Source organism: Phoenix dactylifera, chromosome 4 (assembly GCF_009389715.1).
Source record: "Phoenix dactylifera cultivar Barhee BC4 chromosome 4, palm_55x_up_171113_PBpolish2nd_filt_p, whole genome shotgun sequence".
NCBI lineage: Eukaryota > Viridiplantae > Streptophyta > Magnoliopsida > Arecales > Arecaceae > Phoenix > Phoenix dactylifera.
In genome coordinates this window covers 29,254,062-29,326,150 of record NC_052395.1, presented here as the reverse complement: position 1 = coordinate 29,326,150, position 72,089 = coordinate 29,254,062, and the positions used below count along the sequence as shown (strand labels likewise).

Below are 72,089 nucleotides of genomic sequence, written 5' to 3'. Positions count from 1 at the left end.
CAACATCAGTCCAAGGCCTGCAACGTGTGGAGGCCTCTCCTATGCCGCCTCCACAGGTTTAGATCCAATCGGTGCTCCCTCCAGACGAACCGGTGCCCCAAGGCCAAAATCCCCATGACTCCTCGAGGGTCAACAATGGAGAATGGCGCTGCTACTAGGGTTCAACCCGAGCGTCTCCTCGAAGAGAGTCGCTAGAGAAAAACCAAGACAAAAGACCACAGCTTTCGGAGGCCGAGTCGGCTCCGAGTCAATTAGTACCGGAGCAGACCACCGTGGCAGTCCCCCAAGATGGGGAGCTCGACAAGAAGGTCGAGAAACTCGAGCGGCAGATCGAGGCACTCCACAGCTTGAAGGCAAGGTGAAAGGGTGACTTTGAGTTCACCACCAAGTTACCTTTCTTCCGCCAAATCGAGGATGAACCAGTCCCACTAAAATTCAAAATGCCTCAGGTACAGCCTTACAATGGGACTACCGACCCCCTTGACCACTTGGAGAGCTACCGAGCCCTCATGGCACTACAAGGATCCTCGGAGGCCGTGCTCGATAAGGCCTTCCCTGCAACTCTCCGAGGAACAGCTCGGATTGGTTCTCCGGTCTGAAATTGAGAACTGTATCTCCTTTGAGCAGCTCGGCAGGCAGTTCGCCGTCAACTTTGCTGCCAGCCGACGCCAGCGGCAAACGTCGGACTCTCTCCTCAACATCAAGCAAAAGGAAGGAGAGTCCCTTAAGAACTACATCGACCATTTCACCGCTGCCACCTGGGAGGTCTACGAGCTCGACCAGTCGATCGCCATGTCCACGCTGAAGACAGGAGCTCGGGCCTACAGGTTGCTCTTCTCCATTGAGAAGAATTTTTCTGCCGACTTCACCGAGATGCTGGCCTGAGCTCAGAAATACGCAAAGGCTGAGGAGGCCATCGCCTCCAGGCGGGGCGCGGCCGAGCAGGCCCTAAAAGGATAGAAAAGGCACCGCGAGGAGCGCGGCCGTTCGAGAAGTCGGTCCCCCTGCCAAGAGAAAAATCTACCTTATTTGAGGAGTCCACCTCGACAGTGGGCGCATCCCTGACCGAGATCCCCGCCTCAGCCATGAATGCCCTCGGGAAGGATGCCCGGCCAAGTTCGGATGCCCCAACCAAGTTCGGGATGCTCCATCGAAACAACTCCAAGTTCAGTCTCCATCTCTGATAAGAACTCGACCAAGCTCGGGATGCTCGGGATGCTCCGCAGCGCCAACCTCCAGCTTGATCTCCATCAACCTCAAGTCTTTCCAAACGAAGGCCCGACCAAGTTCGGATGCCTCAACCTAGTTCGAGATGGCTTGCTGCGACGATCTCAAGCTCTGCCTAATGATGTCCTGGCCAAGTCCAGGGGCACCCTGCTGCACTGGCTGCGAACCCAGAGTCCCTCGACCTCGGGCCCCGCCTAACAATGCCTCGACCAAGTTCGAGATCAAGAGGCATGCAAGCTTCAATGGCAGCTCGGCCTTGGTCTACACTGCCATTAAGCTCGAGCACAAAGATTTGGCAAAATTTCTCCGGAAGCTGTCCAAAGACTGGCAGGATTCTTTTGAAGTCTAAGCCCAAAGCCTTAGCAAGATCTTTCCGGAAGTTGAGCCCAAAAACTTAGTAAAATTCGCCAAATAAGAGTTCAACTCAAGTGGTCGAGATAAAAGTTCGTTGATTGCGCAAATGAAAGCAGATACGAACATGCAATGGAATTTGAGAAAGAAGGTATTTCATTGACTGAAAGCCCAAAGGCTAAGTACAAAGTTTGATTTCGAGGCCGACCCATCTGGCCGTATAGTGGTTGCAGTGGCCGACCTCATTTACAAAAAGAAGAAAAGGAAAAAGCTAAGTTCTAAGGCATCTCTGGAGCAGCAGTAGCCTCGGCGTGGGCCTTGAGGTTGTCCACAACGATCACGTCGGGATTCTCAACGGGAGCTGCCCTAAGGTCCTCCGCTGGTCCGTCTCCACGAGCACCCGCAACGGCCTCGGACGGAGCTTCGCCAGTGGCCTCAGGAGCAGCTTCAGATGCTCCTTCAGGAGCACCTTCGGTGACTTCTTCAGATGGAGCTTCCCGAGCAGTCTGCTCGTCCGCCTCGATCTCGGCCTCGATGGTCTCCCGTTTGGCCTCAGGGCTTGCGGGCGTGCTGCCGACCGCACCGTCAGAACTCCCGGGCTCGCTTTCATTCTCGGCGATCCCCATACTGGGCCGAAAACCGCTGAGGTCGAACTGGGGGCAAATCCACTGCATTTGCCTCTGAAAGTCCTCGAAGCTGCAGATGAGCCTGTCCACCGCTTCTTCCTCTATCTGGTCGCAGAACTCATCCGACCCGCGGAAGATCTGCACCGCGTTCTGGGCTTGCTCCAATGCCCTCCTTTCTTAAGCTTCGAGTTGCTCAATTTTCAGCCGAAGGACCCCCTCCTCATACTTGAGGCCGGCGATCTCGGAGCGGGCGTCGACCAGACGTGCCTCAGAGGCACGAAGCTCCAACCTGGCCAGAGCATGTGAGGCCATCTCCTCGTCAAGACGCTCGACTGCGGATCGCAACCCGGCCTCGGCGGCCTCCATCCTTGCAGTGGCCTCCCTCCACACGGCCTCGGCTTCGTTGAGTTTTCTCTCGGCCTCCTCCTGCTCCCTTTGGCTCCTCCGAGCCATGTCCTAAAACTCGGACGTCACGGCGACGAATATGTCAACTTCGTGAAGATGCTGTAAAGAAGGAAAAATGGGGGTAAGCAGAGATCAAGAGTTCAAAGGAATATGAAAGTTAAAGCGAGAAGCTAACTTACTCGGATGGCGGAGCAGTAGGTTTGATCGACAAGGCTGCCAATATCGGCAGCCTCGAACTCGGTTCAGTCGACCGGGAGCAGCGCGCAACGAAACACCTGGCGTGCAATGTTGCTGTCGTGGAGGGCCGAGTCGTCCTTGTAGACCGACCACTCCGGGCAGAAGGGCCTCCTCTAAGAGTGGCTCCCGGCCCCTGAAGAGCTCGGGAGGTTGGGCCTTGCTGAGCTCGGCAGAGAAGAGCTCGGGACCCCAAGACCGCTGCCCGGCTTGGGACCCGAGCGCTCCAAATGAATGACCTGGCGACTTGGCCGCTGAGAAATGGGCCCTAGAAGAGCTAGAGCTCGCGCGCTCGGTGGGGGGAGCTTCCTTCCGAATGAACTCGGAAGTTCCAACCTCAGGATCCCTCACCTCGGCGGGAGCAGGAGTCGAGGCCGGCCTAGCCTTCTTCCTGGGCACGAGTTGAGCCCCCCGCCGGCCTCGCTACCCTCTTCTTGTACCTGGTGAGGAGGGTCGTATTGCTGGTCACCATATGTGCAATGTCTGAAAAGAAGAAAAAGCTCAAGTGTCATATCGACATCAAAAAATGATGATGATAACAAAGAAAGAGAGAAGAAAGAAAAGAAGAAGCAAATAAGACAAATGACAACAAAATAGAGGAGGAGCAGTGCAACCGCCCTTACCCTGGGGATGCACCGAGCTCAGGCTAACGTTCACCAAAGCCTCCTCACTTAGGAGGTCATTCAGAAGAATATCTCCCTCGAGGATACGGAGAGCATCAAGAATCTTCTGCTCGCTCACCGAAAGCTTGGGAGGCTTGTTGATGGCCTTGAGCCGGGGCTGCCCCCACCTCGGGTCAAATTCCCACGTGCGCTCGGAGGAGAGGAAGAAAAATTTCTCCTTCCACCCACGAATGGAGGAAGGAGCACCTCGGAAGAACGGCTTGCTGCCCCGAAGGGCGAGGTAGAGCCATTTCCCGTCCACCGGGTTGCACTTCAACATGAAGCACTGATGAAAGACGTTCACTGAGGCCTGTATCTCGTGCGCGAGGCAAAGGGATAGGAAACCAATGATGGTCCTCCATGAGTTCGGAGCGAGCTGCGCTGGGACGAGCTGATACGCCGCTAGGAGCTCGTTCATGAACCCGCGCAGGGGGAATCGCAGGCCGGCCTAGAGTGTCTCTATGTACACCCCTATCCGACCTGGAGGAGGTCTCGTCACCCGGTCTTCCAGCCTCGCGGGCTCAAGGTGAAACCCGCGCTGAGGGAAAAACCGGACGCGGATCAACTGTGAAAACCCACATTTGAGTTGGGCCGGCCTTTGAACAAGGGCAGCCCAACACGTGCAAGGGGGAGGGAGTCTCCCGATTGAAATGCCTCCCTCCCTTGTTTCGGAAGTATTTCCCCTCCTCCTGAATCCACCGGAAGAGAGGTAATAGGGTGATAAACCCTACCAAATCAGGAAGATCTCGCCTCTCTCTTTCCCTAGGGCATCAACCGAGGGCTTCCACACACACACACACACAAAAAAAAGAGAGAAGGGAGATTGGGTTTTACCTTGCCGCAGGAGGAATTGGAGTGGTTGCCGTCGATCCGGCCGGGAGGATCTCGCCGGAGGCAAGGTGAGTCGTCCCTCCTCCTTTCTCAATCTCTGGATCTTTGCTACTCTTGATGGCGAGCCGATGGATGTGGAGACAAGAAGCCCCGGTTACCTTGTTTCTCCTCCCATTCGACCGCCGCCGTCGTCGGGGGTGGAGCGTGGCCGGGCGTGGCACCGCCACAGGCTGACGACCAGGGGGCGTCGCCGGTCGTGGGCCACCGACGGCCGAAACCCCCTTCTCCCCTTTCCGTCGGAAAGAAGGAAGAAGAGAGAAAGAGAGAGGGTCTTTCCCCTCCCTTTCTCTTATTATATATTTTCTCTTATTATATTATTTGTTGTTGGGTTCCCTTCTTACACTTGGATCCAGGGAGATCAGGGCTTTGAGGACTCTAGATAGTCTTGGGATGCTAGATTTTAGAGGACCCTTTAGAGGATTAAACTGGGATCCTAGAACATCATATATCTTTGATAAATTTTAATGATGATTTGGTTCTGTAGGGAAACAATCTATTGGACGAGAGGACGCTGAGCAGAGTCCTGCGCATTCCGGTTCATAGATCGCCGTGAGGGCGGGTGATTAGTTGTCTGAGTTTTCAATAAAGAGTAAGATTTCTTGTACGCCAATCCTACATGATATAAATATTTTGCACTATATATATGTTTGATATGCTATGATCCAGACAAAGCAAAAATAGTTTATATTAAATTATATTTTGGTCGTGTTGGCTTGTGATTGGAATTATGATGGATGCATGTATGTGTATAACCTCTATCTGCATAATTGGATTTATGGATGTGGTGGCATGGACTAACCATGTTATATTGATTGCCCTGTCACGGGCTGGAAACGTGACCATGGTTAGTCTAGGTCGGATAAAGTGGAAAAGGGAATGGATGTGTGTTTGTGAATGGATTAAATAAACAGGGACTTTGGGCTTATCTCGTTATTATTGATTGCCCCATCACAGGCTGGAAATGTGATATTATCGATTGCCCCGTCACAGGCTGGAAATGTGATACTATCGATTGCCCCGTCGCAGGCTAGAAATGTGACACTATCGATTGCCCCATCACAGGCCGGAAATGTGATACTATCGATTGCTCCATCACGGGCCGGAAACGTGACCGGGATGTAGCCCAAAGTCGGAAAGATAATTAATCCGGATCAAGTTAACATGGAATGGGAAGAAAAAGCATTGAAAATAGTCATAGTGATTTATAAGCTATATATATACTATATCATTCTTATGTGGCCAAACTTTCATTGATGTTTGATGTATAATTATGGACTTTTATTGATGCTTGATGTTCATAATTATATTGATTATTTGAGTCTTATGGAAACTGTTTATGATTTCATGAAATGTGCATCGATTTGTCGTGGTTTTCGAATTCATATTATTATTGTGTTGGTATGGATGTGTAGGGATTCTTACTGGGCTGTAAAGCTCACCCCCCCTCTTCTTCTTTTTCTTTACCAGAGTTGCAGGATGCATAGATTTGGATGGGATGGGCGCAGAGTGCGAGTACCAGAGTTATTAGTTAGTTTGTTTGTTTATCCTTCTTTGATGTCGATGAACATTTGAAGGCTTTGTAATTAAACCAATTTGTTTATTTGGACACGTCGGATTTGTCTATTTGAATTATTAAATTAGTTATAGATTTATTGAAATTTTTGTTAATCATAGGCCTTGCATGATCTTTAGGGCACTGCTCTAGGGCTCATGCGGCCGGTCGCGTACCGGACCCGGGTGCTGGGTTCGGGGCGTGACAGAGTGGTATCAGAGTTTAAGGTTAAGGTATCCTAGGGTTTAGGTTGAGGTGAGTGTGAGTGGAGAATTATGATAGAAAAACTATCAGAGCCTTAGTTTATAATCATCTGAGATTGTAACAGGAATGATATTGTAATCTAAAGTTTAAGACCACTAGGGACTGTGGCCTTAGTGGCTAAAGAGTTTGAGATTTAAGATCATTGGGGATAGTCACAAAATTGGAATCTGAGCATTTGTTTAAAATCACTAGGGACTGTAACTGAAATATATTATAGCTTAAGGTTATAATCACTTGGGACATGACAATAAAATTCAGTGCTTAAGGTGTAAGATCACTGGGCATTATGATAAAATGTATGTATCGAGTTTGGTTTTCGATGAGTGTGGAAGGAAAGTATAAATTGTCTTTGATCATGATAAAAAAGAGGTTTGACCTAAGATAACTGTACGAAGGTCAACAATGGCATATCGGTTATACCATATTCAGATATTATTTAAATAACCTGGAAGTTCAAACTTGATATGGGTTATGATGTGATCGTACTTTTGGTTTTGCTGCTAATTATTAGAGTGGAATTTGTACGTAGATCTTCCATAGTATTGGAGTGAGCTAAGAAGATTTCGTAATATTGAAAGGAATGTTCTTCGAAGTTGAATATGTATGTGGATTATATCTGGTATTGGCATATTGAATATTACAAATAGGTCTATTTCCTATTAATATATTTGATTATTTTGAGGCCATAGAATATGCATATTGATGGGGGAATTCTAATTATTTGAATTCTCACATTTGGATTGGGCTACTGGATTTTACTTGTAATTGTAGAAGACTATTTGATGTGTTAATGTAAAACTCAAGCCTAGGTTTAAGATTTGAGCAGGAATCTTTTGTCATTGTTGATGAAGCCACTAATAAATGTCATATTGAGTAAAGACTTCGATCATGAGATGCTTACATGAATTATCATATATAGCATTGCTGATGAATGTAAAGAATTTTGGTGGAGAAAGATCTAGAAATCGATAGAGTTAATTTCTAATCATAATATATTGGCTCAATGGCTTTTAACCCATTGAATTTGAAGTAAATCTTTTTGGGAAGAAGATCAACGTAGATTGTCTAATCGAATTGCGGAGGAAATCCAAGGTTAATTTATTTTAAATTAAACCTAGATATTTTGGATTCTAAAATGGTTGTGAAGATCATGTACTGACCTTAAACTTGATTAATGGCTTGAGTGTTAGTTATAGTTAGTATACTCTACATAATTGAGGATGGAGAGATCTAGAGGTTCCGCTCAATTAAAATTCTAAAATTTGGATTTTCTTACTTCTAATGCAAACTGATATTTCGATCATAAATTATTTAGAGGCTTTAGAGTATTTAATGAATTAAATCAGAGTGCGCAACGGAAGTGTGGTGGTTTGAGTTATTTTGAAACTGGTTAAGGACATTAATATCTGATCTAAAAGGTATTATGATGGAACACTTGAGTTAGTTTCTAGCAGAGGAGAATGTTATTGATTCTATGGATGATCTAGAGGTAGCTATGTAATTTTCACCAGTGGGTTCTTCTATTGTTGACAATTTTTGGGAGAACCTTGGGCATCTTAAATTTAGCGTTAACGGTTGGTGATTCCTTGATTGGTCTTAGATTTGGAATATTTTAACATGGATCTCCTATTTTGTTGGGATGATGTGGGCGAGAGAAATTATTAGGCCCAGAGATAGTGCAATAGACCATAGATAAGTTGCAAGTGATCAGAAAACGACTTCGTACAGCTTAGAGTCGTCAAAAGAGTTATGCTGATAATAGGAGGAGAAAACTGAAATTTTAAATTGGGGATCATGTTTTCTTGAGAGCGTCATCCACTAGAGGAGTGATGAGATTTGGGGTTCATGGTAAATTGAGCTCTAAGTATGTTGGTCCATTTGAGATTTCGAACAAGGTTGGAGAGGTGGCATTGGCTCCACCACCGACTTTATCCAGTGTGCACAATGTTTTTCATGTGTCCATGTTGAAGAAATATTGTCCCAGATCTGAGTCATGTGGTAGCATATGAGCCATTACATCTTCAGGAGGATTTGACCTATGAGGAGTTTCCGGTACGAATTATGGACAGAAAAGATCAGGTACTACGACATCGAACCATTCCTTTTGTGAAGGCACAATGGAATAACCATATGGAAAGAGAGGCTACTTGGGAGCTCGAAGAAGAGATGAAAATCAAGTATCCGCAACTTTTTGAAACCTCAGGTATGTCAATTTCGAGGACGAAATTTTTTTTTAGGAGGGGAGAATGTGAAAACCCACATTTGAGTTGGGCCGGCCTTTGAACAAGGGCGGCCCGACACGTGCATGGGGAGGGAGTCTCCCGATTGAAATGCCTCCCTCCCTTGTTTCGGAAGTATTTCCCCTCCTCCTGAATCCACCGGAAGAGAGGTAATAGGGTGATAAACCCTACCAAATCAGGAAGATGTCGCCTCTCTCTTCCCCTAGGGCATCAACCGAGGGCTTCCACACACACACACACACACAAAAAAAAGAGAGAAGGGAGATTGGGTTTTACCTTGCCGCAAGAGGAATTGGAGTGGTTGCCGTCGATCCGGCCGGGAGGATCTCGCCGGAGGCAAGGTGAGTCGTCCCTCCTCCTTTCTCAATCTCTGGATCTTTGTTCCTCTTGAATCCGGCTGGCGAGCCGATGGATGTGGAGACAAGAAGCCCCGGTTACCTTGTTTCTCCTCCCATTCGACCGCCGCCGTCGTCGGGGGTGGAGCGTGGCCGGCCGTCGCCGGGCGTGGCACCGCCGGCACCGCCACAGGCTGACGACCAGGGGGCGTCGCCGGTCGTGGGCCACCAGCGGCCGAAACCCCCTTCTCCCCTTTCCGTCGGGAAGAAGGAAGAAGAGAGAAAGAGAGAGGGTCTTTCCCCTCCCTTTCTCTTATTATATATTTTCTCTTATTATATTATTTGTTGTTGGGTTCCCTTCTTACACTTGGATCCAGGGAGATCAGGGCTTTGAGGACTCTAGATAGTCTTGGGATGCTAGATTTTAGAGGACCCTTTAGAGGATTAAACTGGGATCCTAGAACATCATATATCTTTGATAAATTTTAATGATGATTTGGTTCTGTAGGAAAACAATCTATTGGACGAGAGGACGCTGAGCAGAGTCATGCGCATTCCGGTTCATAGATCGCCGTGAGGGCGGGTGATTAGTTGTCTGAGTTTTCAATAAAGAGTAAGATTCCTTGTGCACCAATCCTACATGATATAAATATTTTGCACTATATATATGTTTGATATGCTATGATCCAAACAAAGCAAAAATAGTTTATATTAAATTATATTTTGGTCGTGTTGGCTTGTGATTGGAATTATGATGGATGCATGTATGTGTATAACCTATATCTGCATAATTGGATTTATGGATGTGGTGGCATGGACTAACCATGTTATATTGATTGCCCTGTCACGGGCTGGAAACGTGACCATGGTTAGTCTAGGTCGGATAAAGTGGAAAAGGGAATGGATGTGTGTTTGTGAATTGATTAAATAAACAGGGACTTTGGGCTTATCTCGTTATTATTGATTGCCCCATCACAGGCTGGAAATGTGATATTATCGATTGCTCCGTCACAGGCTGGAAATGTGATACTATCGATTGCCCCGTCACAGGCTGAAAATGTGACACTATCGATTGCCCCATCACAGGCCGAAAATGTGATACTATCGATTGCCCCGTCACGGGCCGGAAACGTGACCGGGATGTAGCCCAAAGTCGGAAAGATAATTGATCCGGATCAAGTTAACATGGAATGGGAAGAAAAAGCATTGAAAATAGTCATAGTGATTTATAAGCTATATATATACTATATCATTCTTATGTGGCCAGACTTTCATTGATGTTTGATGTATAATTATGGACTTTTATTAATGCTTGATGTTCATAATTATATTGATTATTTGAGTCTTATGGAAACTGTTTATGATTTCATGAAATGTGCATCGATTTGTCGTGGTTTTCGAATTCATATTATTATTGTGTTGGTTTGGATGTGTAGGGATTCTTACTGGGCTGTAAAGCTCACCCCCCTCTTCTTCTTTTTCTTTACCAGAGTTGCAGGATGTATAGATTTGGATGAGATGGGCACAGAGTGCGAGTACCAGAGTTATTAGTTAGTTAGTTTGTTTATCCTTCTTTGATGTCGATGAACATTTAAAGACTTTGTAATTGAACCAATTTGTTTATTTGGACATGTCGGATTTGTCTATTTGAATTATTAAATTAGTTGTGGATTTATTGGAATTTTTGTTAATCATAGGCCTTGCATGATCTTTAGGGCACTGCTCTAGGGCTCATGCGGCCGGTCGCGTACCGGACCCGGGTGCTGGGTTCGGGCCAGATCCCGACTTTTGTCTAGATCGTGCCACATGTCAGCCTCGGAAACCTAAGCGGCATATCAACCTGGATCGACGCTTTAAAAGCAGAATCGAAGCAGCGTCTTGTCGGATCCCGGAGCCTCATCATGAGCCCGCGGCTTGAAACTGCCTCGAAAAGCAAAAAGGCGTCACCTCTCATTAAAAATGCCCTGAAGCGCGCGGAACGGTCCCACCAGCGTGATAAAGATAATTACTTCTTTTGCCCGAGCTCGTAAACGGCTCGAACTCGGAAGTCAGGGGGTAGTGTTGGGAGAAAAATGGATTGCCCAAAACACGTGGATACATTGCCTACACGTGACGACGAGCGCAACGACAGCAACCCTCAAGGCGCCCGACCTCAGGAGGCCCGACCTGAAGGCGCCCAACCTCAGGGGGCCCGACTTGAAGGCGCACGACCTCAGCATGCCCGACCTCAGAGCTTGCGGCCTTGCGGCCTTGATCTCGGCCAAGCCGAACCCGATCGACCTCAAATCCGAAGAAGATCCGGTCAAAGGACAAAGCAGACTTCTCCACTCCACCAGAAATCAAGCCCCTCTCTTCCTCATCCGGGATCCAATCCCGCGATCTCCGCCTGAGCGACTGTCAACAATTAAATACGCACGATCTCCACGGACCTCCAACCAGCCCGAAATCTCAAGCCATCCACGGCAACTCATTGACTCACTCAGTCACGTCCAGTCATCCACGGCAACTCATTAATTCACACGATCACGCCCAATCATGACGGTAACTCATTAATTCGCACAGTCACATCACAGGTAACCCTGGCACCCCTCCTATAAAAGGGAGACTCCCTCTTCTCAGAAGAGAGGACTTCTAACTTTTGACTTCTACATACAATCTCTCTCTTTCTCCACAAGAGCCCCCTCTGACTTAAGCATTGGAGGGTCGGCGCCGGAAACCCCAGCCACCGGCTTCTTGCAGGTCCCCCGGAGGATCCAGCCCGCCGACGCACCACCTGCCGGAGCTCCTCCTCCTCAGCTAGTGGTCGCCCCCGGGTCTAGTTTCCAGCAACAAGTTGTATTAGCTTTCTTGAGTCGACCCTATGTTAAAAAAAAAAGAAAATGGTTTCATTCTAGAACAACTATAACTAAACCTTGATTGACTTGCTCATTTTATTGCAAGATATCTCAGTACAAAAGAAATAACATTTTTTGGTGCGTTTTAGAGTCTTTACCGACGCTTATAAGCATTGGTAATTTTCATACTGACGCTTCTAAAAGCGTTGCGAAAGCGTCGGGCAGGTGAGGGTCTGATTTTTTCTTTCCAACGTTTTTTAAAAGCATCGGCATAAACGGACTCTATGCCGACGCTTTTAAGCGTCGCCTGTTTTGAAGTCCGTACACGCTTATAAGCGTTGGCCAAAATCGAAGGTAGGCCGACGCTTCTTAGCATTGGCTCGCTTTGAACTCTGCCGACGCTAATTAGCCTCGACCCATTTTGGTCTCTACCGATGCTTATTAGCGTTGGTGGAGTCCAAAGCGTGGTAGAGTCCAAAACCCAAGCTGTGGCCTTTGCCGACGCTTGCCCTTATTGCCGGCGCTTAAAAGCATCGGCAATAGTGATTTTTTTATTTTTTTTATAAAAGCAATTTTTAAACCTGTATACATTACTTTCCAACACAATAAATACACAATCTAAATCACATAGATAACAAAAGTCACTTCATAAACAAGAACTTTTCATTCGAAATATTCATATTATCATATTTGATTACATTGTATTTCAAAAATATTAAAAACATACATATCAAATTCCTAAATAAACAGTCTACGATGTAGGGTCGATGGCATCATCATCTTTACGAGTTGATAAAGTATCAGCAACCTACAAAAAAAAGATACTTTAGAAAGTAAAATATGAAAGCCATTATGCTCGTATAAAAATACATTATAATTACGTAAAATATTCAAATAGATTTAGTTATTTTTCGGTGAGGCAAATCTCTGCAATAAAGATGAAATCTGATTAAGCTGATCCTGCAAAGATTATATCTTTAACTCATGGCTCTGCTTCAACTCTGCAATATCGGTCCTATGATCTGCCTTATCTTCTTTATTTCTGTCTTATAGCTCTACTTTACTGCAGTAAGCAAAATCAGACTGGTGTGACATTACTACAGTGATAACTAAGTTTGACGGGGTCAAATCAACAAATGCTTTTAACATCTACAATCTAGAACAGGAAGCTAGTTCCCAATATTGTACAATCTGACTGGGTTTCAGTCAGAAGGGTCATAAGGACTCATCCTAGAAGCCGTCAAGATGACTAAAGGTCAGATATCAAGTTTTGTAAGGGAAGGACGTCTAAACTTACAAGTTATTTATGATTTTGCAGTAACTGAATGTGGTCCTATAACCTTCCAATTAAGTTCTGAAAACAAAGTATAAAAACGTAAAACCACTTTGTAGCTTTTTGAAAGGTTTTGACAACAAAATTGTCAACAGTTAAGCAGCAGTTAGGACCATAACTTGTATTGGCAGTAAAATGACATACAACAGATCATTATCTCGCTAAAATGTCCAAAAGTTTCTTCCTCGTTTGTTGCTTCACTATGATAGTAACTATGCTGTTATGGCAAGAAAAACTGTTACACCAAGAAATAATGAATAACAGCAGTAAGATAAATACTAGATAGTAACTATTGTGGAAAAATATCACCATAAAAAAATATAACAATTACATAACAAAGGATTGGCATAGGCTTGCATGATGCCACCAGCTTCAAAAGAATTCAATAGCCATGTATCAACGTAAGGCCATACTATCAAAAACCATATCTGTGGGTTCAAAAAGTACAAGAACAACTCTATCAAGTCACAAGCACAAAAAAATATAGTTGCAACATGTGAAAGACAGAAATTTCAGAACTGTTTAGATTTCAAATGGTGGCATTTGAAGTACCATACAGATATCATAGTGGAGGCATTTGCTTCCAAAATCATTTTGCATTCGCATTGTAGCTGTCCGAAGCTTGGATATCTAGAGATAAGCCTCAGAAGAAAAATTCAATAGCCATGTTGCAATCAATGGACAAGCTCCATTGGTTCCCAATGTTTCAGCCTAAAGTTTCAATTATATTGCAGAACTCGAAGCTTTGGGACACCTTTTATAGAAACAAACTTGAGGTTCCTCTGTTTCTTGATGTAGAGGACTACCAATTTACAGCTAGACTTATAACATCATCAGTATTCCTAAGAACATTTACAGTATCGATCAAGAAAGTTTTAACACCCATATGTCCAACAATACCTAGTAGAAAGTATTTGTGGTATGAGTCAAGAGCTAAAATGGTGGCACAAATTATAAGATGATGCCTAGTGCAATACCTCGGGCGGAGGCGAACCTTGATCGATCGGAGCTTGGGGCCGGTTGGTCGACACCGGAGAGGAGGGAGGAGGAGAAGATTCTCAGGCGGAGGCGAAGCTCAATCAAGGTTTGAGGCTCGATCAGTCAGAGCCGGAGAGGAGGGAGGAGGAGAAGTTTCTCAGGCGGAGGCGAAGCTCAATCAAGGCAAAGCTCGATCGAGGCTTGAGGGAAGCTCAATCAAGGCGGAGGCTTGAGGTAGAGGCAAAGCTCGATCGAGGCTTGAAGGCCGGTCGGTCAATGCCGAAGAGGAGAGAGGAGGAGAAAACACCTCAAGCAGAGGCAGAGCTCGCGCCAGAGAGGTGGAAGGAGGAGATTGATTGGGGCTTCGGGTTGGTAGGTAGGCGCTGAAGAGGAGAAAAAGGAAGGCTAGGGCTTGGAAATGAAGTAAGTCTTCAGGTCGATCGGGATGGGAGAGGAGGAAATGGAAAGCTAGGGCAAGTCTTTAGGTCGATCGGGCTGGGTATTTGGGGGAGGTGGCCTCCAACGATACTTATAAGCGTCATCATTGGTCTAGGCCTTCGATGACGCTTATAAGCGTCGTCTTAGGCTAGGCCGCCATGTATGCGACGCTCATACCTCGGACGACGCTTATAAACGTTGTTGGAGGCCAGGATGACTACAACGACGCACCTTAGAGTCGTCTACTCTCCGTACCTGCCGACCCTTCTTTGAAGCGTCGGCAAAATTTGGCGCCTGTGCCAAAATTGCCGACGCTTCTACTTAGCATCGGCAGAAAAAAGTCGGGAAAACCCCCTTTTTCTGTAGTATCTTAAATGATCATTCTTGACACAAACTTGATCGAGCAATGCAACATGTGTGACAAAATTAAGATACTCCTGGTCAATTCAAAAATGTTCTAATATAATTTCTTCAATAATTTAGGCATGATTGTTAGCAACCATGATTATTAAAAAGTAGTATCATGATGTGTTGGTCAACAAATTCTATTCCACAGTAACTGAAGTAAAAAATGTGTATGTCAAGATTTCTCTGCATCTTTACAAGTTCATATAAATAGGCAAGGCATTAGTTATCCAAGATGTTAATTTAGATTAAAATATAATAGATAAATTGAAAAATTTTATGAGACAATCTAGCCCAATTATTACTATGATTAATAATTGGACAATATTGCTCTGTTTCTTCCAACATGTTAAAACATATGGAAATATGCCGATAGGGGCGGCCCAATGCATTTGGAGACCTAAGACGAATCAAGTAAATGAGGCCTTTTCTTTTTTTAATAATATTTTTTTAATAAATATAAAATACTTAAAAAATGATATGAAAATATGTAGCTGTCAAGTACGATGCATGAATCTAATAAAGATAGGCAAGAAGTCTCTCTAATTTAATATAATTTTTGAATGAAAGCATGGAAATGGAAATGTAATTACTCTAAAGGCCATGAAACTGATTAAATAACTGAGATAATGCTTGGCAGTGCTGTTTACCATGTCAAGGAAGAGCAGAATAGGAAAAGGTTATCCTACGGCACTTCATGGTCAAGGTAAAGGAAAGAATTTGTCCACATAGGGACCTCTCTATAAGAGAAAGTAGGGGCATTACGGAAAATTCACTCCATCTAATTAATAAAAGTCCCATCCCACCATCTCCCCTTCAAGGGAGTACCCAAGCAGCAACTGCAACATCACGGCATAGCGGCCATTCAATCTCCAACCTCCCTCCTTTTCTCTCTCTACCAACCAAGAGGGGGAGAAGAAACCGAGAGGAAAAAATTAAAAGAATCTCCACCCTCCAAGAAGTCCATCTCCAATCCCCCTATCTTTCTTGCTGATGGCCCAGCTGGATCAGGAGTAATGTGAGGGAAGGAAAACCAAGACCAAAACCAAAAAAGCGAAGGGATGAAAGATAAGAGTGGCTTCAGACATGTGTATCAAGCCAACCAAATCCCTCTCTCTCTCTCTCTCTCTCTCTCTTTCTTTTTTTTTTTGTTTTAACGGGTTCTTCAAACAACGCATGTCCGAATACACCCAAGAAAATCAAAATACACAATCTCACGTAGTGCCAATGGCAGCTCCCTCTCTCCTGCCCACAGGGCGTATCCTGAGTGGTGGGCCGCGTATGCAGCCACCCAGTCAGCCGCTCCGTTGGCCTCTCTGAATACATGCTTGGCCTCAAAGGCCATGCCATCTCTCACCATCATCCTAATGTCCCGGATCAGAGGGTGGTCAGTGCTCTCACCACTCGGTCCCCGCCGGATCCACCCAATAACTGTAGCCGAGTCGCCCTCTAAGATGATCGAGCTGGCCCGCAGAACCTGCCGTGCATGGCGAAGACCTGCCCAGGCAGCTCGCAACTCTGCCCCTGGAACTGATATGTCGAACAACCGGCAACCGCCCGTTGCCACTACCCTGGAGTGAGGGTCCCGTATGACGAAACCTGCCCCGCCTCGCGTACCTCCATCCAATACCGACCCGTCAAAATTTATCCTGAGAAAACTCGGGGGTGGGGGCTCCCAGGTGAAGAACACCATCCGAGGAGCTGCCTGAGCAGAGAAGGAACCCCAGGTGTTTCGAGCTATCAAGGGTGTGTCTGAAGGGGTGGTGAGTCTGGACTCCAGCACCAGTGCTCGAACAGACCCTGCAACAAACCTCGGCGACATCCTGCGCTCGCCGAAGGTGCGAGCGTTCCTTGCCAGCCAGATTTGATGGGCTGTGCAAGTCGCTCGGATGGCCTCCTGACATGTCCCGGGACTGGCCAACCACTGTCGTATCATCTGTAGGAAAAGCTTCCTCTCCCGCCACACCTCCTCCGGGATACCTGTACACTGCCATGTCGACCTCGCCCAAGTACACCAAAATAGTACATGATCCACAGACTCGTCTGCACCGCAAGCTCCGCACTCCGCAGGGATCCCCAAACCACGCCGACTCAGCACTGCTCTCGTCGGAAGGCGGTCCCACATCACCTTCCATAAGAAGAGTGCTGCCCTCGGGTGGAGCCCGGACCTCCAAATCCAGGCGCAGTTCGGTCCTCGCTCATGCTCCCGCTGGATAACCCGGGACAGATCACCCAGCCGGATATTGGCCCTGCATGAGGTGCCCCAAACCCTAACGTCTGGTCCCTCGCATCCTGGTACTGGAAGGGATCGGATCCTCTCAGCAAGATGTGCCCCGAACAACTGATGTAGTCTGGCCTCGTCCCACTCTATCCTCCCTGGTGCTAGGAGGTCGCACACTCGGAGCCCCTCTGCTGCCTCAGTATCCACCATCGTTGGCCAACATCTCAAAGGAAAAGTATCCGCCCACGGATCACCAGTCACATCGATGCTCCGTCCATCGCCTATCAGCCACCTGGTATTAGCCGACACAGTCGGCAGGTACCTTCCAATCTCGCGCCACATAAAGAAGATTCGGCGGCCTCTCTGTGCCACCTTAGAGCCCCCTCGGCCATATCTGGCTGCTATCACCCGGCTCCAAAGCCCCTGTGGCTCCAACAAGAAACGGGCTGCGTGCCGAGCAATAAGGGCCTCACACCACTCCAGGAGGGACTGCACTCCCAGACCGCCCTCGCTGATGGGAAGGCAGACCTGCTCCCAGGCCACCAGATGTACCCCATGGCCCCCACTGTGAGACCCCCACAAGAAGCTCCGGAGAAGATGTTCAATCGTCAACAGAGTCGTCTTTGGGACCACAGTGTTGGCCATGAGATATACCAGCATCCTAACACCGATCTGACTAGTGTCAGTCTCCCCATCATGGATAGAGATGATGCCCTCCATCCCTCCAGCCTGCTCTCGACCCGCTGTACCAACTCCGAGCACTCTGTCACCTGGAGTCTCCGACCTATGATAGGGACTCCTAGGTAGACCAATGTCCCCTCCTGCTCTGGTATCTGCAAAATCCTCCTGATCTCCTCTCTCTTTCTCTCCACCCAAAACAAAACTATTGTCCCCAACTTCCCAAATTGCCCCTCTGTAGGCTTGAAAACTCTCCACCTCCCTTCCATCAAGGGGAAGATTCGTAGCCAGCTCCTGTTCCCTTTTTATATGGGGCCTTTGTTTCCTTTTGATCACGGTCAGACACAGAAAATAGGGCAAGAAATCTCTTTCTCTCCTCTCCTCTCTTTATTTCATCGCAAGTCAGAGCCTTTTTGTCTTCTCCCTTCCTTCTATAGTTATCTTCTCTTTGCCTTCCAGAGGCCTTCCTTTAGGCCGAGGCCTTAGGCAACCGCCTCGGTCGCCTAGGGCGCGGGCTGGCCCTGTATACCAATTCATATATGCTATAAAAAACTATAAACTATTACTATGTGATTTCAATAAAAATAAATCAAGTACACAAACGACATATTTACAAGAAAGTTGGTTTAATTAAACAATCCAAAGTAACTAATAATCAAAATTATCTTTATGAGCATGTATGTTGCATGAGTTCCTTAAAAAAATAAAATTGGTTACTAGATTATGTAGAAGATGCTTACCAAACAAACCCACTCATTGATGGATCAAATACAAGTCAAGTATATACTGCTTTTAAAACTGAAGCCGCTTTTATAGCCAAAATCTAAAACAATTCACCCAACGTAATCCAACCTGAACAAATTATTTTGGATTTAAAATTTTAGACCGTGGTTCCAATTTAGTTACCTAAAGCTCAAGTTAATTTTCATTTGGACCAGCACGATTCAACTAACCTAATTGATATGATCAAATTTGTATTTATATTTGAAATTTTGGACTAGGCCTAGGTTCCAAACTTCTATGTTGGCTAATTAGTTTAATTAACATATCAAATCAAGTGAAGGTTAGGTATTTTATTGGTTGGGATGGCTTGGTTCTCCTAACCTAAATCGATCCAAGTTCAATCGATGTAGAAAGAGGTACACCTTTGAGCTAGAGGACCAAGAGATCATACGAGTAGAAAAAAAATATGAACTATTCTGCAGTTGAAATAAATTTTGAAAAATATATGAAGGCTTTGAATAAATAAGATGATATCATATTTAAACAAAAGTTAAGAGTATAATTGAGACTGAGATATGGTAAAAATAAAAATAGTTAGTGAGTATTATGCAATGATTATACAAGTTTCAAAACACTAATTTAAAAGGGAATTTAAGTCAACACATGCTCAATACATGAAATAAATCAAACTTAAAAAGATGAAACGAATAAATTTTATTCTGACTCCTCTGTGATTTGACTTGAGTGGAGTTCTAGGGTAAAACATAAGGGCATTAAACATGGATCTACCTTAAAATCTAATATTGAATTGGATCAATGGTTGGCATTGTGAAGAAAGGCGAATCACTCTTTTTCTTTTCTTTTTTTTTTTGCTAAAGCAGGTATTTCATACATTATGTGTACGAATACGCCCAATAAAGTCAGAAAACAAAACATCGCGGAGTGCCTGAGGCAGTTCCCCCTCTTCTCCAGGATGACTGAGCTGGTATGTAGCACTTGCCATGCATATCGAAGGCCTGCCCATGCAGCCCTCAACTCTACACCAGAGACTAAAATGTCGAATAACTGACAGCTGCCCGCTGCCACTGTCATGCCCCAAATTTGGATCATAACATGTGTTAGATATATGCCCTAGAAGCCAATCTAGCTGACACATTGTTAATTCTAAGACATAATTTTATACTTGACTATTTATTATTGAATAAATAAAAGGCAACTTTTTAATTCATATTATTTATGTGTCTATGAATCGTCCAAGAATTAATAAGATGATGATGCATATTCTTAAGAGTTAAGAATTTGAGCCATGCATCATTGGTGATTAATTTCTAAATACTCCTGATCAATGGATCATCACGAGGACGGTGATCGATCCGATGAGATCAGTGCACATATTGCTTTCCTTATGGATGGACGAGACTCGAGTCCACGGTGCAGCGACACTAAAGTAATAGTGCAGGTGCTTGTTAAAGAACAAGGGTACTGAGCGTGACCAAGATAAGAAGTCACTTGGATGTCTATCCACTCGTCAATGACTTGCTTGATGTTGCAGTAGTGTGACTAGTCCTTTGACCTGAGGTGCTTCGGCTACTCACGGTGAGGTTATTATAGTTTGACTTCACATATACATGGTCTCTAGACATATGGGTCCGTGCAGTGCAGATTGGCTGCAATAGGTTCACTGTAGGAGTAGGGTATGCACCTATATGAAATCTATCGATCTTAGTAGATAAGGAGAGATCCTATGTGATTTATAAGACTGAGTTCGTAGGACCTCGGCCGGGGGCAGTATGTCAGTGGAGAAAGAGTTTTCCACTCTCGAACTTAAGTCGAATAAATCTTAACATATGACAGACGATGGGGTTTGACGAGTTGTCCATGACCTCCGTCCTGTAGGGATCCACGATAGTAGGACTGTATCATACGATAACTGCACCTAGAGGTTCATCATTCCATTCTGCTGGGTAGCCACTACATGCTGCTAGGTATCACTGGTGGATGGTGAGACTCACAGGGAATATCTTGATGATCGATAAACCCTAATGAGTTGAGTTGGAACTGTTCCAACCCATTGAAAGGAGTTTTTAATGATATTGTGATAGAGATCATAATATGTCTCACTACCAGACAGAATAGAACCTATGGGGTCACACACGCTAGAGGTATTAACTGATCCGATGGTTGAAAAGTGATTATGAATCACGAGTAATCAATTTGATTGATAATTAGTAGAAGAAGGAACAATGGAAATTAATTAATTGGACTTAAATACAAATCATACTTGGAGTAGGATTTCTGGAGTCCTAATTGGATTAGGACTGGGAGTTCTACTTGGAGTAGGACTGGGAGTCCTGCTTGGAGTAGGATTCCTACAATCCTAATTGAATTAGGATTTTGAATTCAATTTGGATTCCTACTTAGAATAGGATTCCTAGAAGTCCTAATTGGATTAGGACTTCGGATTCAAATTAGAGTCCTAATTGGATTAGGACTAAAATTGAATAAATTCTAATTGTATTAGGATTTCTTATGTCCTAATTAATTATTATTCTAATGAATTAACAAGACTCCTAATTGGATTAGGATTGAAGAGTTCATTTGAGTTATAATTGATTTGAGTTCTAATTGGATTAGGACTTACCTAGATTAAACCCAAATGGTTCATGATTTGGTTAAAGCCTAATGAGATTATGACTAAACTAAATAGGGGCCTCCTAATCCTCCTTAGAGGAGGACTAGGGCAAGACAAGAGGGAGGGGCTCACGCCCCTCCTTCTTTTGCTTCTTGGTGCGGCAACACAAGAGGGGCCGGCGCCCCTCTTAAGGAATCTAATATGGAGCTCCTAAATGTTAGGAGCTCCACATCCTTTTTAAGGAGAAGAAGGGGGCAGCAGCTAGGGCATTGAAGCCCTCCTCCTTGTGGCCATACGCCCCCTCTCTTCCTCCTCTTGTTTCAGCCGCAAGCAAAGAAGGGAGAAAAAGCTCTTGGCGGCCCCTCCTTCCTCTCCCGTTTGGGTTCCAACGCAGGGGAAAGAAAAGGGCTGCAGTCAGGCTTTGATTCTTCTTCAAGATTCATCCTTCTTCTTCCTCCTCCCAAGCACATTCAAGAGTTGAGAAAGGGAGGAGATCAGCCATCAAAACATATCTCTGCAAGGGAGCTAGCACCCCAGGGAGATTGGAGCATTTGGATTGGTCCTCTGCTTCATGTGGATACCCGTAGAGGCCGGACACGTGTGCGGCTTCAAGCGAGCCTTCTTCCTAAACCACGAACTTCAGTTTGCGATGATCATCTACCCATACAAGGTGAAGATCTGATCTTCCTAATTGTTTTAAAAGTTTTTAATCCTAATCTATCTACGAAGGGTTTATGAATAACGTTCATGAGATGAACGTCGATCCCGCGCATGCCACTTCCGCTGCATCTGAAAATTTTTTTTAATTTTCTATGGCATGGGCGGGTTCCCAACAACATGGTCGTGCTATTGCAAACACATACATACAATAACATGAAGCCATTTAAAATTTTATAACGAAAATGAACAATTTTATTTACAAATGTCATAACAAGTTTCATCAGAATGGAACGGTACAAGGCTTCTAAAGTTTTAACATTTGATATTCAATTTTTCCAAACCCTAAAGTATGTCAAGCTCCATGATCTTAGCAATCTTAATAATCTGGAAAAAAATGAATAAAGTAGTGCGAGCTATATGGCTCAGTAAGTAATCATGTACAATCTTACCAAATCAAGCATAATGTATTTCATGCTCGTGTATCAATATAAGAAATTAACAATTGTAACAAAGTAAGCCTTTTATATAGCATATATTCAAATCAGACACAAAATAGAGGATGCCCAATCATGCAAGTTCATAAATATGAATATGCATTATATAAAATTCTTGACATTATTCATGCTTTGAAATCCGTACTCTTGGATGAGGAGTGCAGCTATGGTCACTATTATACCCGTGATAGGGCCGTAATCTTTATCAACTATTATTTTCCATTGGCAGGGCCTACACCAAGCTATTATACCGGCTGACGAGGGCCGTAATCTTTGCCAACTATTATTTTCCGTCGGTCGCGTCTACACCAAGCTATTATACCCATTGTCGAGGGCCGTATGCCGAGCTATTATAACCGCTCACGAGGGTCGTACATAGCAATCTAAGAGTTCATAAATCATATCATGCTTTTCATAAATCTTACTTCATAAGTACATTGAAAATTGAATAATGACATCATAATATGCAAAAATCCATGATCATGTTGCAACTTCATTTTTCCATGTATCTTTCTACATTATCATAAATCATGTGTATACAATATAATAATTACGATGAATGTCATTAATCTAAAATCATGCAACACTAGCTCCACATGCTTGATTCTAATTTTCAGAAACATAATAGTAATATACAATTTTATATTCAATTAATTTCATATATTTAAAAATAATAAGATTATGTTAGGGTCACTTACCTCAATTTGCTCACAAAGTCTTAGGTTTAGATGACAATTCTCCAATACCTAGCAATATCATCAAATTATTTGTTACTTGCACATTCACTTTCTATTTATTTAAACTCTTTTCTTAATTAAAATCATTTACAGCCTATATATAGGACTCAATTTCTGGTTCAGGCCCATAGTCCAATTCAGTTTCTTGTTCAGGTCTAATCCAATTTTTGGTTCAAGTTTGATTCAATTTATGATTCAGGTCTGATTCAATTTTTTGATTCAGACATGATTCAACCCCTGGTTCAAATCTATTCCAACTTCTGATTCAGACCTAATTCAACCTCTGGTTCAGGTCTGATTCAATTTTCTGATTCAGACCAGATTCAACTTGTGATTCAAGTCTAATCTAATTTTTGGTCCAGATCTGACCCAATTTTGGATTCAGCCGTGACCCAATTTCTCTAATCTAATTTCTGGTCCAAATATGACCTAATTTTAGGTTCAGGTCTGACCTAATTTTAATTTCTGGTTTAGGCCTAATTTAACTTCTAGTTTAGGCCTAATTATAGGATTCTTCTATTTAGGCCCAGTGACATAAATAGTAGGTTTACAATCAGGCTCGCAGCCCAAATACTCTTTTTTTTGGTTCGAACCAAGCCCAGTTACAAGGCTAATATTATTATTTTATTTTATTTATATTTATTTATTATCTTAATTCTCTATTTATTTATTTACTATTTATTTATGTTTTTTTTCCTTTCTTTTTCTTTTTTTTTCTTTTCCTCCTTTTTTTTCCTTTTCTTTTATTTTCCTTCCTTTCTTTTTCTTTTTCTTTTCTTCCTTTTCTTTTCTTTTCCTTCCTTTTCTTTTTCTTTTCTTTCCTTCCCTGTTTCTTCCTGAAACTTCCCCGCTCTCCTTCCTTTTCTTCTTCCAACTTCTTCACAAACCTCTCCTCCCTTAGGGTGCAGATGGCTTGGATATCCCACGTCCGGACTCTGTGGTGGGCTTGTCGGCGAACGCAGCTCTAGGTGAGGGAGGCGGAGATTAGGGGGGTCGTCTGGGCTTTGGGTGAGGATAGAGCTCTGGGGCCCGATGGTTTTTCCTCAGTCTTTTTTCGGAGATATTGGGGCATCATTGGAAGGGCAATAGTGGAGGCAATTCAGCTATTCTTTGAGTCAGCAGTGATGGCAGATGATTGGAAGGCGACCTTTGCTACCCTGATCCCGAAGCGGCGTGACGCGGTGGAGCCCGGCCACTTCCGACCCATTTGTCTTTGCACCACCCTTTACAAGGTGGTAGCGAAGATATTGGTTGGTAGGATGCAGCCTCTCCTCCCCCGTCTCATCTCTTTGGAGCAGAGGGCTTTCGTCGGTGGTCATAGTATCACTGAAAATGTCATGATTGCTCAGGAGATGATGTGGGACTTGCAGCGTGCTTCACGGCGGCAGTCTTTCATGGCAGTAAAGCTTGATATGGAGAGAGTTTATGATCGAGTCCGATGGTATTTCTTGCAGAAGGTGTTGGTGAGCCTCGACTTCCACGAGACTTGGATTGCCTGGATTATGGGATGTGTGCGAGGGCCATCCTTCTCCATCTTGGTCAATGGCGCACTATCGCCTTTCTTCCGATCGATAGTTGGCCTACGCCAAGGTTGTCCCCTTTTTCCATACTTATTTGTCGTCTGTGCTGATGTTTTGTCTCGCGCTTTGCGACATGCTTGTGGGGTGCGGGCGCTAGAGGCCTATACTCTGGCCCTCGGCGCCTAGCCGATCTCTCATCTTCTTTTTGCAGACGACTGCCTCTTACCGGCTAAAGCTCGACCAGGAGATGCCGCGATTCTTTGGAGTATTCTGGACGCCTACTGTTCTGCATCGGGTCAGAAGGTGAATCTCCAGAAATCAACTATCATTTTCAGCCTGAAGACTGACATACGGGTTCGACAGGAGATCAGGGGGCTACTAGGTATGCGGGAGCAGGATAGACCGTGGAGTTACCTGGGAGTTTCTATCACTGGGAGGAGGCTGCGGGTCACCGATTGTTTGGATGTGTTGCTTCGGGTGCAGCAGCGGTTGGAGGGTTGGAGGGCGGCGTCACTTTTCATGATACATAGGGTGACCTTGGTTAGGTCAGTACTATGCTCCATGCCAGTTTACCTGATAACCAATATCGTGGTCCCAAAGACGGTGTTGAGGAGGATTGAGAGGTTGGCTCGGAGCTTCATTTGGGGGACCTAGGGTGGTGGCCGCGGGGTGCACCTGGTGGATTGGGAGTCAGTGTATCGACCGACTAGGGCAGGGGGTCTGGGCATCCAGTCTTTGCTGACTAGAAAGGAAGCGTTGATTGCTCGGCATGCAGCCTGGGTTGTTTTGGAGCCACAAAGTTTTTGGAGTCTGGTGATGTTTGTCTGGTATAGTCCTGTTGGCAGTAGAGTGGATCCTGTGGGGGATCGGAGGGCATCTCCGATTTGGCATGAGATGCGTAGATATATGCTTATGGTCACGACGAGATGTAGGTGGTTGATAGGTGATGGCTGGAGTGTGGACGTGGTGGAGGATGCCTGGGTGGATGAGCTCCCCATGGGGCGGTGGCAAACCTTTGTCAGTGTTGAGGTCGTGGAGGGCCTTCGGGTGTGTGACTTTGCTTCTTCCTGGTGGAGGGACGTGGGATACCCAGTTGATCGGTCAGTTGTTCGGCGAGCCGCTTGCTGAGCGGATTCAGTCGGTCCCAATTCTGGAGCATCCCTGCACAGATGACAGGGTTTAGAGCTCTTTTTACAGTTTTACCATCAGGGCCGGCCCGAGTTTTAGGCAGTTGCCTAAGGCCTTGGCCCAAAGGAAAGCCTCTGGAAGGCAAAGAGAAGATAACCATAGAAGGAAGGGAGAAGGCAAAAAGAGAGGAGAGGAGAGGAAGAGATTGAGAGAGAGAGACAGGGGGGGGGCCAAGAGTCCCTAGCCCTGAGGGTGCGGCGAAGGGTCGCTCCTGGGCGGAGGTGGCGAAGGGAGTGCCGAGGCAGTGGACGTGTCATCGGATGTCTCCCCGTGAGCTGGAAATGTTGTAGAGGCGATTCTCTGAGGTGGTGGATGTCCCAGAGGAAGAACTAGAAGGGATCCGATCGGAATGGCGGAGTACCACGGTTATCGTGAGGAGCCTAAGGAGGAATATTCCGATGGATTGGGCGGCCAAGGAATTCAAATGGGTGGGGCATTTGGGATACGATGCGGAATGCTTCCTGCTGATGGACGAATTCATTGCTGTTCGGTTTGCCAACGAGGAAGATCGTGAGGCTGCTATGTTGAACGGCCCGTGGATGCTTGCAGGTCAGCTTCTTGCTATGGACCGATGGCGCCCTATCTTCGTCCCTAGTGTTGGAGGTGTCGGCAGGGTCATTGTGTGGCTTCGCTTGCCGTGGTTGCCATTGGATTATTGGAAGAAGACCATGATTCTTCGAATAGCTGCAAGCGCTGGTAATCCTCTGGCGTTGGACAAATTTACAGGGCAGGAGAGGCGGTTCGGCTTTTCCAGGGTGAAGATTGAGCTGGATTGCTCAGCCCCACTCAAGCCGGATACCCTTGTGAGGGGAAGATCGGGGGGGGGGGGGTCGAGGAGATTTTCTGATAGGGTTTCATCTATGAAACATGCCGGCTCCTTGCACCAAGTGTGGCAGGATAAGGCATTCGGTGGTGGACCGCATTTGTTCTTCATCGTCGCATGGGGCGGCGGAGGCGGGGGAGCCTTGAGGGAAAGGTAAGGAAGTAGTAGAATCGGACCCCCTAGAGGACGGAGTGCAGATAAATGGGGATGGTGGTCCACCGGAGGAGCTGCCGACATTCGGACCACGGATGGTCATGAGCCAAGTTCGAAATCCACGGTCGGCCAAGGTGGCAAATTAGAGGAAGGAGATGGCCAAGTCTGGGGCAAGGCCAAACTCAGTGCCTACATCTCCTCGATCCGGCAAGATCTTAGCCGAGAATCGGCCGGAAGCTGGTGCCTCTCTGATTGACCTTGATGGGTGGCAGAAGCCTTCTAAGGTTGCTCGGAGGAGGACACTAGAGAAGGATGTCTCGGAAACTGGCGCGGGCACGAACAAGGCCAGACCGAGTCAACCCGTCCAGGGAGTCGGAGCGGGGGCCGAGTCAAGCAATAGGCCGGGTTTGAGCGAAATCACTCCTGCTCTGAACTGAGTTGCGGGCCAGGGCGAGGGCGGTCCGGGAATTGGAACTAGTCGGATTGGTGACAAGGCTGATCCCACCGAGTGCCTGAGTGGCTTGGGTCCAAGCCCGATGAAATGGAGTAGGAGTCCGCGTAGACCCACGTTCCAGACTAAGCAGGGCCTATCTTCTTCGGCTGGGGGGTTAGCACCTCGACCAACGGTGAAGGGACGGCTGGGCGGAAGTTTCCGCCGGAGGAGTAGAAGTTCCCCTCTACCTCTCTCGGCTGTGAGCAATCGGCCTCCCAGGGGGGAACGAGACGACGCTGCAAGGGCCCCAGGGAGGAAGGTGGCCAAGGCTCTCTTGGTGGCGAACCTTTTAGTCTTGGGGGAGGTGGCGCCGGCGAGGACGACTTGCAAGGAGGGGTGTAGCGAGCGACCCGTAGGGTCGGGGGTGCCCGGTTATCCCGATTCCAGCAGAGACAAGGCGATGCTATCCGACAGCTCCGTGGAATCCAAAGTAAAGCAACCATGCCATTTGGCACGGGTGAACAGTGCTCCATCCCCTGTGTCTCAGTTGTGCATGGGGAAGTTCTTGGATGGGTTAATTGGCAATGGTGGGAGAGCTTGTGGCACCGGCTTGAGGCCTAATGGGGAGCAGATGGGTGATACAATGGGAGAAGACAATGCTCCAAAGATCTCTGCGTGCCATATGGCACAGGCCGATGGTGGAGGGGTTCATCACCGAATATTGGTTTAGATGATGGAAGCAGCTAAGGGATCGAGCCCTGTAGACGCGGCTAGTGGAGGGGCTTTGGAAGAGGTGGTGTTTCATGATTGCAACCCTGGGGGAGTGAGTTGTGATGCATCCTTGGGTGATCAATGAAGGTTCTCTTATGGAATTGTCGTGGCATGAGGAAGCCCTCCTTTGCCTCGGCTTTTCACAGGATTGTGCAAATGCACAATCCGGATATTTGTGTGTTATTTGAGACCCGGCTATCGGAGGGTCTTCAGAAGGCTAGGAGAGTGGTCCCTAGGTCGCGGGGATTCTGTGCAGTTGAGTCTCAAGGGCTGTCGGGTGGCATTATTATTACTTGGATGCAGGGATCATGTAGATTGGACATCTTTCATGTTTGTAACCAAGAGGTGATTATGGTGATCTCGGAGGGCAGTAGAGATCCTTGGGTCCTTGTTGTGGTGTATACTAGTACTGATTTCAGGGAGAGACAGAGGTTGTGGGAGGAGGCATCACAGCTGATTAGTCAGGGCCATCCTATGATGGTGGCGGGTGACTTCAATTGTATTGTTGATCCTCAAGAGAAGATGGGGGGGAAGCTCTTTTCTTATGAGAGGAAAATTAAGGAGTTTCAAGATTTTTTGCTAACAAATGGACTGATAGACTTAGATTTCTCGAGCCCTAGGTTTGCATGGTGCAACAATCAGTAGGGCCGGGCTAGAATTTGGGAGAGACTTGACAGAGCTTTTGCGACAGCTGGATAAGTCTAGAGTTTCTTGGATCATCATGTGAGACACTTGCCCAGGATTGCGTCCAATCACAACCCTTTATTGGTGAGCACAGATGCATATTTTTCCGTCCACCCGCCTTTTAGATTTGAGAAGCTATGGCTTACCCCCGATCATGGGAGATGGTGAGGGAGGCATGGAGTGTTTCAATTAGGGGTGATGCTATGTATCGGGTGTCTCGTAGATTGGAGTTGACGAGGAGACGACTGAGGTGGTGGAAGCGAGAGGAGGTGGGAGACATTTTCAGGAGGATTGAGGAGTCGGAGGAGGCCGTTGCCAGGTTACAGGCTCAGGAGGCTCAGTGCGGGGGTCTTTCGGATGAGGAGATGGGGGAGCTTAGATCATTATTGGCCTTGCATGACGCTTTTCTTAGACAGCAGGAGATATTCTGGCGACAGAAATCGAGGGTACAGTGGATAGTGGAGGAGGATAGAAATACTAGATTTTTCCATCAGGCAATAGTGATCAGGAGACATCAGAATAGGATCAGAGTTATCAGGCGCGAGGATGGGCGGCCATCTGAGGATCCGGATATGATTCAAAGGACTCTGGTGAGTTTTTTCAGGGCCAGATGGATAGAGCAGACTACGGGCATGAGCCCAGCGAATACACGGTCGCCATTGGCCAGGGCGTCAGAGGAGGAGACTACAACATTGATCAAGCCGGTGTCGAAGAGAGAGATTAGAGAGGCAGTGTGGTCCCTCGGGTGAGGGGGGACAAGGCTCCAGGACCGGATGGTTTTCCACCAGTACTCTTTCAGAGACATTGGATGATTGTTGGACGAGATATGACGACGACCATACAATAGTTTTTTATCACGGCAGTGATAGCAGCTGACTGGTATAAGACTTTCATTACCTTGATACCGAAGCGGCAGGACGCTACGGAGCCGAGTCACTTTCGTCCGATTAGCCTATGTCCGACTCTGTACAAAGTTATGGCAAAGATTCTTGCCGTCAGGTTGGGAGATGTTCTTCCTAGGCTTATTAGTCCGGAGCTGGAGGCTTTTTGGAGGGGTGGAGTATATCTGACAATGTGCTTATTGCCCAGGAGTTTATGTTTGATCTCGGTAGGGCCCCGATGAGGAGAAGCTTGATGGGGATCAAGCTTGACATGAAGAGGGCCTACGACCGGATGAGAAGGGACTTTGTGCAGCAGTCTTTGCAGGAGTTTGATTTTCATGAGACATGGATTAGGTGGGCCATGGGCTACATTCGTGCTCCTTCTTTTGCTATTTTGGTGAATGGCTCGCCATCCCAATTTTTCGTATCATAAGGGAGGTTGCGCCAGGGATGCCCCCTCTCTCCGCTATTGTTTATTCTCTGTGCGGATGCATTGTCCAGATACCTTCGGCGGGCAGTGGCCAGTCAAGAGTTGGAGGCCTACAGACCGGTGCTGGGGGCCCCTTCGATTTTCCACTTGCTCTTCGTTAATGATTGTTTTCTGTTAGCCAGATTGTCTCGATAGGCGGCCTGGGTTATTGGTCAGATTCTTCAGAACTATTGCGCATTATCGGAACAACGGGTCAATCTGACCAAGTCTGCTCTTAGGTTCAGCCCGAAAACTAGAGTGGCGGGGAAGCACTCTATACTGGAGATTCTGGGGGTGGAAAAGCAGGAGGGCACGGTGACATACTTGGGGATTCCTCTCTCCGGCCAGCGACTGCGGAGTAGGGACTGCATTCCCCTTGAGCTCAGCATCAGGCGCCAATTAAAGGGCTGGCAATTGCATTCACTTTCTATGATGGGTAGGATTACTCTGGTCCGTTCAGTTCTCACTTCGGTCCCTATCTATCTACTTGCTAACGCCATTATCCTGGTGGCGGTCTTGAGATCCCTTGAGCAGCTTTTCAGGAACTCTATCTGAGGGAGGAGCAGTAGTAGAGGTGGCTTGCACTTGGTGGCTTGGGAGGTTTTGTGTATGCCGATCAGGTCTGGTGGTCTGGGGGTACAGTCCTTGGTGGCGAGGTGGGAGGCTCTAGCAGCAAGACATGCAGTTAGATTTGTGCTTGAGCCCGAGAGTATGTGATGCTCACTATTGAGGTCCAAGTATGGTGCTTTAGTTCCTAGGGTGTGTGCTGGATGTCATCACTCTCCGGTCTGGAGGGAGATGTGTGCCAGATCTATGGTGGTGCTGCCGGAGATCAGATGGGCCATTGGTGATAGTCAATCTATTGATGTGCTGGAGGACAGCTGGATGACCGAGTGGCCGATTTGTCGTATGCCGACCATGATGGACTCGGCGAGACTGGCAGGTTGCAGGGTTAGCTTTTTGGGGAGCAGTTGGCGGAGATGGTTTTGGCTATGCCAGTCCCTACCGGGGGGTGTTTGACAGTCTAGTTTGGATGCCGACAGGACAGTCGCGGGTGTGAGCTAGAGATCTTCACGCACTGATCAGCAGGGAGCCGGCGCGTCAGATTGCTGGTGGTTGGATATGGAGACTGCGAATTCACCCTCGTGTAACACTCTTCATCTGAAAGGTGGTCTGGGGCTACCTTCCAACCAGGAGCTTGCTAGTTCGACGCGGCATGCGAGTCTCTCAGTGTTGTGAGGTGTGTGCAGATATCGAGGAGACTACCGAGCATGTTCTTCTACAGTGCCCTAGGGCCCGAGAGATATGGCGATGGTCACCGGTCCCACTACCTAACTTGGTGGGCTCGGCACAGGACCTGATTTATGTGATGAGAGATTCCATGCGGAGCTCCAGATCTGCGGAGTCGGGGATTCTTATGGCGTACTTGTCCTACCACATTTGGCTGGACAAGAACGCTAGTCTGTTTGAGGGGAGGTAGTCGCCTTCGAGGTTGATGATGGATAGAGCATCACTGCAGGGAGCTTATAGAGGCTGCCTCTATGTTTTCTTCTAGGATAGCTAGGGATATCTGGGGTACTCTCTATGCTGGTTCAGCGCTATGATTTGCCTTTGTTTCTTGGGTACCCCCGTCCCTTGGCAATCTCAAAGTAAACTTTGACGGCAACAGGTCTGTGGATGGTGTGACTGGCGGGGTTGGATTTGTGATCAGGGATCACCATGGTAGGATACTTGCTGCAAGAGGACGACGCATGCCAAGGCTTATAGTAGTCGGGGCAAAGCTGCGGGTGGCTTGGGAGGATATATCCTATGCCAAACAGGTACTTGATACCGAGCGGGTGTACCTCGAGGGGGACTCTGTTATAGTGATCGACTGGATTCGGAGGACGGACAGATATGGTGATGGTCATCCTCTTATCCGGATGATGCGCAGAATGGCTCAGATGATGGGCGAGTTTCAGGCTGTACACGTTTTTAGGGAGGCAAACATGGCAACTGATTGGGTCGCCTCCTCTGTAGCCCGGCATTCCGAAGATTTTTTGTGGATGTTTGTATCAAACGCTCCTACTTCTTTGTCTTTATTACTTTCTCGCAATCTGGCAGGTTGTACTCATGTTAGAACTATATGAAATGAGTAGCCGTTTATACCAAAAAAAAGGGGGGGGGGGATATGATGGGTTGGGACTTTTATTAATTAGATGGAGTGAATTTCTCATAATGCCCCTACTTTCTCTCATAGAGAGGTCCCTTTCTGGACAAATTCTTTCCTTTACCTCGACCATGAAGTGCCATGGGATAACCTTTTCCTATTCTGCTCTCACTTGACGTGGTAAACAGTATTGCCAAGCATTATCTCAGTTATTTAATCAGTTTCATGGGCCCTTCTTCTTTTAGAGTTGTTACTTTTCCGTGCTTCTAATCAAGAATTATATTAGACTGAAGAGGCTTCTTGTCTATCTTTGTTAGATTCATACATCTTTGTTGAAATAGTGTACTTGACAGCTATCTATTTCCATATCATTTTTTTAAGTATTTTATACTTATTAAAAATTTTATTATTAAAAAAAAGGCCTTATTCACTGAATTCAACTTAGGCCCCCAAATGTATTAGGCCGCCCCTGTTTACCGTCAGAGTGGCTGATGTCTGCCATGCAGTGCAAGGTGGCGAGTTGCGAGCAATGGACCCTGGGTGGATCTGGCGGTTTGGGTTGCACCCTAGGATGGCCTTATTCATGTGGAAGGTTGCGTGAGGTCGCCTACCTACAAGGCTTCTACTGTTTGAGAGGGGAGTAGGCGTCTACCCTCAATGCCAGCTAGATGAGTCGCTGGATCATGCGATATTCCAGTGCCGCCGAGCTAGGAGGATCTGGAGGCCAGTAGGATTCCCTATGGAGCTTTGGTGTCATGTGACGTCATTTTTGCAAGTTTTGGGCCGTCTGGCAGGGGTCGTGCAATCTACACCGGAGGCGGTGAGGGCGACCTACACTGCTTACCAGATATGGTTGGCACGGAACGTATGGACTTTTGGGGAGTCTAGCCCCCCTCCGGGGGTGGTGGTGGAGTGGGCTAGGATGCTTACAATGGAGGTCTCTCAGGCGGACCACTCGGATAGACCTTTGACAGCTTAGGACATTTGGAGCTCTACGTCTGCTCTTAGAGCGCCCCATATGGTATTTTTCACCTGGGAGCCCCCACCCCCAAGTTTTTTCAAGATCAATTTTGATGGTTGCGTCCTACAAGGTGATGTGAGTGGTGGTGCGGGCTTTGTGGTGAGGGGCCTAGACTCTAGAGTGATTGCTGCCGGGGTTGCCAGCTATTTGATACCTCGGTACCTGGGGCTAAGTTGAGAGTGGCTTGGTCTGGACTGTGTTATGTGCGGTATGCTTTGTAGGCTAGGATGGTCCTCTTGAAGGGTGATTCTGCGACGGTCATTTGGTGGATTCGACGGGCGTTCAGGGGGGTCGGTGATTACCACCCGTTGCTGAGGGATATTCGGGCTATGGCTCGAGAGGGGCTAGTCATTCAGGCTAAGCAAGTCTTCCGGGAGGCCAATACGGTCGCAGATTGGGTGGCTTTTTTTGTGGCCCCCCACTCAGGTGTACACCTATGGGTGGGTAAGGCGGAGTTGCCTAGTGTTCTCCGAAATATTTTGATTTTTGACTTTTTTGGTTGTATCCGTACTCGTATGGTATGATACTTCCGTATTAGCAAAAAAAAAAAAAAAACACCTCTCCTCCCTTTTTTCTCCTCCCGCGAAGAGGGAAAGGGGAGATCCCCTTTTCTTCTCCCGAGAAGGGAGGAGGGCGAGCTCGGAATGGGGCCGACTCGAGGCCAGTGGCCCCATGTTCAAGGATCCACTGGTAAGTAGCCCTTTCCTCCTCCTCCTCCTCCTCCTCTTCTTTCTTCTTTTTTGTTCTTCTTTTCTTCTTCTTTGCCTTTCCCTTCCCTTCTCTTCTTCTTCTTCTTCTTTATTCTTCCATCTCCCTTCTTCTCTTTTGTTTTAATTCTTTCTTTTTTCTGTTTTTGTTTCATGGCTAGGCTAGATCTAATCCAACAGAGCATGAATAAAGGGATCAAGGGCTTACCTAGCTTCGTGAAGGGTTAAGGTGCTTTCTCTAGTGGCTCGACGACCTCCCACTCCGACGACGTTATGCCTGATCCGGCTTCTAATCACAGAGGAAGAAGAGAGTGAGGGGTGATAGAGGTGTTTCTAAGGGGGTTTCTAAGGCTTTTTGTAGCCATCATGGGGAGGGACGTGAGGAGGAATGGCCACCTTCATGGTGGCCGCCTCTTCAGTGGGCGGTTGTAACCATCTGTGGTGGAATCACCCTTTGAGTCTTCAAGTGGACTGCCAACTTCGGTCTATTTGAAGGCCCAATAGTCATAGCCACCACTCTAGAATTCGGGTCCTTGATGATAAAACCCACACCTCCTTTCGTGCCTTCGTCCGAAATAGACCCATCAAAGTTAACCTTGAGGAAGCTCGGAGGATGGGGGCTCTCAGGTGAGGAACATCATATGAGGTGCTGCTTGAGTAGAATGGGAACTCCAGATATCTCGAGCTGTCAAAGGCCCTTCTGAAAAGGTAGCATAATTGATCTCCGCTGCCTGTGCCCAGGCGCACTCCGCCACGAACCTCGGTGACATGCTGCACTCGTCAAAAGTTCGAGCGTTCCTTACCAGCTAGATCTTGTATGCTGTGCAAATCGCTCTAACAGCCTCCTGGCGTGTTCGTGGGCTGCCTGACCATAGATGGATGGCCTATAAGAATTGATCCCTCTGACTTTAAACCTCCCACGAAATCCTTGCTAACTGCTAAGTCCCCCTCGCCCATGCGCACTAGAATAGCGCATGGTCCATCGACACCGCACATCCCGAACTCTAGGAAATTTTTAAAACCACGTCTACTAAGCATCGATCTCGTCGGAAGGCGTTCCCAGACCACCTTTCATTAAAATAGTGCAACCCTTGGGTGAAGTCCGAAACGCTAGATCCAAGCGCACTCCGACCTCGGCTCGTGCTCCTGCCGGAGGACTCAGAAGAGATCCCTCACCCTAATGCTGGTCCTACACGAGGTGCTCCAAACCCGAATATCCGATCTCACACACTCCGGCATCGGAAGAGACTAGACCTTCTCAGTAAGATGCACCCCAAACAACTGATGCAGCCTGGCATCACCCCACTCTACCCTTCTAGGGCCGAGGAGGTCACCCACCCACAGTCCTTCCTCTGCCTCAATGTTAACTGTAGTCGGCCAACGCCTCAAAGGGAGGGCATCTACCCATGGGTCTCCTGCCACATCGATGCTCTGCCCATCATCTATCAGCCATCTGGTGTTTGCCAAAGTGGTTGGCAGGTACCTTCCGATCTCTCGCCACATAAAGGAACATCTGCGCTCACTCCGGGCCACCCCCTTAGAGCCCGCTCAAGGTGTATCTGGCTGCCATAACCCGACTTCAGAACCCCCATGGCTCCAACATAAATCGTACCGCATGTCGAGCAATGAGCACCTTATGCCTTTTCTGGAGAGGCAACACCCCAAGACCGTCCTCACTGTAAGGTAGGTAGATACTCTCCCAAGCCACTAAGTGCACCCCGTGGCCCCCTCCATGCGATCCCACAAGAAGCTCCGAAGTAGCCGCTCGATCCTCATCAGTACTATTTTCGGCACCATAGTGTTTTCCATGAGATAGACGAGCATGGAGCCCAGCATTGATCTAACCAGCGTCAATCTGCCCATCATAGAGAGAGACGATGCCCTCCAACCTGCTTTGGACATGCTGCACCAAACTGGAGCACTCAGCCACCTACAACCTCCTGTTTGTGATGGGTATGCCTAGGTAGCTCCAGGTCCCTTCCTGCTATAGCATCTTCAGTATTCTCTGTATCTTCTTTTTGATCCTGCACTTTGCTTGGGCTGAAGGAGATGGTTGACTTCTAAAAGTTCACTCGCTACTCTGTAATCCGCCAGCATGCCCCTAAGGATCTGTGCATTGGTTGCCTGCGTCTTGGCCAAAAGAAACAATACGAACCCTTTATTTATTATCTCATGCCTAATATTTTATATTCTACTCGCCCGTGCCGGATCACACATGCGAGCAATCGCGCTCCTAAACCGTCCTCCAGCTCTCGCCGGGCTCTACTCTACCTATCTTTTAAGGCCCCTGCGCCCTCCAAAACCCTCCGAAACCCTAGCCATGGCGAAATCCCTCGACGAAAATGACGTCGGCATCTCCTGCTACGTCTCCTCTCTCCCCGGCTTCCGTGGCGTCTTGAAGCAGAGGTCACTCCTCTCTCATTGATTCGGCGCTCGCTGGTGTCTCAAACCCTAGATTCTCAATGTCCGTTTCTTCTGATCTCTTTCTTTTTCTTGGAATAGATACTCGGATTTCATCGTTAACGAGGTAGATCTTGATGAAAAGATCGTTCATCTCACCTCCTTCGATCTCCCCCCTGAAGTAAACTCTCCATCCTTTGTTCTTAAACGTGATAAGAGTTTCATCTTTTCTCATTTTTCACCATGGGGGATTTTTTTCTCGTATTTATCTTGTTATTCAGTGTACGGAAGTGAAAGAAGAAGAAAATCCTCCAACGAGTGGCAAAGATTGCGCCAGCGAGGTTGAATCATTTCGATCCCTTTGCGGTGACCACGATGCTGAAGCACTGAAAGGACTTCTTGAGAAGATCTTGTCTGGGGTAGAAGGTGATATCGCACCAATTGTTCTTTCTCCAGATTCTGATAAGTCTCATCGTGCGGTTAGTTTCAGAAGTTTGATTCTTGAATTCATGTTCAATTTCCTCTTTGAAAGATTCAAATTTGTAATATTTAAGCATTTTTAGGAAGTTCATAACTTCTTCAAGAAGAATTTCAAGTTCTTGGTCACGGATACTGTCGAAGGATCAGAAGGGGGTTCAAAATGCATAAGGGTCAGATTCTGCTCAGTGCAGGGCGGAGGTCGTAGCAGGAGAGGGAAGAAGAGGAAAAATATGGGTGATTCGGATTTGAAAGACGTCATGCCCTTTGATAGCAGAGGCTCGGACAACTGGCCTGAGAATCTCGGCAAGTTTCTAAGGTCGAAATCCATCTGTGTTTTTCTAGTCCATTACATGGGTTTTCTTCATTTAGAGTGATTCTGTGGTAGCAGTTTATAGTTTTAAGCCTTCTGATCTATATTGGGTGGTAGATAATGCTGCATTGGTGTTAAAGAGCTCTTTTAAGTTTTCAGACGAGTATAATGTTCAATCGGTTTCATTTTGTAACAGAGATAATGCTGTTGCTTCTTTGCGTTAGCATTGTAATTGTATTTTTTGGCTTCATCTGATATTTCTTTTTTGTTTAAATCATACACATATCATCTTTACATGTGTTTTTCAGGTTTCATCTTTATAAGGAGAACAAGGACACCCAAGAGGCTTTAGGAGTTATTGGCAAGATGCTAGGTTTTCAGGTACATTACCCTTTTCATCTTATCTTAACTGGTCAGTTGTTTTTCTCTATTTTTGTCAAAAAGAATATGATTGCAATTTTGACACCATTTTTTATGTATTAATTGGTGACTCTAATTTTTGACAGCAACGTTCATTTGGGTTTGCTGGTACAAAGGATAAACGCTCCGTATCAACTCAAAGGGTATCATCATTTCACTTGATTTGTTGTCAGATTGCTCTTGACCGAATCCATTTAATGATTAAATTATGCTTTGATCCTTACATGAATTTATGTCCACTTGCTTGTAACTATGCTACCCTAGTTGCACTTGACACATGATTTTGTTGTGCGGATGGTCTGATCATACTACCTTGTCTTACTGTAAAGGGAAGATATCTATTTAATTGGTGTATCATAATTGAGCTGGATGGTTCCATGATTTTTACTGCAAGTTTTTCCAGGACACCTTAACTTGTAAATATTCACGAGCTTAATAAATACATACTCATATACTGTCTGCTGAAACTTTGTATCTGTAGGAGGATGATTTAATTTTCTTTGACTTCCATAACATGAATAGATATCAGATGCTGCTTTTCTTTAGATAGGTGTAGAAATGTATACAATCTGATTTTTTTTTTAAATTGATACTTGATTGTGGTTAGGAAACAAGAGGCACTTTCTGAAGAGGTTCACAATGTTTCTGCTATATGCACTTTTTGTTATGACAATTTATTTCCAATTATCCATTAGTTTGCTTGGCTTTGTACCATCAAGTCTAATCATTGGAGGTTATTTTCTTGCTTGGACAATTGAGGGAAAAGAAAAGTGACAAACATAAAAATCTAGATACAGTTTATGTTGCCTCTGAGAAAGAATATCAGAGCATGTCACAGTTAATATGATAACCAGGAATGTAATGTGTATTAATGGATATCTTGCATGAAAAAGAGCACTATCAAGTGTCATAAGTAATTGAGTGAGAGAAGGGAACATCCACTTGTGGCAGTACCAGTGACAAGTGAAGTTGTAGTTCTGTTGCATAGCCTTATTGTTCTATTCATGCTCTTATACAATCAAATTTGTTCAGGAATGCATTTATTGCTAATATCTTGGAGGTATGATAGTTAAGTTATTTGCAGATAATATTGCTTTTAATTGACTAGAAAGCTTAGATTTATAATGAACTGTTAATTGGAATTGTGGACAAAAGAAAATGAACTAATAATCAGGAAAGCCAATGTGGTTCATGAAATGATATGCAACTTCAGTGGGAAAAATGGTGAACATATTTTCAATTGAAGTTGATGGCTCAAAGATTTGCTAGTGCAGTCGCTACATTTGAATTATTGTATATACTAATAAAATGGGATGAGGAGATATCTATAGAACTAGTGACCGATTGATGCTCTGGAGAATGAAATTGCGATTGCTGCCTTCCTCTGCTATTTTCTATATCCCTGTACTAAATAGATAGGCAGGCAAAATTTTTTCTTTAATTTTTTTTTTGGATGATTTATGCAGGTCAGCAATCTCAAAGTACATAATAACACTGCTAATGTTATATTCACCAATATGCTACATAAAGAGGGGCCCAAGCACATCAGATGAATATCGCAGATATGGGAATTGAATTTGAGGTGGATGCATGTCCAAGCTAGGTAGAATATGGCTATATGCAAGTACATTAGTGGAAGCTAGGAATTACTCCAATTAAAGACGGGTAATGATTGAATTATATAGAATGGGCATGTGTAGTGAAAACTTAAAGAGACCCTATCAAGATGGGAAGATTCAATTTCTGATTAAGAGGAAGGATAGAGGAGGCAAAACCAATAAAATTTTGAATGGGTATTACACAAAAGGATTGGAAAAATCTTGGATTGGTGCATAAGTTAATCCTTAACAAGAACAAATGGTGAACAATTCATTAATCTGACCCTAATACATGAGATGGTATGTTTTCATTATGGTTATATATGGTTTCATTTCATGGTTTAACTTAGTCATCAGCTACATGACAAAAAGAAGGTGATGTGTGTGCCACGAGATAACCTTGCTTCTGGAATGATAATAAAGGCATATGTTCCAATTATGACCCTTAAGAATTTAGGGTATGTGAACCATTTATGAGATAATAATGATAGATCTTCAGCTTGGAGAAAGGGCCAATGTTTTCAGGCTTTGCTTTCTTTTTTGCTCCTTTATATTTTATGCTTTCTAATGACATTAAAAAACAACTGTTCTCATTTTTTTTAATTTGCTTGTAGAGGTGCGAGCATTACATATTTATGTTGTTGGGATTCCTGGATTTCCATTTCATTTTTCATTTGGCCGAACATTCTGTTCGAAAATTTTCTATTTCTGTTAGGTTACCATATTCAAGCAGCACGCAGAAAGGTTAGCTGCTCTGAACGGCAGATTGTTTGGTATTAAAGTAGGAGACTTTTGGTAAGAGCTATGCATCTTGTTTATGTTCTTTATTTTTCTTATAACTGTTACAACAGCATAATGAGTTGACCCTGTAAAGATTATTTTCGTCTAGCTATGTGAGGGAAGGGCTTGTTCTTGGTCAGTTATTTGGAAATCGCTTCACTATTACTTTGAGGTACTTTTTCTATTCTACAAGTTGATATGCTGTTGGCATAGGATAGTCCTTTAAGTGCTTTTTTTTCCAAAATGTTTGACATATATCTAATCTACTACATATCCGCTTAGAGGTGTTGTTGCAGATTCTGAAGATACCATAAAAGAAGCTGCCAATGGCTTGGGAAGGAATGGGTTTATTAATTATTATGGTTTACAGGTAAGTTTTACATGTTAAAAGTGAACTGTACATTAAATTCTCTACAAGCTTTTCATTTACAATGTTCATTTTTTTATTTCTGTCCTCTGTTAACCTGACTAATTCTGGAATTGTATCAGCGTTTTGGAAGTGGTTCAGTACCAACCCATCTTATTGGAGCAGCACTGCTTCGAGGAGAGTGGAAGGGTGCTGCAAATCTGATCCTTGATCCAAGGGAAGGAGATATCCTCAAAATATATTCCTTGTATTTAAAAACTCATATAACTCTGATGCACCCTTGTTACTAAATATTTTGTTTCTTCATAACTTAATTTTATTCAAACAACGTGATATCATAAGGGAGGCTCGGGTGTCTTATAAGGAACATGGTGATATTGATTTGATACTAAAGAAGTTGCCTCGCCATTTGGTTGCTGAGAGGGCTATTGTAAGTTTTTTCCATAGAATATAGATTTCTATTGCATGCATAAGTTAGTCCCTTGGGACCCATTTCTTATTTGCCACAATTTATTATTTACCTCGCTATCATTATTTTCTGTTTATTATCTAGTGGTAAGATGGAAGAAAAATTGAATTTTTATATTTTTAGGTCTTTGAAATTCTTAGTAGCCATTGTTGAGTTTCATGTTAAAGGGCCCTATGATTCATTTTTCTTTTTTTTCCCTCCATTATGTGTTTTGTAGTTTGTGGGTGCACCAAAAAAGCGACTTTATCGTCATGCTTCTTTTGAAAATTGTTAGAGAATCTTATTTTCTGGTTAGATATTTGCCCTCATAAGTAAAGCTGTGTTAGCTATCTGATGTTTACAAGGGAGCAATGAACATCCAAGTCCTTAACCATGATAGGTCATTAGTGGCGGTTGATGTCATGTATATGCCCAATTTCAACAGGTAGGCCAACCTATGAATTCTTATTTTCATCTTGCTAATGCCAGGACATCCGCAATGAGTAATTGTCTGTGACATAGGATACAACTAGTAAGTGATACTATGCTCTAAAATGGTTGTAGGTGGGCAACTAAGTCATAGGAAAAATCAAAATTCTATAGAAAATGTGCAATTTTTTCATAAATTAAATTAGGAATACAGGGAAAGTAACAAATTCTGAGGATATTAGTGTATCTAGAACCTTGCTTATGTCTAAGATCATGCTAAAAATAGAGTTGGGTTCTTTTGATGTTTGACAGCTGAACCAAAGATGCAAGAATTTGACCAGCTTGCCAGCCATTTGCCATTTGTTGAGATCTTTTTGAAAATGCAAAATATAAAAATTTGGAGCAAAACAATTTTCTATGGCATGAATTATGTGATTAAGAGGGTGAGCCTTGGAACAACGGTAAGTTTTCTCCATTGTGGCATGGAGAGTGCGGGGTTGGAACACAGAAACCTCTCCCTAGACTCAGGCATAAGGCTGCATACATCTGACCCTCCCTAGACGTCGCAATTGCAGAAGCCTCGTGCACTAGGCTACCCCTTTTTTAAGAATTATGTGATTAAAGAAGAAAATAAAGACATCATCATGTATAGGTTTTTCGGCATGCATCAACTATTTAGTTTAGATGGTTGCATGCCGAATCATTTTTTTGACGGATTTTTGGATTTACTATCTCTTTTTACTTGATCTGGATTCCTGTTGCATAAGAGGTGCGTCTAGTTGCTTTTAGCTTATTTTAAATATGTAGAAAATATTCATATTAGTTTGTTGTGATTCAAACCGACATGAGAATTCTCTAGCTGTCTTTTTTAGGCAGGGAGGTAGCCTTAATTACTCCAAGTGGTGGATTTCACTTCTTTCTTTTTCTTCTTCCTCCACCACCACCGCCACTACGCGCGACTTTCTCTTATTGTTCTCAATCACCGTATTTTATATCTAAAGCTTGTTATGCTGTGAACTTACTGAGAGATTAGAACTGAGATGAAGATTTGGGGGTTGTGTTACATGGATGGCTGTTATCATGATTCCATTTTGCATTCACCAATAGCAGAACCCAAGCAGTGCTCCCCTTTCTTTTTTCTTTTTGGTTTTAACATAAGCATTCATTTAAAGCAGAAGCTTCTAAAGTCTGAATCATTTCACAAAGTTGTGTTTAGAGGAATGAAAGTGAAGTTATTGCTATGTCTTAAGTGTTAAAAGATGATCTCAATTTTTAAAGTATCTTCCATTAGTCTCTCACTTCCAATACCTAAGCAACCATTTCTGTTAGTTGCAGATTCTAAAAAGGTGTGATATTGCTTTCTATTTTTTTTCTTGAGGGTTTATATAGCAAGTATCAAAAATTTTATATTTCTTAATAATCTCAAAGCCCCTGAAAAACCCAGTATTCCACAATGAGCCTCCCTGGAAATTGTGTAGGAGATTAGAGCGGACAGGGACTTGTTTAATGTAAAATTTTAGTTGCTGCTGGTTGTCTCAAAAGGATAGGCACCTTTAGTAAGAGAATACCAAGGAAATGTTCTTCAAGGAATGTTACTGAAGCTGCAGCCATCCGATGAAATACAATGTTATGTAACAAATCTCACAAAGGTTTGGAGCAAGGTCCGCCGTACCGGTGCTGGTCGGCGTACTGGTGGCGGGTCGGACTGGTATGGTACCAATCTGGTCCATACCAGCCGGTACAATACCATACCGGTCTGGCCCGAAAGGATGGGTTTTGAGTTCCGAGGTTTTTTTTTTCTTTTTTTTTGAAGTGTTGTCTCTGTTGGATCTTAAATTAAGTAAAGTTTGATTTTTTTATTGCTTTTTTAATAATTTTGGATGTTTCTATGTTTAAATTTAGGGTTGAAACATAAATAGTGCATCTTATTACTTCCTCCCATTCCAAATGATAAAATAATACACATAAAATATCTTCAAATTAAGATACAATCATTTACATATATTTAAAACACTCTTGGATATTTAAAATCGGGACGAGTGCCGATGGCTCTCGTAGATATCCGAATCATAAGTATAATCAGGAGGAAGCAGATCAACCCAATCAGAAGGAACGCGCGCCGGGTTATAAGAATTGTCAGATCTCTCGCTCACGCTCTCTCTGAGAGGTGTCTTCTGATTGTGTAGGGGCCTATCCGAATATGGTGGAAGCAAAATTCGATGCACTATATCCATATTCGTTTGGCTGAGGCTGTAGATAATAGAATACATATCCGTATGCAAGCTCATCTGCAGCTGTATCTGTTTTCCTAAACGACGTCGAGGAGCCCGTCTTTTATATCCAATGATATCCTCACGGACTCTATCAGATGGTCGACCATGGTCCGTATCCTGTGTAGCATCCATAAATTGGAACTCACTGATGAAATGAAGACCACCCTCCGGCTATCTCTTAAGTACCATACTGTCCTCCGCTCCCTCCATGGCTAGAAGATCCATCACCACCAGAACCTTCATCGCTGCTGGTCTGTCTCCTCGACACTCTTCATTGGGACCCTTTGTTTTTCTTTCTTAGCCCTCTCTGCTTGGATATGTTGCCCTCCTCTGCAGATGTATCTTGTCTTCCTGAACGATCTCGAGGAGCCCATCTTCTATATCCAATGATATCCTCACGGACTCTATCAGATGGTCGACCGTGGTCCGTATCCTATGTAGCACCCATTAATTGGGACTCATCGGTGAAATGATGACCACCCTCCAGCTGTCTCATAAGTACCATACTGTCTCCGCTCCCTCCATGGCTAGAAGATCCATTACCACCAGAACCTTCATCGCTACTGGTCCAAGTCTCGACACTCTTCATTGGGACCCTTTGTTTTTCTTTCTTGGCCCTCTCTGCCTGGCTATGTCGCCCTCCTTTGCTGAGCATTTCTCAATCAGCTCTTTAGGAGGATGTCTCGTACCAATCATGTGGTGACTGGCTCTTCTGTGCCTGCGGCTGATCAGCTCTAGGAGTGCATGAAATATTGCGCTCAGCTCATTGCTCTGGATCGACTGTAGCCTCAGTGGCTATGAAGCTGACTGGTCGTGAAGGCGATCCTAGCTTGTCAAGCTCGGGCTCCTGCTGCTGGCCCACAAGCCAGCCGAGCAGTGGATCATCGTCATCATCGGTGAAGGTCCTGTAAATTGGATCTGCATACTTGAGCTCCGCTTCCTCCTGAATGCACTTTAGCCTCAACCGCAGATTGTAGTGCACATAAACAAGGTTGTATACTGCACATATACAAGACTATCTTAGCATAATTATATAAGTACATTCATCACTATAATTATCAATGTTCTTGCTTACCTGCTAGATGTAATTTTCTACCTATTTGCACTTCCCACTGTCGCTCGTTGATGTTGATGTACGACTAGCAATGCGCTGGATCAGCCTCCACAATCTGATCCTTTGCCTTGACCATTATGTAATACAAAAATTCCTTCCGGGGATAGATCTTGTTATCTACTTCCCTTAGCACTTCATATAATGGTTTGATAGCCTTGACTATTGCAGTGGCCCGCTGCCAGAATGACTGTCTCGTCACCATGTCTTCTATTTTGTTTCCTTCAGTGCCGGCATAAGAATAGCTACTTTCATGCCACTCGGGACTGACAAACATCTGACGTAGGTCTCCTTTCTTCTTGAGAATGCTATCAAGTGCGATGAAGTTGGTAGCAAACCGTATGGCTCCTAGTCTCAGAATCTTTTTCCCTGCATACTTTTTTATTAGTGAAAGAACCCAATTATGGTTATAAATATACCTAGTGATGCGTTGGGTTGTCTCCACCGTTTGCTGCACCCTATGGATCCTTCCAATGTCCATCAGTATGAGATCGATGCAATGTGCAGCACATGGAGTCCAGAAAATATGTGGTCGCCGCTCCATCAAGATCTCCCTAGCAGCCTTATATTGCATCCCATTATCAGTGACGACCTGCACGACGTTCTCCTCTCCTACCAGATCAATCACATCCTCCATAAGTTTCACGATATAAACAGTGTCGTGAACATGAGCCGAAGCATCAACCGACTTGTGGAAGGTCTTCGCATCACAGTATGTTAGAAAGTTGATGCTCCGCCTGGTCGAATCGGTCCAACCATCGTACATGATGGTTAGTCCATATATGGGCCACTTGCTCTTATTGGAGTCAATCCATTTTTCCAGCTTCTTATTGTTGTCAAGAAGCTCACCGTAGATATCTTTGGGGCCTGGAGGAACTACACCGAGACCGGCAGCTTATATGGTGGCAATGGCAGACCTGTAGTACGTATTGTCTGCCACATTCGCTGGGATGTGGCTGAAATGGAACCAGGATCCAATAGTTCGCTACATAGTTTTCTTCTTATCCTTCATCCATATTGTGACTACTCTTTGCTGCCTTGAATCTTTGTTGAGAAGAGCATGTAGATCTATATCATGAATTGTCGTTCCTTATGAAATTCCTCTAGATGACTTTTTTCGGCTACCAAAACTATCCAGCATAGATGCAATCCGGCCACGTTCTCTGCCGACGCCCTCTCTAACTGGAATTGTCCTCAAGAACTTTGGATCTTGCCTGGTGCTCCTAGAACCGCCATCCGACTCGTATGCAGAGGGCCCAAATCGAGCCCTATGCATGGCTATCTCCTTCTGCTGCCGCTGATCATCCAGACTTGCCTGCATGGCTGTCTAGATATCTGCCTCCTCATTTAGATCCTCAACCTTCTCTGGCTCCTTAGAGTGATAGGAAGGTGGCTTTGCCGCTCGGCGATCCACCTCCGCCCTCTTCTTGGAAACCCTCTTCTCCGCTTCTTTGACCTCAGCGAGATTCTGCCTCATCAGCACACGAATCTCGCCTGGACAATTCGGGCACGTAGCAACCTCATCGGAATTTTCGGCTAAGTGTTGCTTCAACCTGCTTACCTCTTCTCCTTTGAAGATCTTGTCACAATAGTTGCACTGAAACTAGTGCTGTTGCCCCTCCTCCGACTCTTCGCTCATAAGACCAGCCAATATCACGCTTTGTAGGTTTGGTTTTTCTTAATGGCTCCATTCCTACCATAAATGTACAACATATCAAAAAATCAAGCCAAAATAGAAAATTTTGGCATGATCTTATTTTTTTAAGCAATTTATAAACTATTTTTTTAAGCTATTTATTAACAAAATTAATGAAATAACATAGGACAAAGAAACCACACCTTAAATAGTTACCGCTGGATTTTTTGGGAAGGACCTCCTCCTGAATTTGTGGGCTATCTCTCAAATCTCCCCTTCTCTGGTTACCCCTCAGAGGCTCGCTGGATTTATGATCTTCCTGGATGCTCTCGTTCGGTTTTTATAGCCGAACGAGAGAGGAATGAGAGGAGCAGATTAAGTGTCGTTTTCATCGCCTGCTGTCTTCTTTCGGCCATCAAATTTAAAAAAAGAAGTGGCCGTTGTCGGTCATTTCTTTTTTTTTTAAAGAAAGAGAAGTGGCCGAGGCCACTTTTTTTTTTTTTAAAACAAAGAGAAGTCGCCTCTCGGCCACTTGTTTTTTTTCAAAAGAAAGAAGTGGCCAAGAGGCCACAACTTTTTTTTTTGAAAAAAGAAGTGGTTGACAACGGCTACTTTCTAAAACCACGCGTGGCGCTGTGGTGGTTACAGAAAGAAGTGGCCGTTGTCAGCCATTTCTTTTTAGCAAAAAAAAGTTGTGGCCGAGAGGCCACTTCCCTTTGTTTTGAAAAAAAGTAGCCTTGGCCACTTCTTTTTGTTTTAAAAAAGAGAAGTGGCTGGAAATGGCCACTTCATTTTTTAAATTTGATGACCGAACGGAGCCAACGGGCAATGAAGACGGCACTGAATCTGCTCTTCTGATTCCTCTCTCGTTCGGCTATAAAAACCAAACGAAAGCATCCAGGAAAATCATAAATCCAGCAAGCCTCTAAGGGATAACCAGAGAAGGAAAGATTTGAAAGATAGCCCACAAATTTAGGAGAAGGTCCTTCCCAAAAAATCTAGCAGAGACTATTTAAGGTGTAGTTTCTTTGTCCTATGTTATTTTATTAATTTTGTTAATAAGTAGCTTAAAAAAATAGTTTATAAATTGCTTAAAAAAATAAGATCATGCCAAAATTTTTTATTTTGGCTTAATTTTTTGATATGTTGTACATTTATGGTAGGAATGAAGCCATTAAGGAAAACCGACCCTACAAAGCGTGATATTGGCTGGTCTTATGGGCGAAGAGTCGGGGGAGGGGCAACGGCACTAGTTTCAATGCAACTATTGCGACAAGGTCTTCAAGGGAGGAGAGGTAACTAGGTTGAAGCAACACTTAGCCGGAAATTCCGGTGAGGTTGCTACGTGCCTGAATTGTTCAGGCGAGATTCGTGTGCTGATGAGGCAGAATCTCGTTGAGGTCAAAGAAGCGGAGGTGGATCGCCGAGTGGCAGAGCTACCTTCCTATCACTCTAGGAAGCCAGAGAAGGTTGAGGATCTAGATAAGGAGGAGGTAGATATTTAGGCGGCCATGCAAGCAAGTCTGTATGATCAGTGGTAGCAGAAGGAGGTAGACAGGCATAGGGCTTGATTTGGGCCCTCTGCATACGAGTCGGATGGCCGTTCTGGGAGCACCAGGCAAGATCCAAAGTTCTTGAGGACAATTTCAGTCAGAGAGGGCGTCGGCAGAGAACGTGGCCGGATTGCATCTATGTTGTATAGTTTTGGTAGCCGAAAGAAGTCATCTAGAGGAATTCCATAAGGAGCGACAATTCATGATATAGATCTGCATGCTCTCCTCAACATAGATTCAAGGCAGCAGAGGGTAGACACAATGTGGATGAAGGATAAGAAGAAAACTGTAGCGAGCTATTGGATCTTGGTTCCATTTCAACCACATCCCAGCGAATGTGGCAGACAATACGTACGACAGGTCTGCCATTGCCGCCATATAAGCTGCCGGTCTCGGTGTAGTTCCTCCAGGTCTGAAGGACATCTACGGTGAGCTTCTTGACAATAATAAGGAGTTCGAGAAATGGATTTACTCCTACAAGAGCAAGTGGCCCATATATGGACTAACCATCATATGCGATGGTTGGATCGGTTCGACCAGGCGGAGCATCAACTTTCTGACATACTGTGATGCGAAGACCTTTCACAAGTCGGTTGATGCTTCGGCTCATGTGAACGACACCGCGTACATCGTAAAACTTATGGAGGATGTGATTGATTTGGTAGGAGAGGAGAACGTCGTGCAGGTCATCACTGATAATGGACCGCAATATAAGGCTGCCGGGGAGATCTTGATGGAGCGACGACCATATATTTTCTGAACCCCATGTGCTGCACATTGTATCGATCTCATGCCGATGGACATTGGAAAGATCCGTAGGGTGCAGCAAACGGTGGAGACAACCCAACACATCTCTAGGTATATTTATAATCATAACTGGGTTCTTTCACTGATGAAAAAGTATGCAGGGGGAGAAATTCTGAGACCAGGAGTCACACGGTTTGCTACCAACTTCATTGCACTTGATAGCATTCTCAAGAAGAAAGAAGGCCTACGTCAGATGTTTGTCAGTCTCGAGTGGTATGATAGTAGATATTCTTATGCCGGCACTGAAGGGTGCAAGATAGAACACATGGTGACGAGACAGTCATTCTGGCAGCGGGCCACTGCAATAGTCAATGCTATCAAACCATTATATGAAGTGCTGCAGGCCGTAGATAACACGATCTACCTCCAGATGGGATTTTTGTATTACATGATGGTTAAGGCAAAAGATCAGATTGTGGAGGCTGATCCAGCGGATGGCCAATCGTACATCAACATCATTGAGCGACGGTGGGGAGCGCAAATGAGTAGAAAATTGCATCTTGCAGGTAAGCAAGAACATTGACAATTATAGTGATGGATGTACTTATATAATTATGTTAAGATAGTTTCGTATATGTGCAGCATACTACCTAAATCCGCGGTTTCAGTACAACATAGATGGAATTGGTATGGATGAAACACTTTTGGATGTTTTACGTAATGTGATTTACAAGATGGAGCATGATCCAGAAAAGCGGTCTTATATCTTGAAGAGATAACTATGATTTAGTAATTATCAGCATGTGTAAGTATACCGGAATCTTCAATTATTAACATGGTAGAACATGTTTCTTTTTCACAAAGCAAAATATTTAGAGAGGGCAGCTACAGTTTTGGTCAACAAGTGGCCGTCGTCAGCAAACACACTATGAATTTAGGTACGTCACACATCAGAAAGACATTCACCTGGTTTTACTTGGTTACTAATATGGGACTATCATATATGTAATTTTTATAAATATTTTTGCAGCTGAATGGTGGGTGCATTTTGGCAGATCCACAAGAAATCTAAAGCGGATCAGATCCTCTTCCAAACGGTCTCCTCTAGTGGTTGTGAGTGCAACTGGTCCACCTTCGCCCTCATCCACAGCAAACAAAGGAACCGTTTGACACAAAAGTGCCTCAATGACCTTGTTTATGTGCACTATAATCTGCAGTTGAGGCTAAAGTGCATTCAGGAGGATGCGGAGCTCAAGTATGCAGATTCGATTTACGGGACCTTCACCGATGATGACGATGATTCACTGCTCGGCCGGCTTGTGGGCCAGTAGCAAGAGCCCGAGCTTGATGAGTCAGGATCGCCTCCACGACCATTCAGCTTCATAGCCACCGAGGCTAGGGTCGATCCAGAGCAATGGGCTGAGCGCAATATTCCACGCACTCCCAGAGCTGACCAGCCGCAGACACAGGGGAGCCAGTCACCACATGATTGGTACGAGACACTCCCAAAGAACTGATCGAGAGATGCTCAGCAGAGGAGGGCGACATAGCCAGGCAGAGAGGGCTAGAAAAGGAAAACAAAGGATCCCAATGGAGAGTGTCGAGGAGGAGACTTGGACCAGTAGTGATGATGGTTCTGGTGGTGATAGATCTTCTAGCCATGGAGGGAGCGGAGGACAGTATGGTACTTATGAGACACAGCTGGAGGGTGGTCTTCATTTCATCGGTGAGTTCTAATTTATGGGTGCTACCTGGGATACGGACCACGGTCGACCATCTGATAGAGTCCGTGAGGATATCATTGGATATAGAAGCCGAGCTCCTCGAGGTCGTTCAGGAAGACAGGATACAGCTGCAGATGAGCTCGCATACGGATATGGATCTATAATCCACAGCCTCAGCTTGACGAATATGGATATAATGCATCAGATTTTGCTTCCTCCATATTCGGATGGGCCCCTATATAATCAGAAGACACCTCTTAGAGCCAGAGCGTGAGCGAGAGATCCGACAGTTCCTATAACCTGGCGCACGTTCCTTCTGATTGGGTTGACTTGTCTCCTCCTGACTATACTTATGATCCGCATATCTATGAGAGCCATCGGCACTCGTCCCGATTTTAGATATCCAAGAGTGCTTTAAATGTATGTAAATGATTGTATCTTAATTTGAAGATATTTTATGCGTATCATTTTATCATTTGGAATGGGAGGAAGTAATAAGATGCATCATCTATGTTTCAACCCTAAATTTAAACATAGAAACATCAAAAATCATAAAAAAAGCAATAAAAAAATATCAAACTTTACTTAATTTAAGATCCAATAGAGACAACACTTCAAAAAAAAAAAAAAACTGCTGGAACCCAAAACCCGTCCCTTCGGGCTGGACCAGTATGGTACCGGCCCGCCACCGGTATGCTGACCGGTACTAGTACGGCAGACCTTGGTTTGGAAGTTTTTGAATTATGAGTAATCAATCAAAATGACCAAGGCTAATATTGCTATATCATAATACTGTCAATATATTGTTCTGCAATGATTAAAAAGATAATCAAGCAAGTCTAGGATCAAGCTCAAGGATGAGTTTGATACAGCAGGAGCATTTGGCATAGCATGAAATGAATAAAAAAATATATAAAACTAAAGAATTGCAATGGCCGGTCAGTTGTTTGTTTCCTAACTGATGTCCCAAGCAAGCATAAGCATTCATACATATGTCTAAATAAAAGTAACCTAATTGTACTAGGCAGTTATGCATAAAAAATGTCTAGATCGATCATGAGCAAAAATTTAGTGTTGGGATGATTTTTCGTTCTTCTATATTTTGTTTAATTTCTTTTTTGGAGTGCAGTGCATCTGTGGGGTTAGGAGTTCATTATGGTTTAATTTAATCAAGTTTTTGTAGTTTTGAAATCCTAGGTGGTGTACTATGTTGGGTTTTCACAAGTCCATTGTTTGCAGTACTCATTATTAGTCCCTTACCTTTGGGATATCCATGTCCCTGACTTAGCCTGATTTTAGCCTACAGTTTGCCATTTAAAAGCCTGCCCATGCGCGTCTCTGATCACAACCTCTGCTGCTCGCGACTGATGAGTTATTGTATTTCCATATTTACTCTTTGCTTTTTTTAGGGGGCATGCTTTCCGCTGATGTGGTCCTCCCTTAGTCCCATGCCTCTGGGATATTCATATCCTCAACTTAACCTGATTCTAGCCTACAATTTTCTCTGACCTGCCTATGACAGTCTTTGATCACATCCTCCGATTCTCTTCTGCTGTCTACCAACGGGCTACTGTATTCATATTTCCTCTTTGCTCTCCTTTTGGGCCTGTCATCTAGTTACAGAGTTTCCTTATCCTTTCTTTAGATGCATCATAAATATTTCATTTTTATATCAAAATAAATCTAATGTAGGCAACTGGGATTCTTAATATTTTTATGAATATTTTATGACCTTCATATAAGCACAAGATATATCCTGCTTTTGTTATGTTAATCACAGATGAAATTTAATATGAAGATTCTTCAGCTTGTGTTCCATAGGCAATCATTTTTTTGCAAAAGGGCTCCGTGTTTGTTGTTTAGTAGTTATAGGCTACCAATATCATTTTATAAGTACCATAAAGAGTTTTTTTGATAATCTATACATGCTATTCTTTTGTTCTCTTCTAATCTGCAACTCTTGGTGTTTTTCCCCCTTTTCAGCTTCAATTCTTAAAGAAATGCCCTGGTAACTATCTGCAGGCACTGAAGGCTATACCCAGAACCCTGAGAATGATGTATGTGTTCATTTCAGAAGTTCATGCAAATAAGACATTTTCCCTAGTGAATCCATAATTGATATCTATGACAAGAAGTTCTTGTAATGCTAGATAAAATAAATTTTGTTTTCTATTTTTTGAAAAATGAATATTGACATTCAGCTAAAAACGGTCTTCTCTTATGTGCCACATTATATGTGTGATGGTCTAACTAATACTACCAGCATAATGGCTCCTGAGCTTTCATTTATCATAAGCACAAATGATTGCATGACTCTTATCTTGGAAGATTGTCAAAAAGTTAATTGTTTTATTGATGGATATTTTGATTATGTTGATTAGGTTGATATTTCAGAATTTTCTTATTGATTTTGGAAAGCAAAAAAGAAATCTGCCTAGAAATCAAATTGATACTTATTTAATATCTCATATCGTGTGTTGTTCATGCCATTTTCTTTTAAAGTCTCTGCCACCTTAGATTCGTTGGTGTAGTCAGACAAGGATGGCTTCCTCAAATACAATGAAATATTATGCAATGGCAAGTACTCATCTATGCATATGTCTTGTGCTAAACGTATTACATTTCATGGAAGATACCTAGACACTTAGGCAGTCCTTGGGGTTGGACTGCCTTGATGCTCAGACAATATGCTATGCATAGGTGAGATGGGTGCCCTAGATGCCAAGGGATATTAGGCAACAAGTTCCTGGGTGTGTATTCTCTATATTTTTTTGAATAGCCTGCATACTAGCTGTAAAATATAAATATTAGTTTTTGACTTATACTATGTATTAGTGCATGTCAGCTGAAAAACTTGGAGTATCCAACTCAAGGTTGGTCGAATCGGTATAGGGGCTCGTATCGGTCAGAGACTGGTTCGGTAAGCTACCGCTATATACCGTATGAGTCGAGGTGTATCGGAGATGAAAGATCGGGAGAAGAGGGGAGAGACCCTAACGCTAACCCTAGAAGGAGGAGAACAATCAGAGAGGGAAAAGATGAAGGGGAGAAAGAGGGAGAGGGAGAGGGAGAGGGAGAGGGGGAAGGGGGAGAGAGAGGTGTACTGAGGGGGAGGTGTTGACTGAGGGCTTGGGCGTTGGGGTTGATCAAGGGAGAGACCATCCGATTCATCAATTAAGGGAGAAGCATTGGCATTGATCAATGTAGATTGCCGAGAGAGAGATCGTGGAGAGAGAGAGAGAGAGAGAGAGAGAGAGAGAGAGAGAGAGACCCAGAGGGAAGCTTTGAGAGGCCGCTTGTTATATAAAAAAAGAAAAGAAGTAGGGATCAGATGAAATTGGACAACTAGCAATGCCGGCAATCGACTTGTCCAATTTGGTATGCCTTGAATTGCTTGGTTTGGCACGGTTCTACGAACCTTGACCAACTCATCTTCTTTGTCTTTCTTGAGTTAAATAGGAACTAGAGGATGAACGGCTAAAATAAGAAGGATATTATTATGGCAACATGGAACATCATGTACATATACTAGTCTCTCTCTCTCTATATATATATACACACACACATATATTATTCTTCTCGCATATTTTTTTTCTTCTTTCCATTTCTTCCTTCTTTTATTACATAGAAACTAAACTCATATTAGGTTCCACCTTTTTTTATCTTTCAAAGTAATCTATCAATCCACTTAGAAACCTTATGCTGTCAATTTTATAATACTTATCTTGTAATCTTTAGTCCCCCTGTTTGCTTAGTATCTAGATGCTTTAGGTTAAGTTCTTGCGTGTTGCAACCAAAAATTTGGACCTAGGTAGCTATCAATGCGAATGTTTCTCCTCCCTTTCTCTCTCACAAAAAAGAGAAGACACCATATTCCTCTCCAAGCCAGATTTATTTTTGGTGGACTACTATCAATTGTTTTACGCCTATATCTAAATGCTAGTTCATTTGCTTTGGGCACAGAAATTTTTCTGCAACTAGTAAATGATTAAACACCATTATCAAAAGAGTGTATTACAAAGAATGTTACACTAAGTGTCTCCTTGAACGACCTTCAAGGATTTAGGTCTGTTTTCTCAATTAACTGTTTGTATTTTGACATATTGGGTCATCTACACTACTTATTGAAGGCATGTTGTTTGTATTTTCATGTATCTTTTTTGACATTTTGAAATGCAAAGAAGGTCGACCTTTGTCCTTAATTTTGATAGCTGTCTGAATAGAAAAAATAAGCTCCTTTTTCAAGGCACAATGTTTACAAGATCCGCAGTCTTGGTGCCACGCTGCATACTTGTAGGAGATCGATATGGTAGGGCACGTACCTACCTGTACCAATCATACTTGTTTTTTTTATTATTATTTCAAGGATTTTAAGCTTTCTTTGTTTAGTTTTTAGTGGGAAATAGGGTTGTGTGAATTTGTTTTTGATGTTTAAATATAATATACTTTAAAATTGGGCTTTTATTCGAAAATCAATTCATATGCAAAAAAATTAATCAAATTGCTTTATGAAAAGGACAACAAATAGCATGCTAAATCCTATGCATGGCACTAATTTTTGGAATCTAACATCTCCTTTATTTTTTTTTTATTTTTATGTAAAAATATAAAAATTAAAAGTTATACCATTGTGTATATTTGACTAAGATTTATAACATGTCACGAATTCATGCAAAAATACAAAATTTGGCATGATTTGTTCATGATTTTTCGATTTCTGCCCATTTATGGGATGTAATAAGGAAAAAGGGAAAAAGAAAGAGGAAAACACTTGGATCAAACTTCCTGCTCACCCTTTTCACTCTCTCCTACCTTGAAATAGAGAGAGAAGAGCGCGTCAAGCCTTTTCTTCCCCAATTATTCAGGCTCCAAATTGTTATGGGGCCCTTACTGGGGAAATTGCTCAGAATCGAGTAGGTCTGGGTGGTTCAGCCCGGTAAGGACTTGTTTGCACTAGTTCAAGCTAAATACCATATTGAGGCCATGAGGCGGCCTAGTTTGTGGTCGGTACAATATTGTATACCATTATTTAGATGTCTATTGTTATCTTCATATTGTTGTCCACTAATGAAATTGAGTGCATAAAAAGTACATGTAGTGAAATGTATTGCTGAAGGTTTTTATGGTGCACTTTTTAACGAGTTTTGTTTATTACTTTAATTGTTTCTATTGCAATTCTTTTTCTTTTATAGGTATGTGCATAGTTACCAAAGTTACTTGTGGAACCATGCAGCTAGCAGGAGGGTGCAAAAGTATGGTACATTCTTGGCCCTTCCTTCCCTCATTTCTGTAATGATGAGAGACTTGTTCGTGGTATTGTTTAAGAAGGCCTGTCTGTTTGCCTTGAAGACATTTGAAGGATACCTCAAGGCTGATAAATTGCTACATAAGTGAGGCAAAAACTCTGAACAAAGAGGATATATGTATTGTTTAAGGACCCAAAATATTTGATGTTATAAAACACATTGAAAGGATTGGAGACATTTCCATTCTAGTTAGTGTCACCTCTATTAAAGGGTTGCTTTAATGACATTGAACTTGCAACTGCTGATTCTTAACAAAATGCTGCATTTCATTGTATTGATTTCCCTCTTTATTGATATTTATCATATGTGACAGGGATTTCACAGGTTGTACTAGGAGATTTGGTATTTTGTAAAGAAAGCTCTGCTAGGGAAGTAGCTGCTGTTGACAGCTCTGAACCTGAAGATGATTGCAGTGATCCATATAACTGCCTACCTGATACATCTGAAGAAGCAGTTCCTGAAGAAAAAGTTCAGTCTGTGAAGGTGAATTTTTACTAAGATTTTTAAGGTCCTTTTATGCAGCATTTTCTACCACTGTCATGACTCAACTTGCTAGCAACCATGATTCACACATTAATATATATCTTCGTTCAGTAGAATGTTTTTACATGTATGCATGTATGTGTGTTCTCATAACATGAGTTTCTTGAGCTCTTTGTTACATATCCGACTTTCAGTCACCATTGATGAAGCAATACAGTGCAGAGTTTCTTTTACTCAGATCAATCCATACATTGTCTTGTGACAGACTGTTGATTCTGAAGATCTTCTTAAAGCAATCTATACATTTGAAGATGTTGTACTGCCTTTGCCTGGGTAATGAACATTTTTACTCTGTGTAAACTTTGGCTGAGGATTGAACATTATTCTGTGTTTCTGCTATTTTCAGTTCAAGAATTCTCTATCCAGCAAATGACATTGCTGATGTGTATCATGACATGGCAAAGAAGGCGAGTCAAACCTTTCTGAAGTTAATCTTTCAGATATTAACTGCAGCTACTTATTTAATATATCAATTGTCTCTGGATTTGGATCTGTATAATTTTTTCAGTTCACATCCTGTTTATTTAACTTTGTTGTCATTTGCTCTTTTGCCTTATTTTTTGTAATTACCATACAACTGATTCTGCATTCAGTCATTATGACAATGAGCGGTGCAATTTACCCTATCCTACAGCGAGAGTTATGTATTGGTTGGATATATCAAGAATTCTGGAAGTATATTGTACGCTAATTTGGGTATGAACTCATTTTTGCAACAAGTGCCTCTATGCAAATGATTTTGAACAAATATTGACTGTGATAACATAATTGATTTGGATATGATAATATGATATTCTGTAAAAATAGTGAAGATTATGGACTTTGGTGGATGATGGTGAAAATATTATAATCACAAATACCTTTAACCAAACTTCTTTAACTAATGGAATCTTACTTTGGCTTTATTGGTTTCATGTGGGTATGCTATTCTTCTTTAGCTGCATGTAGTATCTGCTGTTGTTATTTTTGCGAAAACCTCATGAGCAGGAAGTTTTCCCTGACAATAGCAGCACAAATTTTCTTTTGTTGCAGTAACATTTGGAGTGTGCTTCTAAAGTTTGTAGAGCTTGGCTAATGATATATATTATTAAATAACTTGGCAAAATGTCATGTTTCATGTGTTCTTGAGCTAATTTTGGAGTTTGGATGAAAAACTAGCATATTGAATCATCTTAACAAAAAATATTTTTTAATATTTTGTCATAAATTAAATTAAAATATGAATATATTAATTTAGTTAAATTATTTTGTCCTGTGCTCCATATTTTCTTTTTCACAGTGCTGAATCAGACATGTAGACACATGTCAGAATGTGATTATTGTGTATGCGTTAATGCAACACTATAATTATGACACATCTGATGAGACAAACTTAATTGAATGTAGTGAGGGTTTTGTGCAGCGAGCCGGGTACATCTGCAAATGCTCATAGAAAAGGCCAAAAACAACTTCCCTTAAGGATGATAGTAGTTGGGTTTCAGTCAAAAGGAGAAGGGCTGGCCTGAGAAGAGAAGGAATTTGATGAAGCATGTAGCAAGAAAGGATGTGTGCTGAATGAAACTATTGGATGATCATATACTATATAAAAAAATCCATTTGATGGAATTTCACTTGTTGGATGGGAAATCCATGGATGAACATGACTGACTTGCGTATCTCAATTTATGTTTTGTTCTCATGTAGTTGCATTGATTGAGAAAAAGGACTTCAATTCACCTGTGGGTTTATTTGAAACTGAAATATTTTGGAAAGGATTCATCCAGACATCTTAACCAAGTGACTGATGCTGTCGCCCTGTTTGGACATGCATGGGAGGAAAGAAAAGAAGGGAAACGGGAGAAAAGAGGATCAAGGAAGAGAAGAGAACCTTGGACCCAATAAAGGAAGAGAAGAGAACCTTGGACCCAAGCGAAGAGAAAAGAAAAGAAAGGAAATTCCTTTTCTCTTTGTAGGCCTCCACTTTCCGAGAGATTTAAAAAGGGGGCCTGGAGATAAATTTCTCCAGTTCTCTTCTTTCCTAACTTTACTATCCAAATGGAGGATTTTAACTTTCTCTCCTGCTCTCTCCTCGCTAAATTCCTAGCTAAAGAAGAGCAACTACTTTTCATTCTCTTTTCTCCTTGCCAAACCAGGGATTCTTTCTCTACTCTTTCTTGGTCTTGTCTCTCCAATTTTCTCAATCCAACTGGGGTGTACCAACTGATGTTTGTTTCTGATCATATCAAAAGCCAAGAAACATATTTAGTTGGCTTAAGGTGTCTTTTAATGCTACAATTAGTTCGTTGAGTGGACTTGGGTACTGTTTAGAAGGCCAAAAAGGAACTCAATAAGTTTGATATTTTTTTGGATCAGCTGGTCTAAAGATGGAATAGATGTACTGAAGAAAGCTTAGAGTGAAAGGAAGGATCTAAGCTCACAAGGAAATCATAATCATTAGGCCTTGTGTTTTTTGTTCTAGTGATGCACCTGCATCAAAGAAAAGAAAGGAGCAGAAATCACTAATGGGCCTCGAAGATTTACTTTTGAAAAAGCATCATCCTTTAGAAGAGTTGTCTAATGTATCTTTTTTCTTTCTGTTGATGTTTGCTAGGTGCTACCTAAATTTTCAACTTAAATTTTCATGATGACTATTGGTTTTCGACATGATGGGGAATTCGTTGTAGTGATGAGTCACGAATTTTAGACCAAACAATTGGAAATTGGCTTGTGAATAGTATACATTGAATCTGATTGTGTGTTAATGTCCTTTTACATGTCCTAGTTGCACAAGCTACTATTCAACATGAGGCCCTCTGGAGCATGTCTTTTATATAAATCAGTGTTAATGATGCCTGGGTAAAGGTGGGCATTATCAAAGTGCTTCAAGGAAGATATAGATAATAAATTTTAGCTGAACCAAATAATAGTTCAGCAAGTGTAGTGAAGGTAAGCATCTAGTTACAATGGAGAGACAAGATGGTAGATTTACAACTTCATGAAGAGATGGGAGGATATCCCTGTTAGAATTAGAGCGGGGTGGATGAAGTAGAATAATGTTATGCATTTGACATATTGTGTCACTTGAAGATTTTTCAAGATTTTTTCATTAGATGTGTCTCTATTCTTTGATATCTAGAAATATATCCCTATCTGCTGCCTATTTATTTTTAGTCAAAATTTGAAATCCTAACTTATTCCCGAGTTAGATTTTATAAGCTATTGTATTTTCTTCTAACATGTCTATAAATACCTGTCTTGACTAAAATGTCCTTTTTGATTTTGCATATATACTTTTCTGTTCCTAATATTTAGAAAATACCCACATCTTTCACTTATATAGATTTCTTTTTTACAAAGTCTTTATGTCCTTATTGCGAGACTTCATGAAGAATGCCTGGTAGTTCCGATCTCTCTACACCCAACAACTAGCTACCAGAAAAATGTCTTCCCATTACTAACAGTTCCATGTGTAAGATACTGAACCTTTAGACTAGCATAAAATATGTTTGTTCCAATATGCTATATCATAGCATCTCTATCTGACAACAAATTCAAAGATGTGTTTTGAGTAAATTACTACTTTACATAGACATCACATGCAAGAACAAATAACTTTGTTCATCAATGCTTTGACAAAGAATTGCTAATGATATTCCTTAACATACTAATCCAGTCTATCATTCTCAATTGCCCCACTTAATATGGGTATGTAGAATTATAGATGATGCCGATGTCGTTTATGTTTTACTGAGAACATGTACAATAATAGTTTTATTTAGTTACAATAATAATGAGAATATCACTATAACAATCTTGTTTAATTATGATAATAACGAGATGTGGCTTCATGTTCTTACAAGTGAACCTCTAAAACATAGTTTTATCTCATTCTCACAAATATATTCTGATGCATGAGCGAGGGAAATTAATTTAGGAGCTTGCCCCTATTTATGACTGAGAAAGATCATGTAATGAATATTAGCCATTGACTAACAGAGCATCGGAATTATGTGCTGACTATGTGCCATGAGAGGTGGGATTAATATGTACTTGTTCATCAGTGAGGGCATATCTTCTCTGCAAATAGCCTTTTGGCCAAGTAATTGTGGACTGCTGTGTAATTTATGTCCTCTCTGTTGTTACTAAACAGGTAGGCCAGACTAGAGTTCTGGATTCTATATCAGTCAAAAATCAAATAAAGCCAATATGGAAATTGTATTTTCAAATCGTCAACGAATAGAGTGCCTGTTCCATTTCATGCATGCAATAGATTTATTATAAAATATTTTCAGTTTCCATGCATGCAATGGATGTAATGTCTCCTAGTTGTTACGAGTTAGTGTTATAAGTATTCGTATCCCATCTTGAACTTGTCTCTAGATTGCAAAAGCAATTGGTATCCCAGATTATCAAAATTGTTCATCAATCAAAGGATGATGCATGTCAAATTCATAACCCATAATTTGATAACCTGCCTTGAGTGGAATTTGAGGGTTTGGTTAAATTTTCTATCAAACCATGATGATGAGGGCAGAAAATAATGGACTGAATTTTTAAATAACAATGACAAAAATTAAGCATATGAAAGGTAGAGGTATGTTTCTAAATATATGCACAACTTTGTATGCAAAATTTCTTGAGAGGCATGTGGGTCAGAAACTTTATAGACCTTTGTTAGTAGAATTTTTTACAAATGCAATTAAAATCTAACTTAAGGGCATAAAAAGGAGGATTTCAAAATCTTAGCAATGAAAAAGAATGAAAAAGTAAATAGGCAAAAGATAGGGTTGTATTTTTATGTGTCATAGAATAGAGGTATATAGGTTGTAAGTTCTTTGTGAATCAGTCCGGGGGGGGGGGGGGGGGGGGGGGGGCGCAAAGCATCAGATATAGATATAGACAATTCTGAGATGGTTGTGTAGCTTGATTAAGAGTATAAATTAAGAGGTGCAGATAGTGGATAAAGTTAGGGTAAACCCCGCTACCTGTAGTGTAGTTCAGATATTGGCCTGGTGGGGTGTTGAATAGGATTGGTGAAGGAAAAAGGGAGGGAGACAAACAAAGGGTTCGCTAGAAGTAGCAGGAAATTATTAGTTGCTGGTTTGAATTTCGTTGAGAAACTGAAAAGGGAGACAAACAAATGATTGGCTAGAAGTAGCAGAAATGATTAATATCTGTCTTGAAATTTCATTGGGAACAGAATGTGTTATCTGAAAAGTGGGAACCATATATAGTTGAGCTACATTTTATTGGGTAGTATTGAGTCCAAAGCTTGCTGATACAAATTGCAAAGTACATGGTAGGCTATATAAAGTTGAGAATCATGATCAACAAAATCCGCATGCTTAACAACCCAAAAAATTAAATGTTTTAGGGCTTTCATTCCCTTCCATCAGTTGGTTAATTGAAGGTTTTCACATACAAACACTTTGCTTTCATGGGAATTTATTGAGAGTAAATGCAAGTAACAGCTAGTTCTGATGATAGTTAATAAGTTATCTTTAATTTGTCATCTACTACTTCTAGTTTTTCCTTTTTCTGAATTCCGTTTTGATGTTTTCACTTCAACATAAGTATCCTTGTTGCTCAAGGATACTGTTGATGTTCATACTTAAGATTATAAAACTTGGTCCTTGTATACCTAACTTTTATTTTTTATCAATATTGGGTCAGACCATCATTCCCAGTACAAGTTCATATATTTTTACAATTTCTCTTTAGATCTTTTCTCATTGTCTTTTACGCTACCCATTTCTTTTGAAATTTGAACAATAAAAAAAATAACTTAACATGTTAAAGGGGGGACAAAACATGCTCAAAAGATACATTCTAAACCTTGATCAGGTGACACTTTCCATTTCTCAGAGCTTGGCCTTGGATAGAAATCAATGGTGAAGTTGAGTCCATATAGCCAGCTCCAATTGCCAGAAAGATTGGAGTTTTTCTTTGTGACGCCCTTGCTGATTTTTTGTTTTTGAATGACCCAGGATGGCATCAGCTTGACAGAGAGTGTACACAGTGCCAAGTAAGTTGCTGTATCCTCTGTCTCAATATATCTAGTAAGCAATGCAATGTTTTTCACTTTTGCATGTCCTTTGTTTTTTCTATTGCCATAAAGATCATGTGTTGACATACCCCACCTTTTGCTACTATATTAATACTCATAATATTTGTTGCAACCAATTATATTGCTTGCTCCAACTCTTAGGGAATTTTCGATTACTAATATGAGGGGAGGTTACAGGCAGGTATTCCAGCGCCCGATTGATTATGTATGGTATGCATATCTAATTTGAATCCTCTGTTTTTTCCCCCTCTTCCCTCGATGCATATAGTTTTTTGTATAAAATTTGTTACTTGTAGAGAGAGATTGAAGTATTTGTCCTTGTGTGGACAGGGGATTGTTATCATATACAGATGACACTGTTCCCTTGGCAGAGACTGATTTGGATATCATACATAAAAGAAAACCTGCTGATCTGATCAAGGAAGAACTGCATGCCAATGGGAACTTAGGAAGCCAAAGTAATGATTTTGAATCACAGGGTTCAGTAAGCAACCATGTGGCTCAGGATGGAAGCGAGGGTGGGTCATTACAAGTTGAGTCCATTTGCAGCTCTGATGCTCAGCCATCCAAGTTGGCTCTAAAATTAGGATTTACTCTGCCAGCTTCCTCCTATGCCACAATGGCTATAAGGGAGTTGCTGAAAATGTCAACTTCGGTATGTGCTTGTTACTTTGGATGTTCCTTATGCAGGCTAGTTTTGTACAATTTTAAAGTGATGGATTATTTTGTATTTAAGTGATGATACTTGTCCATTTAAAAGAAATGATCCTCTGATTTGTTAAAGTGGGGGTATTACTAGATTCTCTCTATTTTTCCATTATGTAAATATGTGCATGTATATTTCTTTGAGTGCTGCTTCTTCACGGACCCCTTAGTGTACCCTGAACAAGTGCCATATCAGATTTTTTGTGCACCTTACACGGGGATAGGTGGTTCATGAATGGGCTTTATTGCCCATTTATCCCTGGTGGCTGACAGGAAACTAGGTCGGGGTATGCCAAGGGGTCCCAAAAGCATTTTTCTATTTCTTGCTTTGTTACTATTGTCATATATAACTTATTGTCACTGTCATTAGATGAATTTCATGCTTCTGCTGCATCATAATGGTGTATTTATAAAATGTGTAATACAAATGAACTTTATTGGAAAATTTTGATGGGAAATATGTGATTATTTCCTAGAATATGTAGTCAGATTCATCTATGTTTAAGTGGATGTTGCCATAAGTAAACTTATTTTAGAACCAGAGTTTTTTTTTTTCTTGGGGATGTGTGTGTATGAAAAGGAGAGATTGTTTAGATTATTTTATCTTTTATGAAAAAAATTTGCCTGCTTGTGCTTCCACATTTTATATGGATGATTTCTATTTCCTGCACAGCATGACTGCCTTTATCAGCTTCTCAAGGGAAATAAAATTTTACAGTTTTAAGATTTTTCTTTGGTTAAATGCAGGTTGCTCATCAGAAAACAATGAACCCTTGAGCTTGAATATAACCCCCTAATTTTGCATGGGTGTTAAAAAATTTTGGAATCTTATTTTGAGGTTGAATTACAGGTGAGAAGTACAGGAATTGGGTAACTCTCTCTCTCTCTCTCTCTCACACACACACACACACACACGGAGTATCTTCTTTTATTATAGTAGATCTTCATGGGCAAGGGAATTATTTGTGGAAGCCCTCAATGCTGTCTGATTCTATGCATGATTCCCTTGAAATCCAAATTGTAGTCATCTAAACTTCTCAATTGACTGTTTGGCAGTGAGACTCTGACAGTTTATCCAAGGACCCAATATGCATGGCAAGTTCCGAACAATAGTGGATTGACATTTGGTTTATCAAGCACAACATAAATGAAGCCAAGTAAGTTTTCTGGTCACCAAGATTGGCGAGACCCCATCATCTGTATCAAGAGCAGATTTCTTCTGCTTCGCATCAAGTAATCAACTAGTGCACAAGGGAAAAACTAAAATTGCTTTTTCAGTATGGTTAATGGTTTTGGGTATATTTTTGTGCTTTTGGCTGATTAATAATGTACCATGGAATTAGTTCTCTGTCAAAGTAAAGATTGCATTGCGACAACATTCAGGGTTGTTCAAGAGACAGGCCTAGAATGGGTGCGTTGATATGATCTTACATGCAATATTGCATACTGCTGCTTTGCCTTTGCCCTTGGGTTAGCTTTGGTGGAGTCTCTGTTATGCTGTACCCAATCTTCCAATATCTATTGCTTTTTTCAATAGTGATCCTCGTGAGATATCACCGAATGGTCAACGTATTTTGCAGGTCTGGATAGGAACGCGATCCATATTTTGAACCTTGCAATAGTTTCATTTTTTTTTTTTTTTTGTTAGTGACGATGTACGGCATTGTTCTTTTCTGCATATCCAGTAGACTTGCCTCTTCCATTGTTGGACGTAATTTTCTTATTGAAAGCAGGTCGGTTATGTCCACGTCGTACCACCCGAAGTTGCTCTTAGCCAGCTTCTTCTGACGGTAGCAGCACTTATCATTTGGCCTTTGATGTGGGAGAGATTGACGTTCTTAAACAGTGATTTTCTTAGGGGCTGTTTGGAGCCTGCATGGCAAAAGTCATATTGCAATTTAAGCTGCAATTTAATTTATAGTAGTTGACTCGGAAAAGAGTTTGACAAAACAAAAGAGAGAGGTCTCTATCGAACACCTTTCGAGCAGATGTTAAGTTGGGAATACCAAACATGCATCAGAACATCAGTGTGAGTGTGTTTTGGATGAAGAGGTAGGTGTCGAAGTTGTTAAAGATCTTGAAGATCTAGACATGGACCTGGATACTCATGGGGATGACCAGCAGGGATTGCGCATGGTCGTGCAGGTCTTGAGGAGTATGGAGAAGGTGAAGGAGACTGGAGGATGGCGGGGAAGGTGGTTCATGATGTTATAGAGGTGGAGGGGGGTGGTTAATGGCGGAGGTGGATTGGAGAAGGAAAGAAGAGGCATTAGAAAATTCTTTTTTAGAATTAAGATATCTATTTGAGAGGCTGCAACTTTATGGCCATTTTGATTGCAAATTGACCTACTATGAGATAGTTTTGGGTTATAGCTCCATGCAATTTTAATGTATAATTTGAGTTGCAAGCATCCAAAAAAAATTAGTTGGCATCTATCTCTTGAGCTGCATTCAGCTCTGGTTGCAGGGCTCCAAACCGTCTCTTGGATGCAGCCTTGTAGTTGGAGATGCATTGTAACTTAATTTGTAGTAATTGACTTGCAAAGAATTTCATTTTTTGTGTTTGGAAGATGGTTTGAGGAAAAAAGGCATTTTTGATGGGCATTCTGTTGAACAAATTGTGAGCGGTGCTTGGTCAAAACACTGGTGCTTGGACAAAACACTCGATCTACATGAAGACAAGGAGGTTACGGATAAAGATATGGATATTGAAGCTACTAATGGTGGGGGTGCAGTCATACATAGACTTGGATGTCCATAAGGAGGGAATGGATAGTTGTGAGGCCTTGTGAAAAGTGGAGAATATGGAAGAGATGGGTGGTCGGGGGACTAGAGATGGCACATCACAGCACAAAGGTGGAGGGATCGGGTGGTGATGGAAGAGGTGAAAGCAAAATAGAGGCAAAAGGAAAGAGTTTTTTTTTTTTTTCAATTACGGTATCTACTTGAGCAATTGCAACTTGTCTTGCGGTTATTTTGACCATGAGTTTACTTATTACAAGACTATGAGTTTACTTATTACAAGATAACTTTGAGTTGCAGCTGGTCAACTTATCGGGCAATTTAAGTTATACGCATCCAAATATGTGGATTGGTTTTTACCTACAACTTGAACTGCATGTGGCTTCTTTTACAGGGCTCTAAATAGCTTCTTAATGAATTCCAAGATGCAATCTACGGGCTAATCTTAGTACTCTTAATCTTAGAATTGTCTGCGGTAGTAACCATTGTAAAACTTTCATGGTTCTCGAAATACCATTATGCCTTAATTTCTTTGTAATGTTTGAAATTTTTTACTATTGTTAGAATATCTCTACCAAATTAAACCCTTAACTCTTTCTGTTAGAAATTCCACAATCGCACGCATCAAGGCTCATGAATTCCTCAAGTCTCTCAAAGATTCGAACCCCTATCTCTACGGCATATTTTTCTCCCAAAAAATCACTGGCTAAAACTCTTAAATCTGTTAACAGACTTGTTCTCAAATTATATTTTTTTTAATTTTATAAAATAATGAGGTAGGATACAAGAGGTACTTTGTAATCCATCCTCGTTGATTACCAATCACAATATTAGAGAGAAGTAACACAAGAGTCTCCTGTAGCCTCTAGAAATCTAACATGCTAACAATGGATTTTCTTCTCAAAAGCATTATGACATTGGTTTTAATTTCTGGGCTATCGTGATCTTTTGCTTCACCGGAGCTCTCCAAAAATTATTTGGACAATAAAATTTTGACTTTAAGGACTAAATTGGGATTACAATTTAGGGGGTGGGGCAAGGTGTTATGGTGCTTCTAAGTTTACCGTACATAATTAAACTAAAATCTTGAGTTTTTTTTTTCGGTACAACAGCTGCACGAACCTTGCTTGAGCACGACCAACAAAGTCAAAAAAAAAAAAAAAAAAAAAAAAAAGAAGGAAGAAGGAAGCTGACTCAGCAATAGAAGAACAAATATATGACAATCCAAAAGATCTTTCCAAATTACTGGACAACAAACGGCATCGAAGATACTGCATACGCTCGAGTTAAGGGAGTGCCTTCCAAATCTTGAGCTGCGTTGCAGTCACGATTAAGTCGAACCAATAGTAGATCATCACATCAGCAAAATGGGGTAAAAAAAAAAATCTATATCACTTTCATTCAAACCAGACTTACCCTAGGTTAATTTCCTCAACCTTCCAAACGTCCCTCTCTCTCTCTCTCTCTCCCCCCCACCCCCACCCCTCCTCGGCGGGGCGCCATGACCTTGCGGTGGAAGTCGGAGCGCTGGGTGAGGACGAAGGTGGGGCTAGCAGCCGGCCGGTACTCCAACGCCAGGTGGTCGGACTTGTATTGGACACTGCATGCGTTGCATAGCATCTTCGATCCCAATGGCCCCCATTCTCCACTACGGTGTCTTCTCCCGCACGCAGTGCGTGCACCTCCGAACCCTGCTCTCCACCGCGATCTACCCCTCCCCGCTTCTTCGCCCAGAACGGTGGAAAATCCGAAGACGACGACGACGATGATCGTGAGGACTGAGATGGTGGTGGAAGGGAGGACCAGGCGGTGGCGAAGCCGGTGGGGGCTCAAAAGCGCTTGCTCCTGGTGCCCCATCTGGGGACCGAGGGCTTTGCCTGGAGGTGCACATCGCTGGCTACGGCAACGACGTCGGCGGCGGCGCTTGGGTAGAGGATGTCGGTGTCATTGGAGAAAGGGCGGGTGGTGGCTGTGACAGTGGGGGAGGGCTCTAGTAGGAGGAGGAGGAGGGCTTCTGCTGAGGGGAAGAGGGAAAAGTCGAGATCATTGGTGCCAAGGGTGTCGACGGAGGGGAAGAAGTCTTTGTAAACAAAGACTCTTGAGAGTTTTCTATTTATAGAATTTCAGATGTCTTTTCAAGAGTCACAATTTTTGTGAGAATCCGGAAAGCAAACCTAAGCTCTTGTGAGAAGCGGCACCACCTCCACGTTCCTTTGTGCCTCCATTATTTAGACACTTTAAACTTCATTAAGAATGTAATTCATCCCTCTTTTAACGTACTGGACAACACTGCGGCACAACTTTTCATAAGAAATTTTTTAAGAGGAGTTTACAATTTATATCAGTGTTACTGAGTCACTTATCAACCATTTGTTTTTATCCATTAAACATTTGACTAGTAAATTTCTAGTTTTGGATTGGGTTACCATTATTGGTGACTAAAGAAAAAGATTTTAGCCCCATCTCATTAGATGTTACCCTTACCACTTCTTTAAGTAGGCCTTTGGTAAAAAGGTTAGCCAAGTTCTTACTTGACTTCACATATGTAATCGTTTACTCTATCACGTATCAATTGTCTTACAAACTCATGTCTTAGACTTATGTGTTTAAACTTGCCATTGTAGGTACTACTGTAAGCTCTTGATAAAGTAGTTTCACTATCACAAAGAATAGAAGTTGGCAGCATTGGATTAGGCCACAACTTAATATCCAATAATAAGTTTCTAATCCAATAATAAATTTCTGGTTGTCACATCTTATACAAGGGCATCTAATCTTATCACCACCACAATACTCTAATTGAGTAAATGCAAACTCAAGGAACCCTTTAACTCCATCATAGAACTCAGCTCTAAATGTAACCATTTTCATAAAGTCGGTGGTACATCCAACTACGATCAAATGACATGGTTCTTCTAAAAATCAAATGACAATCAAGAAGAAAGTGAAAGAGATCTTATATATAAAATAATCAAGACATAAATCAATGTCTGCTTTCTATATTTGCTCCTTGTATTTGCTTTCTAGTTCTTGCTATCAACTAAAAAAAACTGCTTCAGCTAAAGAAAAGACCCTAATCAAGAGAAAGACACCTAAGGCATCAAGGCAAGTTAAAATTACCCAAACAGTTTAAAGCTAAAGCTAGGGATAAAATCCCTAGTGAGTTTAAGCTAACCTCAAAAAGCTTAACATTAGGTTTCGTCATATGGGAGCCAAAAATATACTACTCTATGAGCAAGTAAACATAGGTCAGAATAGCCAATGTCCAGAGATTCTATCTCAAGTCTCCACTTTGAATAGTGGATTTGTGAGTGCCGGAACTGCATGGCTTATGAACATCTAAACAAGTAATCTATCTATATATCTACATTGTATCGCTCCAATCTAAGATCCAGAAATCCAAGAAGTCTGCACAAAAAAAATCAAGAACACAAATGTTTCTATCGCTAATCAACAATCTCAAACCCATCTACCAAGATCAAAAACCATCGTAGAGCAGTTCGAAACAGATCACACGAGCCAACCAAAGCTAATCTAATTAAAGAACATAAAAAGACAACCATATAGGAGGAAAAAGAGAAAAAATACAAACCCTGGGATTACCTTGTCGCCTTCTGGGATTAAAGCGTCCAAGAAAACCAGATCCAAGTAAGAAGTCACGTAAACGAGAAATACAAAAAGGTTACCATATTCAATCACACTTTGCAAGCAAAATCACCAAGAGAAGGAGCGAAATATTCTGTTATATGGATTCAAAAGAAAAGAACGATGCTCAGATCTAGGGCATTAAAAGAAAGAAAACTTTTTGCGCTGATCGAAACTAGATGAAGCAAAAGCAGATGAAGAAACGAAATGCGAATAGATTTAAACGTCCATGGAGAGATCAAACAGACAAGAAAATAAAACTTTACAGGGATTGAGAGACGAGAAGAGAATCGCAGGAGGAAGCGGTGATCTTTCCTTCAGACAGGAGCGGAGAATATAAGAGCATGGGCAAAAGAGGCAATGGGTTTTCTGGAGAGCGATTGGGATTTGGGCTATCAAAGGAATTTGGGCGGGGCGGCGGGCACACTTAGTTTCATTTTGGATTTTCCTCTTTTTACCTTTTTTTAATTTATAATTACTCAAAAATAATATTTTTAATATTTTTGGATTAAAAAATAAATTTGGTGATAGAAATTTATGTCAATAATCCGTCGCTGCCAAAAATAATCTTTTAAAAATTTATAAACACTTGGGTTATGATTTTCGCGACGGCTGAATTTGTCACTGTCTGGTTACAATTTCGGTTACCAGTTGTGTGACAGATACTCCGTCACTATAGTGTTCACTAAGTTTTGGCGCCCACCCTATCCGCATATTCTGTGACCGGTCTATCACTAATCTGTCACTAAGTTCACACCACGGTGACTAAATTTCTGTCTCTCACTAATCCGTCATAAATAGTGACTGATAACGGGCCGTCACTAGTGTTCCGTCACTATACACTTGTTTTCTGGTAGTGCAAGTATGTTTCTTAGATGCCCATGAAATAGCTCCACCACCAAGAAGGAATAACCATCCAGTTGTAGATTTATTATCTCCCATGTTAGATATCCAACTAGCATCTGTGTAACCTTCAAGTGCAGTAGGAAATTTATTATAAAGCAACCCGAGTCTCATGGTCCTCTTAAGATAACCAAAGACACTGTTGATTGCCTTCTAATGCTCTCCACTGGGATTATTTGTAAATTGACTCAATTTACGAACAAAAAAAGCAATATCCGATCTAGTACAATGGATAAGATACATTAAACTACCAATAGCACTAGCATACTCAAGCTGTGCAATTGCTGTACCGGACTTCTCAATTAATTTAACACTTGAGTCAAAAGGTGTGTTAAATTCTTTATAACCAAAATGTTTGAATTTCAAAAGCATCTTCTCAATATAGTGTGCTTGACACAAAGCATAGCCCCCACTATGTTTTCTAACTTTAATTTTTAAGATGATATCAACTTCTCCCAGATCTTTCATTTTAAAATTAGAATTTAGATACTTCTTAGTTTCAAGTATGCCCAACATGTTTGTACCTATGATCAATATATCATTGACATACAAATATATTATCACACCATTTTCTGTTGTACACTTTGAATAAATGCATTTATCAGCACCATTATGGAGAAACCCATTAGACAAAACACATTTGTCAAATTTTTCATGCTATTGTTTAGGCACTTGTTTTAAACCATATAATGATTTATTCACTTTACACACTTTATTGTCATTTCTGAAAGGACAAACCCTTCTGGTTGTTTCATGTACAACTCTTCATTTACATCACCATTTGAAAATACAGTTTTAACATCCATTTAATATATTTGTACGTGTGATATAGAAGACAATGCCATAAGAATTCTAATAGGAGATATTCTGGCTATAAGAGCATATGTATCAAAGTAGTCTATACCCTCTTTTTGTTTAAAACCTTTGGCTACTAATCTGACTTTAAACGTCTGCATATAATTATCTGAACCATATTTTCTTTTGAAAACCCATTTGCAGCCAATAGGTTTAGAACCTAGGGGTAAGTCAACTAATGTCCAAGTGTTATTAGACATAATTGAATCCATCTCATCATTGATGACTTCTCTCCAAAATGCACCATCTCTAGAACCAATGGCCTTTGAATATGTCTTAGGATCGGCCTGAATATTAAGCACTATGGGCATTTTATTTGTCAATTTTTCTCTATGTCCTTCAACTAGAAAGTTTATTGATTAAGATGACATAAAGTCTAGAGGTAAATCCTTCTCTTTCCTTGGTCTTTGACTTCTTCTAGGCTCTTCACTAAGAATCAAAGACTTCTTTACATTATCTAAAGGTTCAGAATTTTGGGTCTCTACAACTTTAGAATCCGAATAAAATTTATTTTCAAAAAATTCAATATCATGGGATTCTACAATTGTATTTGACTCTAAGTCAAGAAGTCTATAAGCTTTGCTATGTTCAGTATAGCCAACAAAGACACTTTTTACTGCTCTAGGACCCAATTTAGTTCTCTTAGGGTTAGGAGCCCTATAATATGCCAAACACCCCCACACTTTGAGGTATGATAAATTGGGCTTCCTACCCTTCCATAATTTATATGGATAAAAATTGTTTTTTTTAGAAATTATTCTATTATGCAAGTAATACGCTGTAAATAAAGCTTCACCCCATAAGTTCAAAAGCAACATAGCATGCATATCATACAATTTACCATTTCAACAAGAGTAAGATTTTTTCTTTCCGCCAAACCATTTTGTTGTGGCATGTAAGGTGCAGAATTATCATGTATGATACTATGCATTTCACAAAAATTATCAAACTCATCTGAAAAATATTCTAAACCTCTGTCACTTCTAAAAACTTCAATTTTTTTATTCAATTGATTTTCAACTTCAACCTTATAAATTTGAAATTTTCCAAAAGCTTCATCTTTTGTTTTCATAAGATAAACGTATGTATATCTAGAAAAGTCATCAATAAAGGTGATGAAGTATCTTTTTCCACTAGGAGATAAGACACCATTTAACTCACAAATATCAGAATGTATTAAATCTAAAAGTTCAGTGGTTCTTTTAACTCTAAAAAAAGGTTTTTTAATCATTTTAGATTTCACACATATTTCACATTTATCACAATCAAAATCATGGTAATCAATTAATCCAAGTTTGCTCATGTTCTTAATTGATCTAAAATTTAAATGTGCTAATCTACTATGCCAT

General features: G+C 42.5%; 1 protein-coding gene across 7 annotated transcripts; it reads left to right on the top strand.

Moving 5' to 3' along the window:
* Positions 1 to 35,915: 35,915 nt before the first annotated feature.
* On the top strand, positions 35,916 to 64,069 carry LOC103707335 (multisubstrate pseudouridine synthase 7). 7 transcript variants are annotated; one of them, XM_026804756.2, is made up of 21 exons: positions 35,916 to 36,125; positions 36,222 to 36,300; positions 36,401 to 36,598; positions 36,683 to 36,915; positions 37,218 to 37,290; positions 37,416 to 37,472; positions 39,643 to 39,722; positions 39,817 to 39,879; positions 39,990 to 40,077; positions 40,197 to 40,299; positions 40,401 to 40,504; positions 51,979 to 52,052; positions 55,188 to 55,252; positions 55,615 to 55,784; positions 56,050 to 56,117; positions 56,191 to 56,251; positions 61,811 to 61,848; positions 62,032 to 62,095; positions 62,221 to 62,545; positions 63,343 to 63,445; positions 63,652 to 64,069. In XM_026804756.2, exons 1-19 carry the CDS (start codon positions 35,935 to 35,937, stop codon positions 62,242 to 62,244), a joined length of 1,833 nt encoding a protein of 610 aa, XP_026660557.2. In that variant the 5' UTR covers positions 35,916 to 35,934; the 3' UTR covers positions 62,245 to 62,545; positions 63,343 to 63,445; positions 63,652 to 64,069. The 7 variants fall into 7 exon arrangements, with proteins under 7 accessions (XP_026660557.2, XP_026660559.2, XP_026660560.2 ...); XM_008791775.4 differs by having other exon boundaries at positions 35,920 to 36,125; positions 62,032 to 62,100; XM_026804758.2 differs by lacking the exons at positions 63,343 to 63,445; positions 63,652 to 64,069 and adding an exon at positions 61,668 to 61,719 and having other exon boundaries at positions 62,032 to 62,100; positions 62,221 to 62,283.
* The last annotated feature ends 8,020 nt before the right edge of the window (positions 64,070 to 72,089 follow it).

Coding starts and splice junctions, on each gene's coding strand:
- LOC103707335 (XM_008791775.4), top strand. CDS start 35,935: ATGCGAGCAATCGCGCTCCTAAACCGTCCTCCAGCTCTCGCCGGGCTC. Junction 36,126..36,221: donor CGTGGCGTCTTGAAGCAGAG/GTCACTCCTCTC, acceptor TTCTTGGAATAG/ATACTCGGATTTCATCGTTA. Junction 55,253..55,614: donor CAGGAGGGTGCAAAAGTATG/GTACATTCTTGG, acceptor CATATGTGACAG/GGATTTCACAGGTTGTACTA.